Source organism: Nicotiana tabacum, chromosome 21, assembly GCF_000715075.1.
Source record: "Nicotiana tabacum cultivar K326 chromosome 21, ASM71507v2, whole genome shotgun sequence".
NCBI lineage: Eukaryota > Viridiplantae > Streptophyta > Magnoliopsida > Solanales > Solanaceae > Nicotiana > Nicotiana tabacum.
Window position 1 is genome coordinate 7921305 of NC_134100.1, and position 69949 is coordinate 7991253.

The following is a 69949-nucleotide window of genomic DNA, read 5'->3' on the forward strand; positions in this document are numbered from 1 at the left end:
CAGTGCATATTTCAATAGTGTTGATGTCAAACACTGAATTTCAACAGAATATTTTTCGAACTCAAATCAGTTGTTATGGTTCAAACCTCCATATCTCAAGATCTCCAAACTTATAACATAATTTTCAGTTAAAAATTTATAAGTTTGAGCGCTAAACTTCTGTAATCTGCAAAATCAAAATCGGAACAATATGATGTGAATTTGAGCATTAAAAGTTTCAGCATCTTCGAAAGTCAAATCAACTGCTATGATTCAAACGTATTGATACTTCTACAAAATTTAAAGAGAAAAAGTCAATTTTTAAAGAGAAATCAGCATCTTCGCTCTATTTTTTCAGGCTTGCAATCTTCAAATTATCAACAACGATTCTGTGATGCTGATGAAAATCTCAAATTTTGTGCGCTAATTTTTGTGAAATTCTGCCAAATTTGAGTAGCTTTTCCATTTTTATAGCTAGGGCATTAGCGTGGGTAATTATTTTGAGATACTCTGTTTGTTTATAGCTCAATAATGTAGTAACTCAAATAAAGTTCAAATCAATACTAATGCTAATAAAATAAATTCAATTAAACACTAGAAATGACACTAGTGTTGGATATCTATTTTTAGTTTTTCATTGGTTTATAATGAAAATGCATAACCTATTTTATCTTTTTCATTAGTGTTTAGTCATGTAATTAATTGTACTTATTTTAATATGATTTATATAGTACTTTAGATTTTGTTCATTTTATTATGGCTTATTAATTAGTAATATTTATTTTATGCGTTTTTATTATTTTTGTTATTGAATATTTTAGTACAATGCTATGATTCATCTCATATTATTTTATTATTTTCTTAAAAAATATATTATATAGTTGTATCCTACTAGGACTAAAGAAATAATTGTAGTACAAGTTATATATTTTGTGCTATGAAGAAATTACAAAAAAATATTGAAAAATAAAAACGAAAAAATTCGTAAAAATCGAGATTGAAAAACCCGACTTTATTGGTTTGATTTGGTTTATGGATTTAAAAACACGATACCATTGATTTGGTTTGGTAAATAAAAATTCGAACCAACACGACCTACGCACACCCCTGTCACTACCCGAAATTCCCACCCACGGGACCGTGATGGCGCCTAACATTTCACTTGCTAGGCAAGCCAACGTCAGAGATTCATTAAGACAATTCTTATACATTTCAATAATTAACAACAAATAAGCTATAACGAGTTAAAATGAAAGCGAAAATTCATAACAGCCTCAATATATATATTCTACTACCCGGATCTAGAGTCACAATTCACGAACTTCTAAGATTTCGCTACAAGTAATTGTCTGAAAGAAATATAACTGTTTTCGAAATGAAAAAAAATAGTAAAAGGAAATGTCTAGAAGGGGACTCCAGGGTCTGCGGACACTTGCAGATCTACCTTGAGTCTCCTGTAGGATGAATCCAGCAGCTAACCTCACAATCAGCTCGGGCTAGTACCAAAATCTGCACAGAAGTGCAGTGTAGTATCAGTACAACCGACCCTATATACTTGTAAGTGCTGAGCCTAACCTCAGCGAAGTAGTGACGAGGCTAAGACATGATACCCACAAATAAAACTTGTGCAATTTAACAGTATATATACTACTAACAGCAATGAAAGAACGAGACAAGGAATATCAGGGAGGGGACATGCTGAGGGGATCACAAGATAAAGAATCACAACAGTAATAAGAGCTAGTTCAACCGATATACCTTGAACAGATGGGAACAAGTAAACACAGTAAAGGAAAATGCATGGCATCACCATTTGTGCTTTTACTCTCAACCACACCATATGAATCAATAGAAACGGTACGACATCACCCTTCGTGCATTAACACTCATAACATGGTATGGTATCGGCCTTCGCTCATTAACACTCACAAATCATGGCACGACATCACCCTTCACGCATTAACACTCACAAAGCATGGCACAACATCATCCTTCGTGCATTAACACTCTCTCTCACCAAAACAATGTGCAATAACAACAGGGAGATTGAAATAACAAGAACAAGTCTTACTTCAACATTCGGTTCCACAATACCAACCGCAAATTTGAGTCAATACTCAATCAATACCAAAACTCGTAAACATGATAAGAATGATCAACATAATAATTCACTAGTCTAAGCATGGATAATATGATCACGGAAGGCAAGAAATACAAGAATAAGACCCACTCGCATGCTATGACCCAACAATAATGCATAGGTACTCGTCACCTCACCTATACATCGTACCCAACACTCAAAAACGTAGCAAATAGGCAAATAAGACCTAATCCCTCAAGCCAAGTGTGACGACCCATCCAGTCGTCTTAAGAATTTATACTCCGATTCCCTATTAACTACTCTTCTCGTATTTATTTTTACTATTTTGATTTGCCGGGATGTTCGGTTTTGAGTTTCGGAAAGTTTTGGGACACTTAGTCTCTAAATGAGAGCTTAAGTGTTGGAAAGTTGATCATAGTTAGAAAAGTGTGAAGACGGCCTCAGAATGGAATTCTAATGGTTCAGTTAGCTCCGTTGGGTGATTTCGGGCTTAAGGACATGTTCGGATTGTGTTTTAGAGGTCCGTAGCTAATTTAGGCTTGAAATGCCGAAAGGTCAAATTTTGAAGTTTCCGGTTCAATAGTGAGATTTTGATCCGAAAGGTCAGAATGGAATTTTGGAAGTTGTAGTAGCTCCGTAGTGTTAAATGTGACATGTGTGCAAAATTTCAGGTCATTTGGACGAGGTTTAATAGACCTTTTGATCGAAAGCATATCTTTAGAGTTTTGGAATTGTTAAGCTTGAATCCATGGTTGATTCATCATTTCGATGTTGTTTTAGGTGTTTTAAGGATTGGTATAAGTTTGGACAGTGGTATTAGACTTGTTGATGCCTTTGGTTGAGGTCCCGGGGGCCTCGGGATGATTTCAGATGGTTGACGGAAGGATTTTGGAGTTTGGAGTTGCAGCTTCAGCTGTTGGTTTTCTGTCATAACCGTACCCGTCGGAATGGAATTTTGGAAGTTGTAGTAGCTTCGTAGTGTTGAATGTGACGTGTATGCAAATTTTCAGGTCATTCGGACGAGTTTTGATAGACCTTTTGATCGAAAGCGTATTTTTAGAGTTTTGGAATTGTTAAGCTTGAATCCGTTGTTGATTCGTCATTTCGATGTAGTTTTAGGTGTTTTAAGGATTAGTATAAGTTTGGACAGTGGTATTAGACATGTTGGTGCCTTTGGTTGAGGTCCCGGGGGCCTCGGGATGATTTCGGATGGTTGACGGAAGGATTTTGGAGTTTGGAGTTGCAGCTTCAGCTGCTGGTTTTCTGTCATAATCGTACCTGCGAGTGTGGGACCGCAAGTGCGACGCTTCAAAAGCGGCTATGTGGCCGAAGAAGCAATATTGGCCCAGAGCTCTAGGATCCGCAGGTGAGGCTGGGTTTTCACAGATGCACTGCCATAGATGCGGACCCAGCCCGTTAAGTGATTTTTCGCACCTACGATGCATTTTCTGTAGGTGCGCTCCCTTGACCGCAGATGCGGTAATCGCTGGGCAGAAACATATAAATACTTGCCTTCGCGAAATTTAGCTATTTTTCACCTCTTTTCAAATGGGAAGAAGCTTGGGGAGCACTTTTCAAGAGGGATTTTCAGAGGAGTTCATTGGGGTAAGGTCTTTGGTCCCTAAACTCATTATTGGAATGATTTTTATCAATTTAAGCATGAAATATTTAAGGAAAATCAGTGGTAAATTGGGGGTTAGGGCTTGACTAATTAGAGACCTTTGAGTGATGATTTGAGGGACCTTTTGAGGTCCGATTTTGGTACTTTTGGTATGAATGAACTCGTGAGAGTGTGAGGATTCTGGAAATATAAATTTTACCCGATTCTGAGACGTGGGCTTGAGGGGCATTTTGGTCATTTTACCTAATTTCGCATATTAGCTTACAACTTAATTGTAGAATCAGTTACTTGAAGTGTTATTTATATTATGCAATTGAATTGAATAGATTTGGGCCATTTGGAGTCGAGTACTCGTGGCAAGGACGTGGTTTCGGGATGATTTTGAGCTGGTTCGACGTAAGTAGCTTATCTAACCTTGTGGGGGGAACCTTCCCCTTAGGATTTGGTATATTTGATAATTGAAATGCCCTGTACGTGAGGTGATGAGTGCGTACTTGAGCTAATTGTTGAGAATCCGGTTTTCCTTAAGTAATTACAATTGTGTTCCTTTTTCCTGTTTCATTTTACTTGCAATGTAAACATGTTGTTCGCTTAGAAAAAGCATGTCTAATTGACTTAACTGTTTATTTGCTTAAACTGCCTTAATTGAATTATGTGAAGCATGTTAAATAAGAATTATTTGTTTTACTTGGTACGAAGTTGAGCTTAATTGAGTATTCTTGTGTTGATGTTGTGTGTTTTACTTTGGGACTACGGGACGGCATCCCGGGAGATCCCTTGTACATATTTATGATTTGACTTGAGGTGCGGGATACCAAGAGATCCCTGGCACGTATATTGAGGATACCAAGAGATCCTCTGGATACCAAGAGATCCCTAGCATATATTGAGGATACCAAGAGATCCCTAGCATATATTGAGGATACCAAGAGATCCCTAGCATATATTGAGGATACCAAGAGATCTCTAGCACATATATTGCAACTACGGGACGGCATCCCAGGAGATCTCCTGTACGTATTTATGATTTGAACTGAGGTGCGGGATACCAAGAGATCTCTGGCACGTATATTGAGGATGCCAAGAGATCCTCGGGATACCAAGAAATCCCTAGCATATATTGAGGATACCAAGAGATCCTCGGGATACCAAGAGATCCCCGGCATATATATTGAGGATACTGAGAGATCCCCGGTTATCATCCTTGTTATGAATGGTATTTCCTTATGATTTTCTTTATCTATGTTTCAGTTATTGTATTCCTTATTATCCTGTATTAAATTCTTACGGTAGATTCTCAATTGTACTACTTATCTTATTCTGTCATCTCTATATTTATTTAATCTCAGTAGGGCCCTGACCTTCCTCGTCATTACCCGACCGAGGTTAGGCTTGGCACTTGCTGAGTACCGTTGTAGTGTACTAATGCCCTTTCTATGCATGTTTTTCATGTGCAGATCCAGGTACTTCAACTCAGACTTACCATTCTTGAGGTGAGACGACCCTTCGGAGACTTCGATGTATATCTACTGCGTCCGCAAATCGAGGAATCTCTCTCCATTCTATATTGTAGTTACAGCCCTTCTGTATTTACTTTGTTTTAGACTATTCAGGAGTTAGAGCATTATGTAGTATCCTTAGCTTATTATTCATGGGTTTCCGGGTTTTGGGAATATGTATTAGTTTTTGAGAGTTAATGTTGTGTATGTCGAGCGGCACTTTTAAACGTTGTTTTATTACTCTATTTCTGTTTAAAATTGTTTCCTTCCGCAAATTGGTTTGTTCTTCCGCATTATTAGGCTTACCTAGTTGTAGGGACTAGGTGTTGTCATGATGGTTCACGGAGGGCGAACCGGGGTCGTGACACCAAGGTTAACCATGACACTTACCTCACTCCAACGGCCAAACTCAAAGCTCAACCACGACTTTTCCTCTCAAACAAGCCTCCGAACCAGTAGAATCTAGCAAATTACCAACCAAACGATTCAATTAAAGCCTTAGGAACTACCCATGATTGCAAAGAAATCAATTTAGACCATTTTTGAAAAAGTCAACACCGGGGCCCGCTTGGTCCGAACCCAAAATTCGGACCAAAACCTGATTACCCATTCACCCACGAGCCCAGATATATAATTGGTTTTGGAATCCGACCTCAATTTGAGGTCTAAATCCCCAATTTTCCAATTCCTTAGTTTCTACAAAAATCCCCAATTCAACCATGAAAACCTTAGATTTTAAGTTGAAATCTTGTAAAATGAAGTGAAAGATTGAAAGAAACTAGCTTAGAATCACTTACCAATGTTTGCGGGAAGAAATGGTCTTTGGAAGATCACCTAGAGCGTTTCTTGTTTTGAAAGTTTTTAAAAATGAGCAAAAATCCCGTCTAAGTCAAGTTTTACCAGCTACAGATGTCGCAAATGCAATCTGGGCTTCGCAAATGCGAAGCCCGCAAATGCGAGGAAATCATCGCAAATGCGAACCTCTCATATTTCTACTTCCTTCGCAAATGCAAAGAAATATTCGCAAATGTGAACTGGGCTGACCGCAAATGCGATCCAGTGATCAAAATTGCGAAGAGTGCCTCCCCCCAGTCCCTATCGCAAATGTGGAGAAACATTCGCAAATGCGGATCTAAGGTGGCCCAGCTTCTCCTTGCATTTGCGATGAGAAGCTCGCAAATGCGAACCTCTCAAAGGTTGCAAATGCGATGCCTGATCTCGCAAATGCGTGATCAGAGGCCTTCAACAAAATCTGATACACCAGCAACTTTTCCAAGTCTAATTTCACTCTGTAGCCTATCCGAAACTCACCGGAGCCCTCGGGGCTCTAAACCAAAAGTGCTCACAAGTCTAAAAATATCATACGAATTTGCTCATGTGATCAAATCGCCAAAAAAACACCTAGAACTACGAATTTAGCACCAAACCAAATGAAATTTTCGAGAAAACTTTGAAACTTCTATTTTCTCAACCGGACGTCCGAATCACGTCAAACCAACTTCATTTCTCACCAAGGTTCAGAGACAAGTCATAAATATGGTATTGGACCTATACCGGGTTCTGGAACCAAAATACGGACCTGATATCAAAAAAGTCAAACATTGGTAAAACATTTTCATTTCATTAGGCCTTTAACTTTTAAATTTTGACAAAGTCCGATATCTCGGGCTAGGGACTTCCGATTTCGATTCTGAGCATATGCCACCTCCTGAATCACGATATGGACCCACCAGGACCGTCAAAATATGAATCCGGGCCCGTTTACCAAAAGTGTTGACCGAAGTCAACTCAAATGAAGTTTTTAGGCAAAATTTCTTGTTTTTATCAACTTTTAACATAAAAGCTTTCCGGAAACACGCCCGGAATATGCACGCAAATCGAGGAGCGTAAAATGCAATTTTTAAGGTTTAAAAGTGCAGAATTGAGTTCTAAAACATAAGATTACCTTTCGGGTCATCACATTCTCCATTTCTAAAACAATCGTCCGTCCTCGAATAGACATAAAAAAGTACCTGGGCTGATGAAAAGGTTGGGATATCTACTCCGCATGTCTGACTCGGACTCCCCAATAGCTGTCTCGATGGGCTGACCCCTCCACTGAACTCGAACGGAAGGATAACTCTTCGATCTCAACTGACGAACCTGCCGGGCTAGAATAGCCACTGGCTCCTCCTCATAGGTCAAATCCTTGTCCAACTAGACAGAGCTGAAATCTAACACGCGGAACGGATCGTCGTAATATTTATGAAGCATGGACATATGGAACACTGGATGGACCGCTTATAAACCAGGTGGCAAAGCAAGTTTGTAAGCCACCTCTCCCACTCGCTCGAGAATCTCAAAAGGTTCGATGTATCTAGGGCTCAACTTTCCCTTTTTTCTAAACCTCATTACACCCTTCATGGGTAACATACGGAGCAACACTCTTTCTCCGACCATGAATGCAAAATCATGGACCTTATGGTCAGTATAACTTTTCTGCCTGGACTGAGTTGTGCGACGTCTATCCTGAATGATCTTAACCTTATCCAAGGCATCTTGTACCAAATCGGTACCCAATAACCGAACCTCCCCTGGTTCAAACCATCCAACCGGCGATCGACACCGTCTACCATATAATGCCTCATAGGGAGCCATCTAGATGCTCGACTGATAGTTGTTGTTGTAGGCAAACTCCGCTAGCGGCAAGAACTGATCCCACAAACCTCCGAAGTCTATAACACAAGCGCGAAGCATATCCTCCAATATCTGAATAGTGCGCTCGGACTATCCGTCCGTCTGAGGATGAAATGTTGTGCTCAATTCAACCCGCGTGCCCAACTCACATTGTACTGCCCTCCAGAAATGCAAGGTAAATTGCGTACCTCAATCAGAAATGATAGACACGGGCACACCATGAAGACGAACGATCTCGCGCATATAAATCTCTGCCAACCGCTCTAAAGAATAGGTAACTGCCACAGGAATGAAATGCGCTGACTTGGTCAGTCTATCCACAATGACCTAAACTGCATCAGACTTCCTCTGAGTCCGTGGGAGTCCAACAACAAAATCCATAGTGATACGCTCCCACTTCCACTCAGGAATCTCTATCTTCTAGAGCAAACCACCAGGTCTCTGATGCTCGTACTTTACTTGCTAACATTTTAAACATCGAGACACATATTCCACTATATTTTTCTTCATTCTCCTCCATCAATAATGATGCCTCAAGTCTTAATACATCTTGGCGGTGCACAAATATATAGAATACCGGAAACTGTGGGTCTCCTCTAGAATCAACTCATGAAGTACATCCATATTAGGCACACAAACACAACCCTATATCCTTAAAACTCCATCATCTCCAACCGTAACCTGCTTGGCATCACCATGCCGCGCTGTGTCCCTAAGGACAAGCAAATGAGGTTCATCATACTACCGCTCCCTGATGCGCTCAAACAATGAAGATTGAGCGAACGTATAAGCTACAACATGATTGGGATCAGAAATATCCAACCTCACGAACTGATTGGCCAAGTCTTGAACATCTAATGCAAGTGGTCTCTCATCGACTAGAATGTACGCAACGCTGCCCATACCCAATGACTTTCTACTCAAACTATTGGCCACCACGTTGGCTTTCCCGAGATAATACAAGATGGTGAAATCATAGTCTTTCAATAGCTCCAACCTCCTCCTATGCCTCAAATTGAGCTCCTTTTGCTTGAATAAATACTACATACTCCGATGATCCGTGAATACCTCACATGACACGCCATAAAGATAGTGCCTCCAAATCTTCAGCGCATGAACAATGGCTTCCAGCTCTAAGTCATGAACATGGTAATTCTTCTCGTGAACCTTCATCTACCGTGAAGCATATACAATTACCATGCCACCCTGTATCAATACTATACCAAGTCCAATACAAGATGCGTCACAATATACTGTATAAGGCCCTGAACCTATGGGCAACACCAACACCGGCGTCGTAGTCAAAGTAGTCTTGAGCTTTTGAAAGCTCACCTCACACTCATCTGACTACCTGAATGGGGCACCCTTCTAGGTCAACCTGGTCAACAGGGCTGCTATAAATGAGAACCCTTATACAAACCGACGGTAATAACCCGTCAATCCCAAGAAACTCTGGATCTCTATAGCTGAAGTGGTTCTAGGCCAGTTTTTTATTGCCTTAATCTTCTTAGGATCCACCTGAATAACCTTTACCGACACAATATACCCCAAGAAAGCGACTGAGCTCAACCAAAACTCGCATTTCAAAAACTTAGCATATAACTGGTGGTCTTTCAGAGTCTGAAGAATGATCCAAATGTGTTGCTAATGCTCTTCCCCACTATAGGATTAGGTCTAGATATCATCAATAAACAAAATCACAAAGGAATCCAAATAGGGCTTGAACACCCAGTTCATCAAATCCATAAATACTGTTGGGGCATGTGATGACCTTTTGTCATCACTTGTGTTACAAGTAAATTCAGTGTTCTAAGGCCTAAAAACCTCCTTTTTACCTCACCTTAATTTACGTGCGTGGTCCAAACCTATATCTGGAAAGCCTTCTATGCAAAAATATGAGAAATAGAAATTTCTAGAGTTAGAATTGACTTTGGTCAATATTTTGAACAAACGGACCTGGATCCATGTTCCAACGATCCCGGGAGGTCCGCAGTAAAATATGGGACTTGGGTGTATGCCCGAAAATGAATTCTGAGGTCCCAAGCCTTAGAAATCAATTTTTGAAAGAATACATTTTACTGAATTATCTAAGAAATGAAGAAAAGAATTAATGTTTGAAAATATAGTTATCGGGACCGTATTTTCGTTCCGGAGCCCGGAACAAACTTGTTATAGCATTTGAAAGATAACTATGAAATTTTATGAAAAACGGTTTTTATTTGACGGGAGTTGGACTTTCGGTTGAAGAGTTATGAACTTTGAAAGTTCTTGATGAAAATGTTGAGTTTTGAGGTTTAATTCATGATTTTACATGTTATTTTGATGATGTGATCACACGAGTAGGTCCATATGATGTCTTTGAGTTAGTATGCACATTTGGTTTGGAGTTCCGAGGGCTCGGGTGAGTTTCGGGTAGGTTCCGAGATGTCTTAAGCTTAAAACATGGATGTTGCAGGTTCAGAGAAGTGCAAATCTCGGAACCTGCCAGTGCTGACCGCATTGATTTTGGTGTTGTCCATGGTGGGGGATGCGCGGCCGCACTCGATTTTGTGCGGTCCGCACAGGTTCACTAGTCCGACTTCGGAAGTCTATATCTTTTGCTCTACAAGGAATGTTAAGATGATTCAAAAACAAAAGTTGTAGCCCTTCGTGTCTAATTTCCAGATAGGTAAAGAAATCACGATTTGAACATTTGTAAAGAAAGTTATGGCCAAAATACTAAAGCATGTCACTGCAGTCCACATGGAGAGTTGTGCGGCCGCACTCGATTTTGTGTGGTTCGCACAGGGGGTCTGAGAGGGGTATATTAAAATGGGATTTTCAGTTATTTTTCAATTTTCAAAATGCCAAAAACATAAGAGGCAATTTTTCAAACAACCTTTATTCTCTAAAATATTGGTAAGTGATTTCTAACTCATTTTCTTTACTTCTTAACTTCTTTTTACAAGATTTTATCCTAGAATCTAGGGTTTTCAAGGTGGAATTGGGAACTTTGGGAAAAACCTAAGAATATTGAAATTTGGGGAGTTAGACCTCAAATTGAGGTCGAATTCCAAAACAAATTTTATATTTAGGTTTGTGGGGGAATGGGTAATCGGGTTTTGGTTCGAACCTCAGGTTTTGACCATGTGGGCCCAGGGGCAATTTTTGAATTTTTGGACAAAACTTTGCAAAACTCATTTTCATGCATTGCGGTTGATTCATTTAGCGTTTATTGATGTAATTAAGTAACTTGTGAGTAGATACGAGCGAATTGGTGGTGGAATCAAGGGGTAAAGCTATAATTGAAATGTGAATTGTGTTCGTGGCATCGAGGTAAGTATTTGGTCTAACATTAGCTTGAGGGATTAGGAGTTTTTTCTTATTTGCTACGTGTTAATTGTTGAGTACGATGTATAGGCATGGTGACACCAGTTCTGGGTGATTAAGGTTTAAGCTGTTGTAATAGACACGTGTTCAGATATTTTATTGCTTCCTTCCGCTTATTCTAAATTTCCGTGGTTTACACGTTATTGTTTTATATAATGTTAAAGAGAATAAAAATTAATAAAGGGATAATTTGTCTAATAATTGGCTTGCCTAGCTCACATTAGTAGGCGTCATTACGACTCCCGAGGGTGGGAAATCCGGGTCGTGACAAGTTGGTATCAGAGCTCTAGGTTACATGGGTCTCACAGTTCACATACAAGCTTAGTAGAGTCTGAGGGATCGGTACGGAGACATCTGTATTTATCTCCCAGAGGCTACAGAGTTAGGAAAACTTCACCTTCATTCTTTCCTATCGTGCGGTTTGGTTTCTCAATGGTAATTGAATTTCTACTCTGTACTTTCGCAAGCGGCGAGAACACGCACTTCCTCATCCACTAACCAGCATCCTGAGCCCCCAGCAGCAGCTCCCACGAGGGGTAGAGGGCGAGGCTGAGGTCGTGCTAGAGGCTGAGGTAGGGGCAAAGCTCAGCCTAGAGCAGCAGCACCAGCAGTGGAGCCTCAGGTTGATTTTGATGATGAGGTTCCGGCCCCAGCAGTTCTGGTTGGCTCAGCTCAGGTCCCGGAGGGGTTTATTGCCACCCCAGTACTCCAGGATGCTCTAGTCCGTCTAGTGGGACTTATGGAGAGTGTCACCCGGGCAGGTTTACTTCCTGTAGCACCAGCCGTCTCTCAGGTTGGAGGAGGAGCCCAGACTTCTGCTACTCGCACTCCGGAGCAGGTAGCTCCCCAGTTCCAGACTCCAATAGTTCAGCCAGTTGGAGCAGTTTAGCTGGGTGTGGTAGCTCAGACCGGTGATGGAACAGTTATATGTGTCGATGCCCTGTGGAGGTTGGATAGGTTCACCAAGCTCTTCACTAATACTTTCAGCAATGCATCTTCTGAGGATCCCTAGGATTATCTAGACAACTGTCATGAGGTCCTCAGGAACATGGGGATAGTTGAGACCAATAGGGTCAATTTTGCTACTTTTCGCTTGTCTGGATCCGCCAAGACTTGGTGGAGAGATTACTGTTTGACTAAACCAGTCGGATCGCCAACTTTGACTTGGGATCAGTTTACTCAGCTATTTCTGGAGAAGTTGCTCCCCATCACTCAGAGAGAGGCCTATCGGAGGGAGTTTGAGCGTCTCCAGCAGGGTTCTATGACTGTTACCCAGTATGAAACCAGATTCATCAACTTGGCTCGTCATGCTCTTATCATACTTCCCACCGAGAGAGAGAGGGTGAGGAGGTTCATTGATGGACTTATTCAGCTGATTCGTCTTCAGATGGCTAGGGAGACTGGGAGCGAGATATATTTCTAGGAGGTGGCCAATGTGGCCTGGAAAGTTGAGATGGTTCTATCGCAGGGAGGTGTCCAGGGGTCTGATAAGAGGCCTCGTCATTCAGGCCGATTCACTAGTACCTCGTCTGGAGGTAGGGATTCATATGGTAGAGGCCATCCTCCTAGGACTTTTCAATCAGCACTTCAGTTTTCTCATGGTGCTTCAGGTGGCCGTGGTTCTCAGATGCAGTATTCTGATCAGCAGTCCTATAGTGCACCATCAGCTCCTATCAGTGCACCACCGCTTCAGAGTTTCCCGGGTGGTCAGCCCCAGCAGCCGAGGGCTTGTTTTACTTGTGGTGACACGAGGTACATTGCTAGGTATTGCCCTCGAGCATCGAGCAACTCTCAGCATCAGGGTTCCCGTGCTAGGGTTCAGGCACTGAGTGTTCCACAGCCCGCCCAGCCAGCTAGAGGTAGGGGTAGAGGTGCTAGAGGTGGAGGTAGAGGTATTAGAGGTGGAGCTCAGTCCGCTAGAGGTGGAGGCCAGCCAGCAGCAGGCCATCCCAAAGATGTAGTTCAGGGTGGTGGGGCCCAGCTCCGATGTTATGCTCTTCCAGCTAGGTCCGAGGCTAAGGCTTCCGATGCAGTTATCACAGGTACGGTTTTGGTTTGTAGTAGGGATGCATCAGTGTTATTTGATCCAGGGTCTACATACTCCTATGTGTCATCTTATTTTGCACCGTATCAGGTCATGCCTAGTGATTCTTTGAGTGCTCCTGTTTATGTGTCTACACCGGTGGGTGATTCTATTATGGTAGATCGAGTCCATCGTTCATGTATAGTTGTGATTGGAGGTCTTGAGACTCATGTAGATTTGCTTTTTCTGGACATGGTCAATTTCGATATCATATTAGGGATGGACTAGTTATCACCTTACCACGCTATCTTGGACTGTCATGTCAAGACTGTGACCTTAGACTTGCGGGGTTTACCTCGTTTAGAGTAGGGAGGGACTCCTATTCATTCTACCTGCAGTGTTATCTCGTATATGATGGCTCGACTATGGTCGAGAAGGAGTGTTTGGCCTATTTGGCCTATATTTGTGATTCTAGTGCTGAGGTTCCTTCTATTGATTCTGCGCCAGTTGTTCGTGAGTTTCCTGAGTTATTCCTTTTAGACCTGTCGGGTATGCCATCCGACAATGATATTGACTTTTGCATTGATTTGGCTCTGGGCACTCAGCACATTTCTATCCTGCCGTATCGTATGGCCCCGCCTGAGTTGAAAGAGTTAAAGGAGCAATTGCAAGACTTGCTTGAGAAGGGTTTCATTAGACCCAGTGTTTCACCTTGGGGTGCGCCGATGTTATTTGTTAAGAAGAAGGATGGATCAATGAGAATGTGTATTGATTATCGGCAGTTGAACAAGGTTACAATCAAGAATATGTATCCATTGCCGAGGATTGATGATTTGTTTAATCAGCTTCAGGGTGCCAAGGTATTTTCGAAAATTGACTTGAGATCTGGCCACCATTAGTTAAGGATTAGGGCATCTAATGTCCCTAAGTCCGCACTCGGTACGGGCATTATGAGTTCTTGGTGATGTCATTCGGGTTGACGAATGCACCAGCAACTTTTATGGATTTGATGAACCGAGTGTTCAGGCCTTATTTGGATTCGTTCATGATAGTCTTCATTGATGATATTTTGATATATTCCCATAGCCGGGAGAAGCACGAGCAACATCTTAGAGTGGTTCTTCAGACCTTGAGGGATAGTCAGTTATATGCTAAGTTCTCGAAGTGTGAGTTCTGGTTAAGTTCAGTTGCATTCCTGGGCCATGTTGTATCAGAAGAGGGTATTTAGGTTGATCCTAAGAAGATTGAGGTAGTCAAGAACTGGCCTAGACCAGCATCAGCTACAGAGATTCGGAGTTTCATAGGGTTGGCAGGATACTATCGTCGGTTCGTGGAGGGGTTTTCATTTATCGCAGTCCCGATGACTAGGTTGACCCAGAAGGGTGCCTAGTTCAGATGGTTGGACAAATGTGACGTGAGCTTTAAGAAGCTCAAGACAACGCTGACTACGGCACCGGTGTTGGTTTTGCCCACAGGTTCAGGGCCATATACAGTTTACTATGATGCATCTCGTATTGGGCTTGGTGCGGTGTTGATGTAGGATGGCAAGGTCATTGTTTATGCTTCGCGGCAGTTGAAGATTCATGAGAAGAATTATTCGATTCATGATTTGTAGTTGGCAGCCATTGTTCACGCGTTGAAAATTTGGAGGCATTATCTGTATGGCATGGCATGTGAGGTGTTCACGGATCACAAGAGTCTGCAGTACTTATTCAAGTAGAAGGAGTTGAATTTGAGGCAGAGAAGGTGGTTGGAGCAGTTAAAGGACTATGATATCTCCATCTTATATCATCCGGGAAAGGCCAATGTGGTGGCCAATGCTTTGAGTAGGAAGTCTGCCAGTATGGGCAGTCTTGCTTATATTCCGGTTGGTAAAACACTGCTTATTTTGGATGTTCAGGCTTTGGCCAATCAGTTTGTGAGGTTGGATGTTTCTGAGCCTAGCCGTGTGTTAGCTTGTACAGTCGCTCATTCTTCATTATTGGAGCGTATCCGTGATCGGCAGTATGATGATCCCCATTTGTCTGTCCTTAGAGACACGGTGCAGCACGGAGGTGCCAAGCAAGATACCCTAGGGGATGATGGAGTTTTGAGGTTGCAGGGTCGAGTTTGTGTGCCTAATGTGGATGAGCTCTGAGAGTTGATTTTAGAGAAGGCCCATAGCTCCCGGTACTCTATTCATTCGGGCGCCGCAAAGATGTATCAGGATTTGCGGTAGCATTATTGGTGGCGAAAAATGAAGAATGATATCGTAAAATTTGTGGCTCGGTGTTTGAATTGTGGTTAAGTATGAGCATCAGAGGCCTGGTAGTTTGTTCTAGAAGATTGAGATTCCTGAGTGGAAGTGGGAGCGGATCACTATGGACTTCATTATTGGACTCCCACGGACTCAGAGGAAGTTCGATGCAGTGTGGGTTATTGTGGATAGGCTGACCAAGTCATCGCATTTCATTCCTGTAGCAGTCTTATATTCTTCCAAGAGGTCAGCTGATATCTATATCCGGGAGATTGTTCATCTTCATGGTGTGCCCGAGTCTATCATTTCAAACTGAGGTACGCAGTTTACCTCATATTTCTAGAGAGCATTTCAGCGAGAGTTGGGCACACGGGTTGAGTTGAGCACAGCATTTTATCCTCAGACAGACGGGCAGTCCGAGCAGACCATTCAGATTTTGGAGGATATGCTCCGAGCTTATGTCATTGACTTTGGAGGCTTGTGGGATCAGTTTTTGCCTTTAGCAGAGTTTACCTACAACAACAGCTACCAGTCGAGTATTCAGATGGCTCCTTATGAGGCTTTATATGGTAGGCGGTGTCGGTCTCCGATTGGATGGTTTGAGCCAGGAGAGGCTCGGTTGTTGGGTATGGATCTAGTGTAGGATGCCTTGGACAAGGTTAGGATCATTCAAGATAGGCTTCGTACAGCTCAGTCCAGGCAAAAAGTTGTGCCGACCGCAAGGTTCGTGATTTGGCATTCATGGTCGGTGAGCGGGTATTGCTTCGAGTGTCACCTATGAAGGGCGTGATGAGATTTGGGAAGAAGGGCAAGCTTAGCCCTAGGTTCATTGGCCCGTTTGAGATTCTTGATCGAGTTGGAGAGGTGGCTTACAGACTTGCGTTTCCGCCGAGCTTATCAGTCGTGCATCCAATATTCCATGTGTCCATGCTTCGGAAGTATCACGGTGATCCATCCCACGTGTTAGATTTCAGCACTGTCCAGTTGGACAAGGACTTGTCCTATGAGGAGGAGTCGGTAGTTATTCTAGATCGGCAAGTTCGTCAGTTGAGGTCGAAGAATTTCCTTTCGGTTCGTGTTTAGTGGAGAGGTCAGCCTACTGAGGCATCGACCTGGGAGTCCGAGTCCGATATGGGGAGCCGTTATCCCCATCTTTTTCCTGACTCAGTTACTTCCTTCTTATGTCCGTTCGAGGACGTACGGTTGTTTTAGAGGTGGAGAATGTGACGACCCAAAAGGTCATCACTTGTGTTGCAAGTGAATTCAGATTTTCGAGGCCTAAAAACCTCCTTTTTACCTCACCTTGATTTACGTACGTGGTCCGGACCTATATTCGAAAAGCCTTCTATGCAAAAATATTAGAAATAGAAATTTCTAGAGTTAAAATTTGATTATGGTTGACTTTGGTCAACATTTTGAGCAAACAGACCCGGATCCGTGTTCCGACGATCCCGGGAGGTCCGTAATAAAATATGGGACTTGGGCGTATGCCCGAAAATGAATTCCGAGGTCCCAAGCCTTAGAAATCAATTTTGAAAGAAATTATTTTACTGAATTATCTAAGAAATGAAGAAGATAATTAATGTTTGAAATCATTGTTATCGGGATCGTATTTTGGTTCCGGAGCCCGGTACAAACTTGTTATAGTATTTGAAAGATAACTGTGAAATTTGGTGAAAATGAAGTTTATTTGACGGGAGTTGGACTTCTGGTTGAAGAGTTATGAACTTTGAGAGTTCTTGATGAAAGTGTTGAGTTTTGAGGTTTAATTCATGATTTTACATGTTATTTTGATGATGTGATCGCACGAGTAGGTCCATATGATGTCTTTGAGTTAGTATGCACACTTGGTTTGGAGTTCCGAGGGCTCGGGTGAGTTTCGGGTAGGTTCCGGGATGTCTTAGGCTTAAAACATGGATGTTGTAGGTTTAGAGAAGTGCAAATCTCTGAACCCGCCAGTGTCGACCGCATTGGTTTTGGTGCTGTCCGTGGTGGGGGCTGTGCGGCCGCACTCAATTTTGTGCGGTCCGCACAAGTTCACTAGTCCGACTTCGGAAGCTTATATCTTTTGATCTACAAGGAACTTTGAGATGATTCAAAAACGAAAGTTGTAACCCTTCGTGTCTAGTTTCCAGAAAGGTAAAGAAATCCAATTTGGACATCTGTAGAGAAAGTTATGGCCAAAATGCTAAAGCATATCACTGCAGTCCACATGGAGAGCTGTGCGGTCGCACTCAATTTTGTGCGGTCCGCACAGGGGGTCTAAGAGGGGTATATTAAAACAGGATTTTCAGTTATTTTTCATTTTTCAAAACCCCAAAAATATAAGAGGCGATTTTTAAACAATATTTCTTCTCCAAAACATTGGTAAGTGATTTCTAACTCATTTTCTTTACTTCTTAACTTCTTTTTACAAGATTTCATCCTAGAATCTAGGGTTTTCATGGTGGAATTGGGAACTTTTGAAAAAACCTAAAAATATTGAAATTTGGGGAGTTAGACCTCAAATTGAGGTCGGATTCTTAAACAAATTATATATTTGGGTTTGTGGGGGAATGGGTAATCGAGTTTTGGTTCGAACCTCGAGTTTTGACCATGTGGGCCTGGGGCAATTTTTGACGTTTTGGGTAAAACTTTGGAAAACTCATTTTCATGCATTGGGGTTGATTAATTTAGCATTTATTGGTGTAATTAAGTAACTTGTGACGAGATACGAGCGAATTGGTGGTGGAATCAAGGGGTAAAGCTATAATTGAAACGTGAATTGTGTTTGTGGCATCGAGGTAAGTGTTTGGTCTAACCTTAGCTTGAGGGATTAGGAGTTGTGTCTTATTTGCTACGTGTTAATTGTGGAGTACGACGTATAGGCATGGTGACACCAATTCTGGGTGATTAAGGTTTAAGCTGTTATAATAGACACATGTTCAGATATTTTATTGCTTTCTTCCGCTTATTCTAAATTTCCGCTGTTTACACATTATTGTTTTATATAATGTTAAAGAGAATAAAAATTGGTAAAGGGGTAATTTGACTAATAGTTGGCTTGCCTAGCTCACATTAGTAGGCGCCATCATGACTCCCGAGGGTGGAAAATCCAGGTCGTGACAGGGCATTTGTCAACTCAAATGGCATCGCTAGAAACACATATTGCCCATACCGAGTCCGAAAAATTGTTTTAGGTTTATCGGATGCCCTAATCCTCAACTGATGGTAGCCAGACCTCAAATCGATCTTTGAAAACACCTTGGCACCCTAAAGATGATCAAATAAGTCATCAATCCTTGGCAATGGATACTTGTTTTTGATGGTGACTTTGTTCAACTGCCGATAATCTATGCACATCCTCATTGATCCATCATTCTTCTTCACAAACAATATGGGCGCACCCCAGGGCGAGACACTAGGTCTAATAAAGCCCTTATCAAGAAAGTCTTGCAACTGCTCCTTCAATTCTTTCAACTCTGGCGGGGCCATACGGTATGGCAGAATGGAAATGGGCTAAGTGTCCGGAGCCGAATGGATATAGAAGTCGATATCTCTATCGGTTGGCATCGCCGGCAGGTCTGCAGGAAACACCTTTGGAAACTCACGAACAACCGGTACTTAATCCATGGAAGGAACCTCCACACTAGAATCGCTGACATAAGGCAAATAAGCCAAACACCCCTTCACGACCATATGCTAAGCCTTCACATACGAGATAACCCTGCTGGTAGAATGGCCTGAAGTCCCTTTCCACTCCAATCGAGGAAACCCCGGCAACGCTAACGTCAGCGTCTTGGCATAACAATCCAATATAGAATGATAAGGTAACAGCCAAGCCATTCCCAAAATGACATCAAAATCGACCATATCGAGAAGTAGGAGATCTACACGAGTCTCAAGACTCCCAATGGTAACCACACACGAATGATAAACGTGATCTATAACAATAGCATCTCCCATAGGGGTGGACACATACACAGGGGCACTCAAAGAATTACGGGGCACAACCAAATATGAAGCAAAATAGGAGGACACGTAGGAATAAGTAGAACCCGGATCAAATAGTACTAAGGCATCTCTACTGCAAACTGAAACCATACTTGTGATAACTGCGTCCGATGACTCAGCCTCAGGCCTAGCTAAAAAGGCATAGCATCGGGTCAGGGCCCCACCACTCTGAACTACATCTCGAGGGCGTGCACTGTCTAGTTGGCCTCTATATCTAGCGTCCTGACCTCCACCTCTAATGCCCTGACCTCCACCTATAATTGTCTGGCCCCTACCTCTAGCTGGCTTAGCGGGCGGTGAAGCACATGGTGCCGGAACTATGGCACGAGAACCCTGATGCTAAGAACTACTTGATATTTTTGGGCAAAACCTAGAAATGTGCCTCAGATCACCACAAGTATAACAAGACCTCGGCTCTTGTGACTGCTGACCCTAAAACTGACCTTGTCGCCCTGGGTAACCACCTTGGAAACTTTGGATCGGAGGTGCAATAATATGAGCTAGTGGTGCACTGTAGGCTAGCTAATCGGAATAATGCTTATGAGGGCCACGGCCACCTGAAGCACCGTGAGAAGCCTGGAGTGCTGAATGAAACGGCCTGGAAGGATGGACTCTACCAAAAGTACCCCTGCCTCCAGACGAGGAACTACTGAATCCAGCGGAATGACAAGGTCTCTTGTCAGATCCCTGAACACTCCCCTGAGCTAGTACCATCTCGCCTCGCAACATTGGCAGTCGTCTGAAAAGAAATCTCACCCCCAGTCTTCTTAGCCATCTGCAATTTGATAGGCTGAGCAAGTCCCTCAATAAACCTCCTCACCCCCTCTCTCTCTCTCTCTCAGTAGGAAGCAGAAGAATAGCATGACGGGCTAAATCCACAAATCTCGTCTTGTACTGAGTGACAGACATAGAGGCCTGCTGAAGATGCTCGAACTACCTCCGATAGTCTTTTCTCAATATGATAGGAATAAACTTCTCAAGAAATAGCTAAGAGAACTGGTCCCAAGTGAGAGCAGGCGACCCAGCTAATATAGTCAATATATAATCCCTCCACCATTTCTTAGCGGAACCCGACAATTGAAATGTAGCAAAATCAACCACATGGCTCTCTACTATGCCCATGTTCCGTAACACCTCATGACAACTGTCCAGATAGTCCTGGGGGTCCTCTGTAGATGCACCGCTGAAGTAAACTGGGAAAAGCTTGGTAAATCTATCTAATCTCCATAAAGCCTTGGAAGACATAGCTGATCCATCACCGGCATGTGCCGCAAAACCTAGCTAAACTACCCCAACTAGCTGGGCTGCTGGAGTCTGAAATTGGGGAGCTATCTGCTCCAGAGTGTGAGTAGCGGGAGTTTTTGCTCTTCCCCCAGCCTGAGAGATGGCTGGTCCTACAGGAAATGTGTCGACCTGTGCCACACTCTCCATGAGGCCCATTAAATGGACCAAAGCATCATGAAGTATCGGGGTGGCGATGAACCCTGGGACCTAAGCTGGTCCTGCTGGAACGATCTGGGCTGGAGCCTCTTCATCAAACTCTACTTGAGGCTCCGCCGCTGGTGCTGCTGCTCGAGCTCTGGACTGGGTCATATCCCTGCCTCGGCCTCTGCCCCTCGTAGGAGCTTCTACTAGGGCTCTGGCTGCTGCTCAATTGAGGATGCAGTCCGTGTTCTCGTCATCTGCGAGAGAACAAGAGTAGGAGAGTTTGATTAGTAATGAGAGAACAAAATCGCACGACAGAGAAGAATAGAAGCGATATTTGTTCGTAAACTTCATAACCTCTGGAAGATAAGTACAGACATCTCTGTACCGATCCTCTAAGCTCTACTAAGCTTGCTCGTGAATTGTAAGACCTAGGCAACCTAGTGCTATGATACCAACTTGTCACGATCTGGAATTCCCACCCTCGGAACCGTGATGGCGCCGAACATTTCACTTGTTAGGCAAGCCAACGTTAGAGATTCATTTAGCCAATTTTTATACATTTCAATAATTAATAGCAAATAAGCTATAACGAGTTAAAATGAAAGCGAAAATTCATAACAGCCTCAATATATATATATATATATTCTACTACCCGGATCTGGAGTCACAATTCATGAACTTCTAAGATTTCACTACAAGTAATTGTCTGAAAGAAATACAACTATTTTCGAAATGAAAGAAACATTAAAAGGAAATGTCTAGAAGGGGACTTCAGGGTTTGCGGACACCGGCAGATCTACCTTGGGTCTCCTATAGGACGAATCCAACAGCTAACCTCACAATCAGCTCGGGCCAGTACCAAAATTTGCACAGAAGTGCAGTGTAGTATCACTATAACCGACCCCATGTATTGGTAAGTGTCGAGCCTAACCTCGACGAAGTAGTGACGAGGCTAAGACAAGACACCCATAAATAAAACCTGTGAAATGTAACAGTATATATACTACTAACAGCAATGAAAGAATGAGACAAGTAATACCAGAGAGGGAACATGCTGAGGGGATCACAAGATAAAGAATCACAACAGTAATAAGAAATAGATCAAATGATATACCTTGAACAGATAGGAACAAGTAAACACAGTAAAGGAAATGCACGACATTACCCTTCGTGCTTTTACTCTCAACCTCATCATATGAATTAATAAAAACGGCACGGTATCATCCTTCGTGCATTAACACTCACAACATGACACGGCATCACCCTTTGCGCATTAACACTCACAGATCATAGGACGACACTACCCTTCGTGCATTAACACTCACAAAGCATGGCACGGCATCACCCTTCGGGCATTAACACTCTCCCTCACCAAAATAATGAGCAATAACAACAAGGAGGTGGAAATAACAAGAACAAGTCTTACTTCAATATTCGGTTCCACAATACCAACCACAACTTTGAGTTAATACTCAATCAATACCAAAACCCGTAAACATGGTAAGAATGATCAACATAATGATTCACTAGTCTAAGCATGGATAATATGATCACGGAAGGAAACAAATACAAGAATAAGACCCACTCGCATGCTATGACCTAACAACAATGCATAGGTACTCGTCACCTCACCTATACGTCATAACCAACATTCAAACACGTAGCAAATAGGCAAATAATGTGAGCACGTGATTTTTGCCCTATGAGAACTACTCCCAAAAATTCAAATAAAATGGTTTTGTGTTGTTTGTGATTCATTGGTATTTTTTATCTGTGCATGCTTTAAGAAAAATACAAAAATATGTGTTGCATGTGCATTTAGGATTTAATTTTACAATTTAGAAATTAATTAAACAATCAAGTTTGTTTTACAAAATGGAAAAATCAAAAAAAAAAATATGTAGTTTGCATTTTTTGGCGTTTAATGTCAAATTGTGTGGTTTTATTTTAATTGGTATTTTTAATTTGGTTTGTAATTTAAATTAGGATTTTAGTTTTGAAAAAGAAAAGAGGGAAATAAAAGAAAGAGGAAAAATGAAAAAAAGGAAAAGAAATCGGGCCAAACCCCATACCAAAAACGGCCCAATACCCGCCCCAATCCAGTCCGTTTCGGAGACAAACCAAATGACGTCGTTTAGTAACGCTCAATATGGGCCGTTGATCTCAGATGATCAACGGTCCAGATCAAATCCTCCAATACCCGACCCATTCCCATCCAAGACCGATCCGGTCTCAAGGGTAAACGAAGTGACGTTGTTTCCATTTATGAATGGATCCAAGCCATTTAATCAACGGGGTTTTAATATATCAAAACACCCAAACCCCTCTCACACGCCTCATTTTCACCCCTTCGTCTCCAAGAACCAGAGACCAAACGACCCTCCACCAAACCCTAGCCGCCCTCGTACCCCTTCGCTTGAAAGACGGCGGCAACGATGCCGATGACCACGAAACTCACACCCCTGAACCTTCTAGCCACCCTCTCCACGAATCCATGTGCCGTTTACTTCGAATCTCAACGAAACTCTTCGAATCTTCAATCGAAGATCGTCCCAAAAACCTCACCTTCTCCGATTAACCCCAAAATCACACCCCACAACCACCTTGACCTCCTCATACACCATCCATTATTGTTTTCCCTCGAATATTACTATGTTCTTTCGAATCTCAAATCTGAGTCTGAGCCTTAAAGTTTCAAAATCGGTTCTCGATGAGTTGTTGGCATACGTCAACTCAGGGTTGTGTTCCCGTAACAAGAAGATTCGACTCGCTGCAGAAACTGATACTGGTCATTTGTTCTTAACAAGAACAAATGATTAGCCTCAATTCCCTGCGAGTCAAGATGCCAAGTGAGTTCAAAGTTGAATCGGTGAGACCCTGTGGCACTTTCTTCCTGTTTTACTCGATTCACCTCTGCTTCTCCCTCTTTTCTTCTGCATGTATTTGATTGGTTCATTTTTCTGGTTAAAATTGCAATTTACTTCGAACCACATTTCTTTGTTTTAGATTAGCTTAGCCGTTCATATTTTTGTTAATTTTAGTTTTCTTGTTCAATTTAGTTGTTTCTGTTAGTTCTTATTTTTTTATTTTGGACATGTTAATCAACCCCTGTATTTAATTACTGATGTTTGCACCTGCCATATGAATCATTAGATTTCTAGTTTTTCATTTTCATGGTTTGTACAAATTAGTTAACTTGTGTTTTAATCAGCATGTTCGTGTCTCGTGGTGTTATGATTCCTCGTTTGAAATAATTATATTAATTGTTTCGGAAGTCGAATATAAAATAGGTTTGTTTATTGAATGTTTCTTGCTAATGTCATGACAAGTATGTTTTAAAGAATCGTTTGTCCTGGTTATAATAATTCAAAGCTTTATGGGGATTTAGAGGTTTTTAATTAAGAATTGAAAAGGCAGTAGAGCTGACACCCTGTCTAGCACCTTTAGAGAGTGGAAATCAGAGAATAACATGAGATTTTGATTAAAAAACTGAAAAGGAAATACGATTGAACCATGCCTAGTGCCTTTAAGGGTGGAAAATCAGAATAGCATGAGGATAATGATAAAAATTGAGGGATACATGTGCAAGAGGAGGTACAACTTGGAAAGGTGAAGGATAGATTTAAAAGGGATTAAAATATACTTCAAAAGAGGATCCGCAACAGGATAAATAGGACATTAAAGAAAGCAATTAGGGAGGAGAACAACATTTGGGAGCTTTGAAAGTGATTAGTTTCTTTTAAAGAGTGCTGGAGAGTTTAAGAACAGAAATCAAAAAGAAAGATATTGTTTCGTTGCATCCGTAGATGTAATTCGAATTCTGGACAGTGATTCACATTCCTTTTTGATTGCTTAAGTGGTTCAGTGGTTTACTTGTTCAGTTTTGGGTATAATACAAGCTTGGTTGAGTCTGTTTGTCTTGGTATTTGCTGTTGCTGTCAGTTTACAACCTTTCTGGGTTTTTTGGAGTATTGATTGAGTTGCTGCTGCTGGTGTATTGCTATTGTATTGACTGCTGCTAGCCTGCTGCTGACTATTCTTTCTCCTCTTCCTGTGTTGCATTTCTCCAGGTACACATTTGAACCTGTTTTGATGTAGTTTCTTCAGTGGAATGGAAAGGCAATTGCTGTTTGACATCCATTAAAACTTTACTGTTTTTTTTAGTTTATTATGATACAGTCAGCTTTAAGATTTGTATGATAAATTTGTGCATTAATGCGCCTGTAAGGGACTAGCTGGATTATTAACATGCTATGTACTGTTTTATAACTTGTGGACAATAGGCACCTGTATAATTAAGATTGTTGTTTAACCGATTTGAGTTGTTTTGATTTGTGATGGACTGTTAACTCTAATACGTAGCTCATTTTTGTTGAAATTAAGTCCATAGTATCAAATAGTTTCATTGTTCGGGTTAACTGCTCGCCACACTAAAAATCAAAGGCAGATCACAGCAAATAGGTGCATATTCACGTTAGTCCAGGTCACGTATGTTTAGTTTCGAATTTGAATGACTCCATGTGTGGTTTAAATCATTATTGGGTAAGTGATGCGTTAGAGTAAGTTATAGGTAACACCATTTCTACTCTAATAGGGATGAGCAAACAATTGTGAGTTATGGGCTAAACAGAAATGAGAATTGAGCTGTGTGTTAAAATCAGTGCTACAATAGCTTAAAAATGATGTCAAGCTCGAGTGCAAAAATTAGAAATTATGAGTTTGATGCAAGTATGATTAATTCTGCAAATTAGCTCCCCCTACAACCATTGATCAAGTTGGATTGTCATGATCCCTGAGGCCTAAATAATTCCTGCCCTGGCTATGGAAGTTCCATTAATAGGATACTAGGTGCATGAGCCGTTGTGGGCTCAGGTGGCCCATTTTCTGTGAAATGAAGCTTTAGTCGTGTACTGGAAATGTCCCGCTCTCTTCGTTCAACGCTGGGGCTTAACTGTTTGAAATCGAGTTATGTAATTTCGGATCTTTCAGGCACATTAATTAACTAGGACTGCTTTCATTTTAGAGACGAATTAAATAGAAAATTATAGATTGTTTTAGGATGGACCCTTAAAATAATAAAATAAGGCGAGCCTCGCCTAAATGCATAAATTGCGGGGCCCTCGATAGATGTATATATTTAAATCCTTAGATTTCAGGAACGGGCCGCTTAGTGAATATCATGGCCCTCCCCAAAGATAATAACGCGCTAGTCACTTTAGGCGCGCTTTTAATAAATTACTTTCTTAAACTCGGGTGCACATTTATGTGACCCAAATACAAATCTCAACGGAGTCAAAATGTGCCACTAACCATGGGTGCATTTATGTGACGTGGTTCGAGACGTGTTTTCACAACGTTGTAATTCTCATTAAAAATAATAATAATAAAAGCGGTAAAAAGTTAAAATTTGCACATAAGGTTCAACATGTATTAAAATCAGATAAATAAGCCGAACATAACAGTTGAGCGACCGTGCTAGAACCACGGAACTCGGGAATGCCTAACACATTCTCCCGGGTTAACAGAATTCTTTACTAGGATTTCTGGTTCGCGGACTTTAATACAGAGTCAATCTTTTCCTAGACTCGGGATTCAACCGGTGACTTGGGACACCATAAATCTCCCAAGTGACGACTCTGAATCATTAAATAAAATCCCATTTTGATTGTCCTTTATTTGGAAAAACTCCTTCTGTGCCCCTGCGGGCACGGTGAAAAAAGAGGTGTGACAGCTCTGGCAACTCTGTTGGGGACCTCTCCTTGACCCAGAATCTCTGGTTCAGGGTTCAGAATTCGAGCTTTAAATAAATGTTATAATTGGCTTGTTTTATCTGATTTTTTACATGTTTGGGCCTAATGTGCTAAATGCTGCTTTTACCGCTTTGATATTATCTGAACTGTATATAAACTACTACGAAACTCTTCTCTTCTCACCTTTGGGGATGTGCTCGTTGGTCGAGACTCCCTATTATGTTAGTGTCATACCTTGAAATAAGAAAGAGGTCGGACAAGTTACTAATCCGGATGGCCTTTTGGTTCCCAGTACGTAGCCCCCTCCTTGACTCGAGTTGTCCACTCGGGTACACAGTCTAGAACAAATACCCAGGTTATGAACCTAGAATAACTCAGCTTCATGCCGGATCCCTAGTAGGAACGTTTGTTTGCATCAAGTGCATTTAACTTTGGAGGCTCAACACAGGGGTTGGGTCTGTCTAGGACAGGTGTATCAAAAATGAAACAGACCATCCTGATGCATCTTACTTGCTACTTGTGCATTTATTTGCTTCGGACTTGCATGCTGACCGACTTTTGAATATTTTGAGAAAAGAGAAATAGCAGTATGAGGGTTAAAGAGAGTTAATCGCCTGTTCTGAAAAAAACCAATGTCCAAATAGTGTCGAAACTCTGCCGAGTTTTTGAGAAAATGAAAAAAAAACACAAAAAAGGAAAAAAAAACAAAAAACAAAAAAAAATAAAAATATAGTTTTATTTGCCAATGAAAAGAGTCTGGTTTTCAAAAGAAGTTTGTTTTATCGGCCCGAACTACGCCACTTTGATTCTCACAGGGTGTGAGATACGTAGGCAACCCCCATCGGGTCTAACTTCACTTTTTGTGAAGTTAGCCAGAAGAACAAAAAAATTTATTTGAAAATAATTAGGGTGATGCCATTCTTGCTAGAAATAGCCGAATGTCCCTGAAAGGGCGTCGGAAGGCTATTTTTGCAAAAAAACAGCCACCTGTGGTCATTTTTTAGGCTTTCACCGATTAGCCGACACAGCCTTAAAATCTTCGACCCCGAGGTGCTGAAAGACCGTATTGGCAAAACCGGGTTTTATATTAAATGAAAAAAAAAGAAAAGAGAAAAGTGTTCATGTTATCTTTGAGTCAATTGGATCGTGATTTTTGCTTAACCACCCTAATAAATGTGCAGAATGAGCACAAGTCAGAATTTACACGTAACAATTGTGAACAAGATCCCTTTGGAGTTGCACATGTGGTGGGATGACTTGGGCGAATCAGGGCGCGACACAGTCAATCTATACCTGGGAGGCCTCACTGGGTTGCTGAAGATTAATCTTAGGGGGGATATCATAAAGGCCTTAGTCGCATTCTGGGACCCGGCTCACAACGTATTTCACTTCTCGGATTTTGAACTTACCCCAACATTGGAAGAAATAGTCAGATACATCGGGAGTCCCAAAGTTCCTCTGAGACACCAGTACCTGATTGCTCTAAGGGCCGTAGTCGTACACAGGTTCCTAGACTCTTTGAAAATAAGCTGGGGGTTCCACAATCCAGACTTGGCAGCTGGTTTTTGTACTTTGCGGTTTATATACAATAGATATGGCCACATAGAGCGGTTCAACAAGCCGGAAAACAAAATCTGTAGCAAAGGAAACCGCCTTAAGTGGGAAGAACATAGGTGTTTTGCATTCATGGTAGCCTTTTTGGGACTCCTGGTGTTTCCTAGAAAAGACGGGAACATTGACATACGAGTATCTGAGGTTGTCAGCACTTTACTTACTCAGGCCAACAGCACCCTCGCACCCATGATAGTAGCTGAAATCTTCCGCGCTCTCACAGCCTGCAAAGCCGGGGAAAGCATTTTTGAGGGGTGCAACGTGTTGCTGCAGATGTGGATGATCGAACACCTATGTCGTCATCCTCAATTCATGAGTTATGGGTCGAGGGAGAAAACGTGCATAGAGGAATTTCCTACAAGGGTTGATGGAATCAGCTTACCAGAAGGGGTCACAGAGTGGACAGCGTGCCTCCGTTCTGTCATTGCGAGCCAAATAGAGTGGACATTTGGATGGCTACCTGTGGATGAAATCGTATATATGCCAGCCACTGGACCCCATTTCCTTTTGATGAGGCTCAGGAGTATCCAGACCTATGCCCCATATCGAGTTTTGAGGCAGTTAGGGAGATGCCAGATAGTTCGAAAAGATGAGGATCTTAGCGGCCAAGTAGTTGAGATTAGGCCCCACGGACAATTTCATGAAGCAGCAGTCCGGCAAATCTAGAGCGAATGTCAATACTTAACAACCAATACATGTGTACGTGATCGGTCCAAGGGTGAAGTTTCGCCGCGATACCTTGCATGGTTTAGGAAAGAAATCGAGTTTGGGAGACCAGCCAAAAGGCCCCATCTCCAGGAGTTCGTCCAGGCATCGCAAGAATAGTGGGATTGGTTGGATAAAGAAGAGAGTTACATGGCAGAAATAGGCAAGCTGAGGCAACAGATTAGAGACCTGGAATTTGAAAATAGTCTGCAAGTTGATGCCGATCGCGGAGAAATGAGCAAATTGGCCCAAGAAAATGAGGCGCTGAAGCCCAAATCAGACAAATGAGAAGAGATGCTGACAAACAACAAAGGAGTCGGTCGGATGAGCGGTTAATAAAAGGGTTGAAAAAGGAAATCGGTGAGTGCCGGGATGATTTGAAGAAATCTGAGGATACCATAGCACAACTTCGGGCACAATGGGAAAAGAGAACGAAAGAGCACACACAGTACTTACAGCAGGCGAGGAAAGATTATGAAAAGATCATTGTCAGTCTAAAAAGGAAGATGACCACCCTAGAGAGCAAGGCGGCTAAACAAGCCAAGTCTTTTGAAACCGAAAATAAACACTGCTATAATCTAATGGCCTCGATGGAAGATGAAATACAGCAGTTACAGAAACATCATCTGCATGATTCTCGGGTTGTGAATGCTAGAGGGGATCAGATAGAACGCCTACTCCTAGAGAAAGACCGAACAAGGGACAAGATTCTGACTACTGCTCATGCTATTACCAGGAAATGTCGGGTGTGTGAAAGCATGACCCGCACTACTTTCTTCTCGGCGGTGATGATATTTGTGAAGCAAATCATGTATAAATTGGAACAGCTGGAAAAGGACCTTACACCTAAACCTTCGGCAAGGCCGAATGACGCCTCGCGGGCACCCAAATTTAAAACTTTAATGTGTTCATAGTTCGAATCTGCATTTTCTTGTTCCTTAGAGTCTGTTGTCTGTTAAAGTTTGTTTTTTCTTTCGCATCAGAGTTTGTCAGAAGTTATTGAGTTCGTACTTGGTTTGGTTTCGAGTCTGTTATTTTCCTTTCCAAAAGCGTCTGGTTGGTAATAGAATGTTTATTAATGAAAAATCAAAAATTTCCAAAAATTGTCTCTTTGCTTTTCGCACTTATAGGCCAAAACTACGCACGGTCTGATTCATGCGGGGACATGATATGTAGGCAATCTCTATAGGATTCGACCACCACTAAAAAAGAAAAAAAGAGGGGAAAATGAAAAATAAATAAAGAATGATAGAATAAAGGAAGCTTAAAAAAGGGGCACAATTATGAGAGGCCGGAATGACGCACGCAACCAAAGCAAATGCATGATAGAAAATGGTTAATTTCCTAGGTGCATTGCATCCCAATGTGTAATTGCATATGTGTTAAACTCTAAAAACTAAAAAGTTTGTCAACTTCCAGAGAATTCAAGCAGTTAGTTTGTTTAGAGGATATTGGCACATTATCATTACCAAACCATATCAAAGGGACCAATACCGGAAATCATGTCTATCCCAGATGTCGACACTAGTGTTGAGGTAGAGGAGGTGGACGTTTATAAAATGAAAGATGAGATGCTCAAGCTTAAGCAACAGATGGCCGAAATGTTCCAGGCCTGGTCCAAAGGGCAATCACCGCCAGCTTACCCTGCTAACCCTACTTTTACCCAACCATTAGCTCAGTCTCAGTATCATCCCACCACCGATCCAGGTTTTTCCATTTATCAACACTACCGTGGCACTACTTCTCATACGCCACAAGCTCCACCACCAAAATTAATTCCATACCCTCCTCCGCCAATCACCCCTGTCTTTGTGGCATCTCCACCAGCTGCACTCCATAAATCCCCGAGCGAACCTGTGTGCCAAGCTCAGGATAACCAGTATTACGGAGCTCACCTTCAAAGCGCCTGGAGCCTATCCATATGATCCACATTATGACCTACCGGAGAAAGCAGAGAAACCGTCCAGAAATCCTGAACAGGAAGAGATGTTCAGAAAAATGAAAAGCATATAGCAATCCTTCAGGGATATGAGAGGGCTAGGAGGTCAGGTAAGCGTGGCTTACAAAGATCTGTGTTTATTCTCGAATGTACAACTACCGGCAGGGTTCAAAATGCCCAAGTTCGACTTGTACAACGGACACGGTGATCCGGTGGCTCATCTGAGAGGTTTTTGTAGCAAGATGAGGGGAGCGGGCGGAAGAGATGAATTACTGATGGCGTATTTTAGCCAAAGTTTAAGTGGATCGGCGTTAGAATGGTACACCAATCAAGATCATAACAGGTGGTACACCTGGGACGATTTGGCCCAAGCATTCGCTTGTCACTTTCAATATAATCTTGAGATCATTCCAGACCGACTGTCCCTGACCAAACTAGAAAAGAAGCACAGTGAAAGTTATAGAGAGTATGGGTTCTGGTGGAGCGAGCAAGCAGCAAGGGTAGATCCCCCAATGAAAGAGAGCGAGATGGTTGATTACTTTTTGCAGGCTCTGGAGCCAACTTACTTTGGTCATTTGGTATTCGCAATTGGCAAGTCTTTTAACGAGGTTGTAAAAATGGGAGGCATGGTCGAGGAGGGACTTAAGTCCAACAAAATTATGAGTTATTCAGCGATCAAGGCGACCACTCAGGCCATCCAAATCAGCACTGGGTGTATACTTGGGAAGAAGAAGAAAGAAGATGTCACGACTGTTGAATCCGGAGCCTGGTTCGGATCTAGAGGCCCGTCACCTACTATAGCTAACCACAACTCTACCCCCAAAATTACCCCCAACACTCCATATAGCCCTCCACAACATTACTACCCACCGCCAGATCCCCATTTTTTCGTCCATCATGCACAAACCTATACCCAAACTCCAGCACAAGCACAATGGCGTGCGCCGGCTCCACCAAATCCATACCCAGCTCCACAAAACACATATCCACCCCCAAGGGCCCCCCAAGGGCCTACAGAAACCCCCCCGGGATAGGTTTCCGACCAAACCCAGCCCTCAAGAATGAGAGGTCACAGAAGCAAAAGACTTTCACTCCACTGGGGGAATCATATACCAGTCTTTTCCACAGATTGAGGCAGTTGGTCATGTTGAATCCAATTGAGCCTAAAATGCCAAATCCTCCCCCTAGAAATCTTGACCATTTAGTGAGTTGTGAGTACTATTCAGGGGCCCCAGGGCACGATACAGAGAAATGTTGGAAGCTGAAAACAGCTGTGCAAGAGCTTATCGATACTCATCGGATCAAGGTTCAAGCACCAGAAGTACCAAATATTAATCAGACTCCACTGCCAGCTCACCATGAGACACACATGATTGAGTTGATACACAAAGAGGGGGAGCCCATGAAGCTCTCACAGACGGTAATGATGATCCTTTCCAGCGAAACCAACTCAAAGGAAAAAGTAACCAGTGGGAAATCAGTGGTCCAGTTGAGAGGGGTAGATGATAAGCCAGTTGTGGTAGCCGAGAGAGGGTCGTCGAGCCTTGTTGTAGTGAAACCCGAGAGAGCTAAAGTGGTAGTGCCAGGGGTTGCAAGTAAACCTGTTGTGGTCATGAAGGGTGCTCGCACAGGGCCTATTATTATAAAATCGGTAACTCAACTTCCAGTGATCAACAGCAAGGCTGTCCCTTGGAATTATGAATGGGTGACGGTGATTTACAAAGGGAAAGAAGTCAAAGGAGATGTGTGTGAAGCCCAAGGTCTAACTCGTTCGTGAAGGTATTTTGCTCCCGCAGAGTTAAGAAGGGCCAATCTAGTAGCAATAAAGAATCTAGTTACCAAGGAAGAGGCGGAAGAATTGTTAAAGAAAATGAAGGTGCAAGATTACTCCATTGTGGAGAAGTTGAGGAAGACCCCGGCACAGATCTCATTGTTATCCTTGTTGATCCATTCAGATGAGCATCGCCAGGTATTGATGAAAATTCTGAACGAAGCTCATGTTCCGGATAAGATCTCTGTAAACCATCTGGAGAAAATAGCAAACAAGATTTTTGAGGTCAACAGGGTCACTTTTTCAGACAATGAGTTGCACATGGAGGGTACTGAACATAATAGGGCCCTCTATTTGACTGTGAAGTGTGAAGACTCGGTAGTCACTCAAGTACTGATTGATAATGGTTCCAGTGCCAATATATGTCCTTTGACCACCTTGAACAAACTGAAGGTTGATGGTGACAGAATTCACAAGAACAACATCTATGTTCGAGGATTTGATGGTGGTGGTACAGACACAGTGGGTGACATCATCTTGAATTAACAATTGGTCTAGTCGAGTTCACCATGGAGTTTCAAGTGTTAGACGTGGCAGTGTCATATAATCTTCTGTTGGGGCGGCCCTGGATCCACGCCGCCAAAGCAGTGCCTTCTACATTACATCAGATGGTCAAATTCGAGTGGGATAGGTAAGAGATTGTAGTACATGGGGAAGACAATACAAGCGCCGTAAGTGATGCCATCGTACCCTTCATAGAGACTGACGATGACAAGGGGCCGTGGTTTTACCAAGTTTTCGATACGGTTTTAGTGGACAAAGTTCCCGAGGGTGAAAGCATCATACTTCCCAAAATAGCAGCTGCAATTGTCATTAGCCTCGGAGATGTTGAAAAACGGGTTTGTGCCAGGCAAAGGTTTAGGGGCTGATCTTCAGGATATTGTTCAACCGGTTTCTTTGCCCAAAAATCTGGATACCTTTGGGTTGGGGTTCAAGCCTACAGTGGCGGATGTGAGACGGGCCCGCAAATTGAAGAAAAGAGTCTGGGTCCTTCCCAAGCCAATCCCGCGCCTGTCCAGATCTTTTGTCAGGCCGAGCATCAAAACGCAATTGCTATCCAAAGTTACAGGGCCTTGGATTGGTGCAGATGGAGACTTAAATGAAGTCTTTGAAAGATTATTCACCGAAATCAACATGGTAGAAGTTGGGGAGGGGTCCAGCAAGGCGGATGTGTAGTTTGTGGGGCCAAAGGCAAAAATCAACAATTGGATGGCTACTCCTTTTCCCATTCGGAGGGAGTCTTGGTAGTTAGCTCTGATTTTCCTTCCTGTTGTCTGGATTATTCCAGGGTTGTAGTCCATATTCCTTTTATTTTGTTTTGTTCATCAAAGTGTAAAACCTTGTTATCCTGTAATTCAATAAAATAAAAAGTTTCTTCTTCATTCCTTATTTAATTTTAATTTTGTTTCTTCTTTTATTTTTCTGTACAGTTCTCTTTATACTGGTCTTAATGACATGGCGTGCATAAGGATTTCTCAGCCCAGTCTTAAAAATCAATCTGATTCCGAAATGATAGTTCAAGAAGTAGATTGTGATTACGAATCAAAATATGATGATGAGGATGAAGCCTTCGAAGAAATTAGTAAGGAGTTAATTCACTTCGAAGAAAAACCCAAACCCAATTTGAATGACACGAAAGCCGTCAATTTAGGGGACACTGACAACATCCGAGAGACAAAAATAAGTGTCCACCTCGAGCCAAAAATCCGGGAGGAGTTAATCAAAGCACTCATCCAGTACAAAGATGTTTTTGCGTGGTCATATGACGACATGCCAGGTTTGAGCACTGATTTAGTGGTTCATAAATTGCCCACTGACCCAGCATTCTCCCCCGTCAAGCAAAAGTTGAGGAAGTTCAAGACTGGTATAAGTGTGAAGATTAAAGAAGAGGTTACCAAACAATTGGATGCAAAGGTTATCCGGGTCACCCGATATCCTGTCTGGTTGGCTAATGTCGTGCCTGTACCGAAGAAGGACGGCAAGATCAGAGTATGTGTCGATTACCGTAATCTCAACAAAGCAAGTCCAAAAGATAACTTCCCACTACCCAATATCCACATTTTGATCGATAATTGTGCCAAGCGTGAGATCGGATCTTTTGTGGATTTCTATGTCGGGTATCATCAGATTCTAATGGATGAAGAAGATGCAGAAAAGATGGCATTCATCACACCCTGGGGAACTTATTGCTACCGGGTAATGCCATTTGGTTTGAAGAATGCTAGGGCAACTTATATGAGGGCAATGACTACTGTGTTTCATGATATGATACACAAGGAGATTGAAGTATATGTAGATGATGTGATCATAAAATCAAAGCATCAGGCCGACCACGTCGAGGATTTGAGGAAATTCTTACAGAGGCTTCGCAGGTACAACCTCAAGCTTAACCCCGCCAAGTGTGCATTTGGTGTTCCATCCGGAAAGCTGTTAGGATTCATAGTCAGTCGGCGAGGCATCGAGTTGGACCCATCAAAGATCAAAGCCATACAAGATTTTCCCCCTCTGAGGAACAAGACTGAAGTGATGAGTCTGTTAGGAAGGCTAAACTACATCAGCAGGTTTATTGCTCAGCTCACGACAACTTGTGAGCCTATTTTCAAGTTGTTGAAGAAGGACGTTGCGATCAAGTGGACTGATGAGTGTCAAGAAGCGTTTGACAAGATAAAAGGTTACTTGACAAACCCACCTTTGATTCTTTACTTGACAGTCTTGGAAAATTCATTTGGATGTGTACTGGGGCAGCATGACGTCACCGGCAGGAAGGAGCAAGCCATCTATTATCTTAGCAAGAAGTTCACAGCTTATGAGGTTAAGTACACTCACTTGGAAAGGACATGTTGCGCCTTAACTTGGGTGGCACAGAAGTTGAAACATTATTTGTCATCCTACACTACTTAACTCATTTCACGCTTGGATCCATTGAAGTATATCTTTCAAAAGCCTATGCCGACATGAAGGCTTGCAAAATGGCAGATTTTGCTCACAGAATTTGACATAATCTATGTGACTCAGACTGCGATGAAAGCCCAAGCATTGGACAATCATTTGGCCGAGAACCCGGTCGATGAAGAGTATGAGCCACTGAGGACTTATTTTCCTAATGAAGAGGTGATGCATACTGATGAACTAGAACAGGCCGAAAAACCAAACTAGAAACTTTTCTTTGATGGGGCTGCTAACATGAAAGGAGTCGGAATAGGAGCTGTGCTTATTTCTGAAACAGGGCATCACTATCCTGTTATGGCTCAGCTTCGTTTTTATTGTACCAACAATATGGCTGAGTATGAAGCATGCATTTTGGGTTTAAGGTTAGCTGTGGACATGGATGTCCAGGAAGTCTTGGTCTTGGAAGACTCGGACCTTCTGGTACATCAAATTCAAGGAGAATGGGAAACGCGAGATCTGAAGCTCATACCATACCGACAATGCTTACATGATCTTTGCCAATAGTTTAGATCAGTGGAGTTCAGGCATATTCCAAGGGTCCATAATGAGGTCGCCGATGCTTTGGCTACCCTAGCATCAATGTTGCACCATCCAGACAAAGCTTATGCCGATCCTTTGCATATTCAAGTCCGAGATCAGCATGCTTATTGTAACATGATTGAAGAAGAACTGGATGGCGAACCATGGTTTCACGATATCAAGGAATACATCAGAATGGGGATATACCCAGTGCAAGCCACGGGGGATCAAAAGAGAACAGTTCGACGGTTGGCAAGTGGATTTTTCTTGAGTGGGGGAGTTCTGTATAAGAGAACACCAGACCTGGGATTGTTAAGATGTATAGATGCTAGACAGGCTATGGCTGTCATGTCCGAAGTACATTCAGGAGTCTGCGGACCACATATGAGCGGATATGTGCTGGCAAAGAAAATTCTCCGAGCAGGTTATTATTTGCTCACCATGGAGCGAGATTGTATTGGTTTTATGCGCAAATGTCATCAGTGCCAGATACACGGAGATTTGATTCATTCTCCACCATCGGAATTGCACACAATGTCAGCACCATGGCTCTTCGTCGCTTGGGGCATGGATATCATTGGACCAATTGAGCCAACGGCATCCAACGGGCATAGGTTCATTCTGGTAGCCATTGATTATTTCACCAAATGGGTTGAGGCCAAAACTTTCAAATCTGTGACCAAGAAAGCAGTGGTCGATTTTGTTCACTCACATATCATCTATCGATTTGGAATCCCAAAGGTGATCATCACAGATAACAGTGCTAATCTTAACAGCAATTTGATGAAAGAGGTATGTCAACAGTTTAAGATTACACACCGCAATTCCACCCCATATCGTCCCAAGGCGAATGAAGCAGTTGAGGCAACCAACAAAAACATAAAGAAGATACTTGGGAAGATGGTGGAAGGTTCGAGGCAATGGCATGAAAAATTACCATTTGCATTGTTGGGTTATCGCACTATTGTCCGTACTTCAGTAGGGGCAACTCCTTATTTGTTGGTATATGGAACTAAGCTGTAATACCTGCGGAAGTTGAAATCCCGTCCCTTCAGATTGTCACTGAAGCTGAGATTGATGATGATGAGTGGGTCAAAACCCGTCTGGAGCAGTTGAACTTGATTGACGAAAAAAGATTGGCAGATGTGTGTTATGGCCAGTTATATCAAAAGAGAATGGCAAGAGCATACAACAAAAAGGTACGTCCCCGGAAATTTGAAGTGGGTCAGCAAGTGCTGAAACGCATCCTTCCACATCAGGCTGAGGCAAAAGGCAAGTTCGCCCCGAATTGGCAAGGGCCATTCATTGTAACCAGAGTATTGTCCATTGGTGCTTTATGTTTAACAGATGTCAAAGGAAAATGCATCGACATGGCTATCAATTCTGACGCGGTTAAGAGATATTATGCATGATTTCTTTTAATTGTAATTGTTGTTTGTTTGTTTGGCATGGTATCGGAGAATGAAATGACGGAGGCAATTTGTTCTTCCATCCAAACACTTCAACCTTTTCTTCCCCTTTTGAGCCTTATTTATTCTTTCATACCCCTCTTTTGGAATCAGTAATGAAAATGGAAAAAGAAAAAAAATAATAATGATAATAAAGACAAAAGAAAAGTCACAAGAAAAACAAAGGAATTGGGAACTACGTTTGACCTGATTCCTCAAAAAGGATACGTAGGTGCCTCACGGCTCGGTCATAGTGTAATAAGAATCAAAAATCCCCAAGCAAGAAAAACTGGGGCAGAAATTGTGTTTATAATTTTGGGGAAAGAAAGTTGATTCCAAGAGTTGTAATGTTTTACCCATCGAAATTATTTTAAATTTTTTCTTTAGCCATACACCAGAAACCCATATTGATGTCCAAAAGACCTCCCGATCAGTATCCGAGAAGTGCCAAGTCGGGCAAATGGAAGTCTGGAGTAACATTCTGGTCCCCAGCAGAAAAGAAATGAAATAAGAGAATCCCCAGCAGAAAGGAAATGAAATGAGAGAATCTTATCAGTAACACCCCAATCCCCAGCTGAAAAGAAATAAAATGAGAGAGTCTTATCGGTGAAAACCTTCACAGGCACCATAAAGCGACGGAAGTTGAGAGAAATAAAATGAGAGAGTCCTATCGGTGAAAACCTTCACAGGCACCATAGGGCGACGAAAGTTGAGAGAAACGAGAGAGTCTTATTAGTGAAAACCCCTCGAAGGGCACTATAAGGCGACAAGGAATTGAAAGTGGGCAAACGAGGTAAGATTGACAGAAATGATCCGTCGAGGCATCAAGCAGAACAAAGATGTTGATTCGGCAAAAGAGTTCGGTGGCGGGACCTTTTGAAATGCAAAGTAAGGTCATCGAAAAGATTGAGTGATATAATAGACTGTGTTGATTAAACTGAAATGCACGACATGATCATTGAGAGCGGTTATACCATTCAGATAAGTCATTTTCCTTTTTTTTCGTCAAACAATTCTTTAGGAAGATTTTTCTTTTTATCTTTTGAAGTCACCATCTTTCATTTCTTTTGGTTAAAGATTTTTATAGTAGTTTGTTTTTAAGAAGGATTTTCAAGGCCAACTACCAGTCGCCAACATGGGACAAGGTAAATGGGGATAAGACAGACCGAAGATAATGTGACGAGACAAGAAAGACGTCATTATAAGACCAAATGATGGATTGCTCTAAGATGTCGTGGAAAATATGGAGTAAAAGTGGAAAACAATGGTCGAGAAGTTGGCAACTAATAGAAGCATCAAGAAGGTTGAAAGTTATCGGCCAAGCTTCAAGATGGTCGAACAACGCAGAGCATGGGAAAAAGAAAAGGGGAAAACCATCCCCAGCAGGAACGTCCCCCACATTTTAAACTAACAAATTTTATTTGATTTGAAGCAGGGACAGGAAATGTTATTGATAACGGGAAGACATGCCACAAGAAAGATTGTCAAACTGGGGCAGAAAATTTTCTCTCATTTCAAAAATTTTTTGGAAGTCTAAACACAAGTTTTGATGGAAGCGGTATCCCCTGCAGTTTTCGGGAGAAAGAAAAACAAGCTTAAAGAAAGCAATTTCAGGAGGAAGATAACACAAGTCGTAAGGGAAGTAGTTTCAGAGGAAGGAAAACACCAGCTTTAAGGGAAGTAATCTTTGAAGGAGGAGAATAACATATTCTTGAAACACAATGTGATATCCCCAGCAGTTTTCAGAGTAATGAAACACCAGTTTTGAGGGAAGTAGTTCTGAAAGAAGATGATTCAAGTTAGAAGGAAAATGGTTCAAGAGGCAGGAAGGAACCACGGCAATAGAACGCATTTAAAGAAGTTGTTGAAATCAGGAGCCTGCCTGGAGAATGGAGGTATTATATTTTCAAGTTGTAGTTGAAGTCAGGAGCCCGCCTGGAGAATGGAGGTGTTATATTTTTAAGAAATCGTTGAAGTCAAGAGCCCACCTAGAGAATGGAGGTGTTATATTTTCAAGTTGTAGTTGAAGTCAGGAGCCCGCCTGAAGAATGGAGGTGTTATAATTTTAAGAAGTTGTTGAAGTCAGGAGCCCGCCTGGAGAATGAAGGTGTTATATTTTCAAGTCGTAGTTGAAGTTAGGAGCCCTCCTGGAGAATGGAGGTGTTATAATTTTAAGAAGTTGTTGAAGTCAGGAGCCCGTCTGGAGAATGGAGGTGTTATATTTTGAGGTTTATTAAAGTCAGGAGCCCGCCTGGAGAATGGAGGTATTATCTTGTTAAGTCATAGCAGAAGTCAGGAGCCCGCCCGGAGAGCGTAAGGTTGCAACAAAGATCCCCATCATAGATTAAAGTTCAGAAGTCGGAAGGAAGGCAACACTAGTCAGAAGAAGGCAGTTCAAGCTTCGAAGAAAAAAATAATTTGAAGCTCACAAGAAGGAAATAAGCAGTTCAAATTCGGCAATCAAGAGAGAATACGAGTCAAGTCAGAAGCAAAGAAACATCAGAGGAAACACAAGACAGCAAGACAGCAAGGCAACAAGGCAACAACAGTCACATGACCAAGTTTGAGAATAAATCTTTGTAATTCATAAACCATAGCTTAGTATAACTTCTTTATTTTTATCAAGGTGTAACAAGGAGGTCAGTAAGTAGTGGCAGCAGTAGCAACAGCAGTAACAGTAAATCCACAGCTCCAGGGTAGTCCCAGCTGCCAAAACTTCCCGAACTACTTTGACCTGATTCCCTTTTAGCCAGGGATATGTAGGAAACCTTTGAAACAGAGGTTCGGTCAAATATTTCAAAAATGCTTCACACGGAGTAGCCGAACGGGCAAAAATCGCTCGTATCCACTCACTTTATCTTTGCACGAAAACTCTTCGTTTGTCCGGACAAAGAGGGGCAGCTGTGAGCACGTGATTTTTGCCCTATGAAAATTAATCCAAAAAATTCAAATAAAATGGTTTTGTGTTGTTTGTGATTCATTGGTATTTTTTGTCTGTGCATGTTTTAAGAAAAATACAAAAATATGTGTTGCATGTGCATTGAGGATTTAATTTTACAATTTAGAAATTAATTAAACAATCAAGTTTGTTTTACAAAATGGAAAAATCAAAAAAAAATATGTACTTTGCATTTTTTGGCGTTTAATGTCAAATTGTGTGGTTTTATTTTAATTGGTATTTTTAATTTGGTTTATAATTTAAGTTAGGATTTTAGTTTTGAAAAAAAAATTAAAAAAGAGGGAAATAAAAGAAAGAGGAAAAATGAAAAAAAAACGAAAAGAAATCGGACCAGGCCCCATACCAGAAACGGCCCAATACCCGCCCCAAGCCAGTCCGTTTCAAAGACAAACCAAACGACGTCGTTTAGTAACGCTCAATATAGGTCATTGATCTCAGATGATCAACGGTCCAGATCAAATCCTCCAATACCCGACCCATTCCCATCCAAGACCGATCCGGTCTCAAGGGTAAACGAAGCGACGTCGTTTCCATTTATGAATGGATCCAAGCCATTGATCTCATCAGATCGAACGGCCTGGATTCATCCCACCCTTTCATATATATACTTCAAACCATACCCCACCTCCCCCCAAGCCAAACCCCTCCCCTTCGTCTCCAAGAACCAGAGACCAAACGACCCTCCACCAAACCCTAGCCGCCCTCATACCCCTTCACCAGAAAGTCGGTGGCAACGATGCCGATGACCACGAAACTCACACCCCTGAACCTTCTAGCCACCCTCTCCACGAATCCATGTTTCGTTTACTTCGAATCTCAACGGAACTCTTCGAATCTTCAATCGAAGATCGTCCCAAAAACCTCACCTTCTCCGATTAACCCCAAAATCACACCCCACAACCACCTTGACCTCCTCATACACCATCCATCATTGTTTTCCCTCGAATATTACTATGTTCTTTCGAATCTCAAATCTGAGTCTGAGCCTTAAAGTTTCAAAATCGGTTCTCGATGAGTTGTTGGCATACGTCGACTCAGGGTTGTGTTCCCGTAACAAGAAGATTCGACTCGCTGCAGGAACTGATACTGGTCATTTGTTCTTAACAAGAACAAATGATTAGCCTCAGTTCCCTGCGAGTCAAGATGCCAAGTGAGTTCAAAGTTAAATCGGTGAGCCCCTGTGGCACTTTCTTCCTATTTTACTCGATTCACCTCTGCTTCTCCCTCTTTTCTTCTGCATGTATTTGATTGGTTCATTTTTCTGGTTAAAATTGCAATTTACTTCGAACCATATTTCTTTGCTTTAGATTAGTTTAGCTGTTCGTATTTTTGTTAATTTTAGTTTTCTTGTCCAATTTAGTTGTTTCTGTTAGTTCTTATTTTTTGATTTTGGACATGTTAATCAACCCCTGTATTTAATTGTTGATGTTTGCACCTACCATATGAATCATTAGATTTCTAATTTTTCATTTTCACAGTTTATACAAATCAGTTAACTTGTGTTTTAATCAGCATGTTCGTGTCTCGTGGTGTTCTGATTCCTCGTTTGAAATAATTATATTAATTGTTTCGGAAGTCGAATATCAAATAGGTTTGTTTATTGAATGTTTCTTGTTAATGTCATGACAAGTATGTTTTAAAGAATCGTTTGTCCTGGTTATAACAATTTAAAGCTTTATGGGGCTTTAGGAATTTTTAATTAAGAATTGAAAAGGCAGTAGAGCTGACACCCTGTCTAGCACCTTTAGAGAGTAGAAATCAGAGAATAACATGGGATTTTGATTAAAAAATTGAAAAGGAAATACGACTGAACCATGCCTAGTGCCTTTAAGGGTGGAAAATCAGAATAGCATGAGGATAATGATAAAAATTGAGGGATACATGTGCAAGAGGAGGTACAACTTGGAAAGGTTAAGGATAGATTTAAAAGGGATTAAAATATACTTCAAAAGAGGATCCGCAACAGGATAAATAGGACCTTAAAGAAAGCAATTAGGGAGGAGAACAACATTTGGGAGCTTTGAAAGTGATCAGTTTCTTTTAAAGAGTGCTGGAGAGTTTAAGAATAGAAATAAAAAAGAAAGATATTGTTTCATTGCATCCGTAGATGTAATTCAAATTCTGGACAGTGATTTACATTCCTTTTCGATTGCTTAAGTGGTTCAGTGGTCTACTGGTTCAGTTTTGGGTTTAATATAGGCTTGGTTGAGTCTGTTTGTCTTGGTATTTGCTGTTGCTGTTAGTTTACAACCTTTCTGGTTTTTTTGGAGTATTGATTGAGTTGCTGCTGCTGGTGTATTGCTGTTGTATTGACTGTTGCTAGCCTGTTGCTGACTATTCTTTCTCCTCTTCCTGTGTTGCATTTCTCCAGGTACACATTTGAACATGTTTTGATGTAGTTTCTTCAATGGAATGGAAAGGCAATTGCTGTTTAACATCCATTAAAGCTTTACTGTTTTTTTTAGTTTATTATGATACAGTTAGCTTTAAGATTTGTATGATAAATTTGTGCATTAATGCGCCTGTAAGGGACTAGCTGGATTATTAACATGCTATGTATTGTTTTATAACTTGTGGGCAACAGGCACCTGTATAATTAAGATTGTTGTTTAACCGATTTGAGTTGTTTTGAATTGTGATGGACTGTTAACTCTAATATGTAGCTCATTTCTGTTGAAATCAAGTCCATAGTGTCAAATAGTTTCATTGTTCGGGTTAATTGCTTGCCACACTAAAAATCAAAGGCAAATCACAGCAAATAGGTGCATATTCACGTTAGTCCAGGTCACGTATGTTTAGTTTCGAATTTCAATGACTCCATGTGTGGTTTAAATCATTATTGGGTAAGTGATGAGTTAGAGTAAGTTATAGGTAACACCATTTCTACTCTAATAGGGATGAGCAAACAATTGTGAGTTATGGGCTAAACAGAAATGAGAATTGAGCTGTGTGTTAAAATCAGTGCTACAATAGCTTAAAAATGATGTCAAGCTCGAGTGCAAAAATTAGAAATTATGAGTTTGATGCAAGTATGATTAATTCTGCAAATTAGCTCCCCCCTACAACCATTGATCAAGTTGGATTGTCATGATCCCTGAGGCCTAAATAATTCCTGCCCTGGCTATGGAAGTTCCATTGATAGGATACTAGGTGCATGAGCCGTTGTGGGCTCAGGTGGCCCATTTTCTGTGAAATGAAGCTTTAGTCGTGTACTGGAGATGTCCCGCTCTCTTCGTTCAACGCTGGGGCTTAACTGTTTGAAATCGAGTTATGTAATTTCGAATCTTTCATGCACATTAATTAACTAGGACTGCTTTCATTTTAGAGACGAATTAAATAGAAAATTATAGATTGTTTTAGGATGGACCTTTAAAATAATAAAATAAGGCGAGCCTCGCCTAAATGCATAAATTGTGGGGCCCTCGATAGATGTATATATTTAAATCCTTAGATTTCAGGAACGGGCCGCTTAGTGAATTTCACGGTCCTCCCCAAAGATAATAACGCGCTAGTCACTTTAGGCGCGCTTTTAATAAATTACTTTCTTAAACTCGGGTGTACATTTATGTGACCCAAATCCAAATCTCAACGGAGTCAAAATGTGCCACTAACCATGGGTGCATTTATGTGACGTGGTTCGAGACGTGTTTTCACGACGTTGTAATTCTCATTAAAAATAATAATAATAATAAAAGCGGTAAAAAGTTAAAATTTGCACATAAGGTTCAACATGTATTAAAATCAGATAAATAAGCCGAACATGACAATTGAGTAACCGTGCTAGAACCACGGAACTCGGGAATGCCTAACACCTTCTCCCGGGTTAACAGAATTTCTTACTCGGATTTCTGGTTCGCGGACTGTAATACAGAGTCAATCTTTTCCTCGACTCGGGATTCAACCGGTGACTTGGGACACCATAAATCTCCCAAGTGGCGACTCTGAATCTTTAAATAAAATCCCATTTTGATTGTCCTTTATTTGGAAAAACTCCCTCTGCGCCCCTGCGGGTGCGGTGAAAAAGGAGGTGTGACAAATAAGACCTAATCCCTCAAGCCAAGGTTAACCACGGCATTTACCTCGCTCCAACGGCCAAACTCAAAGCTCAACCATGGCTTTTTCTCTCAAACGAGCCTCTGAACCAGTAAAATCTAGCAAATTACCAACCAAACGATTCAATTAAAGCCTTAGGAACTACCCATGATTGCAAAGAAATCAATTTAGACCATTTTTGAAAAAGTCAACACCTGGGCTCGCTTGGTCCAAACCCGAAATTTGGACAAAAACTTGATTACCCATTCACCCCCGAGCTCGAATATATAATTAGTTTTGGAATTCGACCTTAATTTGAGGTCTAAATCCCCAATTTTCCAATTTCCTAGTTTCTACCCAAAAATCCCCAATTCCACCATGAAAACCTTAGATTTTAAGTTGAAATCTTGTAAAATAAAGTTAAAGATTGAAAGAAACTAGCTTAGAATCACTTACCAATATTTTGGGGAAGAAATGGTCTTTGAAAAATCGCCTAGAGAGTTTCTTGTTTTGAAAGTTTTGAAAAATGAGAAAAAATCCCGTCTAAGTCAAGTTTTACCAGCTGCAGATGTCACAAATGCGGCCTGGGCTTTGCAAATGCGAAGCCCCAAATACGAGGAACGCATCGCAAATGCGAACCTTTCACATTTCTGCCTCCTTCGCAAAAACGAAGAAATATTTGCAAATGCGATCCAGTGATCAAATTTGCGAAGAGTGCCTCCCACCCAGTCCCCATCGCAAATGCGGAGAAACGTTCGCAAATGCGAACCTAAGGTGGCCCAGCTTCTCTTCGCATTTGCGATGAGAAGCTCGCAAATGCGAACCCCTCAAAGGTCGCAAATGTGATGCCTGATCTCGTAAATGCGAGATCAGAGGCCTGCAACAAAATTTGATACACCAGCAACTTCTCCAAGTCTAATTTCATTCTGAAACTGACTCGATCCCTCGGTGCTCTAAAACAAAAGTGCTTACAAGTCTAAAAATATCATACGAACTTGCTCGCGCGATCAAATCGCCAAAATAACACCTAGACGAATTTAGTACCAAATCAAATAACATTTTTCAAGAAAACTTTAAAACTTCTATTTTCTCAATCGGACGTCCGAATCACGTCAAAATAACTCTGTTTCTCACCACATTTCATAAATAAGTCATAAATATGGTATTGGGCCTATATCGGGTTCCGAAACTAAAATACGGACCCGATATCTAAAATGTCAAACCTTGGTCAAACATTTCCATTTTATTAAGCCTTTAACTTTCAAATTTCAACAAAGTCCGATATCTCAGGCTAGGGACTTTCGATTTCGATTCCAGGCATACGCCCAAGTCTCAAATCACGATACAGACCCATAGGGACCGTCAAAATACGAATCCGAGTCCGTTTACCAAAAATACTGACCGAAGTCAACTCAAATAAAGTTTTTAAGCAAAATTTCTTATTTTATCAACTTTTAACATAAAAGCTTTCTGGAAACACGTCTGGACTGCGCATGCAAATCGAGGAGGGTAAAAATGAGATTTTTAAGGCTTAAAATCGCAGAATTGAGTTCTAAAACATAAGATGACCTTTCGGATCATCACAACCCCAGGCAGAAAATCAATTTAAGGCTACTTTTATAATAGGATGGAAAGCTTTATAATTTGGTTTATTTAATTTGTTTAAAACTAGCTTAGGAGTATTTGGGTCATTATTAACCCAAATATCAACCATAGTATAAATGTAGTATCTTATTTCCAATTTTTGGAGTCTGGAAGATGCTAGGGTGCATTTAGAATTTTAGATGGATGAATAAGCCAATTGAATCCTTATTTTGTGAACTATCAAGGTAAAAACATAAATAGGCAATATTTAAGATTTTTTTTGAAAAACCTGGCAGCAATAGTTTTTTACTTGACATGGCAGCTAAATAATTACGTTCTTTAATACGTACAATAAATAATGCTCTCCTTATGTGCAGTAAAAGAGGAATAAAATTTACTACTCCCTAAAAATAAGCAAATTAAACGGTAACCTCCCTAAAATAAGTGCCTGCGATATTTACTCTCTCACCAAAATCATGGTAGTATCTTATTGGTATAATAGGGTATACTGATATTTTCAGAATATATTATAGTTGTACAAATTATTTGAATAATATACTACTTGTATACTATTTATACAGCATATATAAATGGTATATACATATGATATAATTATCTAATTAAGTATAACATGAAAAATCTATTATTGGTATATAATATTATATTATTTGGATATGCATAATACATAGTCTTTAACCATATATTCGCTGAATACATGAGGAATATATACGTGATATATTCGGAATGTGTGAAATTAAATAATCTAATTTGATGTACTTTTGTTGCATAAATATAACTATGCAAATACCATATATATTATTAAATACACACATCATATATAAATAGTATATTTTATATATAGGAAATATATGTGATATAACCTGTCTATATATGTATACGTAATACGCATCACATACATCTCATATATTAATAATTTCAGTCTTTGCTTTCTCCGCTGAATCCCTACTTCACCATGTCTCCTGCATCCAATTCCATGGCCACCAAAGAACAAAGAAACCCCCAAACCCGCTGTACACCACCACCAATCTTCATCTCAATCCCACTTTTCAGTCACTTCTTTCTCAAAAATTTCTTACTTGCTGCTCTTAAAAATAATGGATTTCATTATAGAAGACAGAGAATTAATTTTCTGACATGTTCGGTTTGAGATATTTGAAACATCGAAAGAGCCGGTTGAATTTGGAGATTTAGAATATAAACTTCGGAGAGAGAAAGAATATCTATTCCATGATTTGTGATACTGTTAAATCATTAATTGTAAGGCACAACGTTTACAACATGCTAAGATTGTAAAAAAAATTCCTATTAATGGAATAATCAAAAAGTAGTATCATTTTCTTAAATACTAACTTAAAAATGATCAAACGTGTATTTTTCCCATAAAATGTCCTAGCCGCAAAATGCGTGTTTTATAACCTTTTCTTTTTGATTTATCGAAAGAAAATATTTTAATACTTATAGTTTTAAATATGTCATGATATTCACATGGTTATAAAAATATTTTATTAAGAGTAAAAAAAATTAATTATTTTCAATCACTGATTTAATGATATACTTTGCCATGATAAATAACGTAAGAGTGCACGGCCAAGATTAATAGATGACCCTATATATGGGGGCAGAGCCAGTAAAAACTATAATGTTGTGGTAAAAAGAGTTTAAAACTCATTTAATTCATAAGTTTCAATCTCAACTATACCATTGTAATATTTCTTGAATACCTATTTATAAATTCCTATCTCCCCCTGCCTATATGACTACTATCTTATAAGGAACTTGAATTATTGTAATAACTAAGATATTAAAATTATGTTTACTGCTAGAGCAGCAAAGTGGCTGTAGTTTAGTGGTGAGAATTCCACGTTGTGGCCGTGGAGACCTGGGCTCGAATCCCAGCAGCCACATTATATTTCTAACTCCTTACCTTTTGTAACTGCGAGCTTACGGATTAGTCATTATGGTGTTTTCGCAATAATCAGATTATTACTTAAAACACTAATTATGAACTGATATTTGGAAGCGAGTCCTAGGTTAGGTTGCACTAAAATGGTAGAAATTTTAGACGAGACTCGTCAAACTTTGTTAGAGCCAGTGGCGCACTATTCGAAACTCGTAGGATAATGGGCGCTCCCCTCTACACTTCTTACTTAAATATCGGGTTTTCATGTTCTAAACCTTGTACTAATAAGAACTATAAGAAAACTAGTAATGAGAATTCTAGAAATTAATGTATAACTTAACCGTGTATTTCTATGGTCATTTCAACAGATAATGTCATATAGATAGTGCTTTCTGCTGAATGAAATACTTAGTAAATAAAAATAGCATATCATGAAAAATGCCTTATAGCAATATAATTTACCCTCTTAGTCTCACACAATCACCTTATTCATTCCTATTAGATATAGATTTAACACAATATATAAACTTCTTACACCATCAGGTTAAGTTGACCTGTAACAGATTGTAAGTGTTTCACAATAGATGGCATACTTAAGCTCCATCATCGTACGCGTCTATCTTGGATGCAGTTCTGTAATGGATACTTCATTCTCAGACAATAATGGTATCGAGTTGCTTGTAGAATATTGATCTGATTCTAGCCCTTTTGGTAGCATCTCTGTTCGACTACGAAAAAAGAATGCAGGTTGCTGAGGCGCCGGCTTGGTAACAGAGTAACTATTAAGCATGAGCACCACAGATTCCATTGTAGGTCTTTGATTAACATCATCTTGAACACATAGCAATCCAATATGTATACATTGTATCACTTCATTTCTTGAGTATGACTCTCCAAATGTTGGATCCATTATATTCAATGGTGTGCCGTCCCTCCAATTCTTCCAAACCTATAAGATTTATCGATCAAATGATTCAAAATTAGCATCAGCAAGCAACTTATCTAGCAGAAGCTGCATTTATAACTTTAACCAAGTATCGCAGAAAGTCATAAACTATCTTTTTGTAACCAAGAAATCACTCAATTTTGCGATTATTGAAAGTCACTAGTGGCGGCCAGGGGGATTTAGGGGGGGGGGGTGGAAGGGGTTCCGCCAGAAAATAAACGAAATCCGCCTCTATATATTACATTTTGAATCCTCTATCCAAAAGAATAGCTCCGTGGTAAGGGGGTTCAGAACCTTTGTAAGGTTGCTGGTTCAATTTCCACTGACCATAGTCGCTTTTAATTTTTTAACTTTTTCTTTTTTGTATCCCCTAAGCGAAAATCATGCCCCTGCCACTGATCGCAGCAACATCTTCTTGTGCATGATTATAATTGGTGACTTAATATGATACTTAGACAAAGTTGAGCATTTCTTGTATGTAAAACAGTTTAGTGACATCAGGTGATACTTGCACAAAGTTGAATTATTCTATAGTTAATTTAGTGCTTTTCAATAAAATGAACGTTCACTGATCATCCATGAAATTTATCCTGAATGTGAACTTACATAGCTAAGAAGATCTTCAGCTCCATCTGATTGGTAAAATGAGCTATTCTTCTTTCCACTTATGATCTCCAAAAGTAGAACACCAAAGCTGAAAACATCAGATTTAACAGAGTATTGTCCATGCATAGCATACTCCGGCGACATGTAACCGCTATAGTACAACAATCAAGAAGAAATGTTAAGCTAGAAAAAGGATATTTTTTAAAGGAAAACAGACCTTTAACAACTTTCAGATTCTTAGTAGAAGTTGCAAATGTGCCTATATGCAATGATTCAATGAGCAATGTGAAAAGAGAAACAATAGAATCTAACTAGACAGGAAAGAGGATATATTCAATAGCTAATTCAAAACTTACTATGTCCCAACAATCCTGTTTGTTATTTCTTCACTTTGATCAATTTCAAATATTCTCGCCATTCCAAAATCTGATATTTTGGGATTCATATCGGCGTCTAACAGTATATTGCTTGCTTTGAGATCACGGTGTATAACTCTTAGACGCGAATCCTCATGAAGGTAAAGTAGTCCACGTGCAATCCCTCCTATAATCTTGTAACGTCGAGACCAATTCAGTAGCTGCTGCTTTTCAGGATCTAAACATTTATCAGAAACAAAGTTACGTTTAGGCAAAAAGGTGTAAATCTTGGAATCAAGAAAACTAGCAATGACTACTTGAACTACCTCTTAAAGATCTTAAGAAATCACTCTATGTAGAATCTTGCATGTAAGTTGCATAAGCTAGATTTTAACTAAATGCATCTTTGTGATACATAGGCCAAAAAAGAAAAAGAAAAATAGTTCGGCGTACTAAGCGCCGGCTATATGTGCGATCCAAGGAAGGATCGGATCACATTGGATCTATGCACACAGTCTTACCTTGTCTTTTTGCAATAGGCTATTTCTTTCCATTATAAGAAACTTTAGCAACAAACCTAGTGCAATCCCACAAGTGGCGTCTGGGAGGGTAGTGCGTACCCAGACCTTGCCTCTACCTTGTGAAGGTAGAAAGGTTATTTCCGGCAAACCCTCAGCTCAAGGAAATCATAGCAGCAGCATTGTTGAAAAACAATACGGTAGCGTAGAAGCCATGGAAAAAGAGGCAGCAAGATAAAATAAGAAAATAAGATAGCCGAAGCAAAAGAAACAATTAGTAGTAACAAAAATCTAAGAATATGAAAGTACGAGAATACTATTCATACTACTGCCATGGAAGATTTTAGCAACAAGAAGAATAAAATGAATATTAGCAGATTGAAAGTTGAAACCAACCAAATAAGAAATAGTCAAGGCTTTTGTTGGGGACAAATTCATAGACAAGTAGCTTTTCCTCTCCTTCAAAGCAATATCCCAATAGTCTCACTAAATTTCTATGTTGAAGCTTCGCGATCAATACGATCTCATTCTTAAATTCTTGTGCACCTTGCCCTGAATTTCTCGATAGCCTCTTCACAGCTATCTCTTGTCCATTAGGAAGTATACCCTGAGTGTGTAATAAGATATCGAATTATCAATACAAGTTAAGAATATAATGGAAGATGGACTGAATTGACAATATTTGGATGTGTTTGAGACGACTGAAGTCATTTTCGATAAAAAATAAGTGAGGGAATTCACAACGGAAAATGACTCTCATGGAAAACATTGTTATGGAAAAATAATTTTCGTCGTAGCAAATACACCCCTTATGTTCTAAAACTGAATTCACCTTGTAGACAACACCAAATCCACCTTCACCAATTTCGTTGTCAGCTGAGAAGTTAGTCGTCGCAACTTGAATAGAGGTCAACTGATATTGCAGTGATTCAGCAGTTGAAATTTCATTTCCATCTACACAAACAAATAAATTCTCCGAGTTTCAGCAGCTGCTACTTTGATTACTTTTAGTAACAGTACTACTAAAAAACTGGAATAAGCTACGAATTTCATCTCTAATTTTGTAGGACGAAAATTGTTCTAGTTATGCCAATTTACCTGTCATATCTTGTGCAACATTGAATTTTTGCGAAGCTCTTCTTCTTAGCCAACAGAAACAAAAAATAAACAGTAGAACTGAAACAGCAATAGGAACAACTATGGCAACTATTACTCCAGATGCAATTCCCCCTTTTCCTGCATCAGTTAAAAATTGTTTTATTCAAACATTAAACCTACAACAACAACATAGGCCAAACATTAAACTTAGATTAGGAAAAAAAATATAAGGTCCCAAAGAGAAAAGCGAAACAATAAATAAGTCACTAGAATTCATTGTGGTTGTCATTATCATCGTAGTTCTTTTTAAACTGTTGTGATTATGCTCAGAGGTGGAGCCAAGATTTAAAGTTACTGGGTTCGTAATTCTAGTATTTTTATGGTACTGGGTTCTAAAGTAAAAATTTGTATCTATTTTGATTTTTTAAGACAAATACACTGTTTGCACTAAAGCTACTGGGTTCGGCCGAACCCATAATCGAAGCTGGGGCCCCGCCCCTGATTATGCTATCCCTGAGCTAAGGATCTATTGGAACAATCTCTACCTTTATAAGGTAAGGAGTAAGGTCTGTAAATATTGTATACATCACCCTTCCTAGATTCCAATTGTGGGACTACACTGAGTATATATTATTATTGTTTTTGTCACAACAACAACAACAAATCCAGTGAAATCCCACAAGTATGATTTGGGGAGGGTAAAGTGACCATCGACTCAAGAAAAGTGAAAATGAAGTAATAAACAGAGATATAAGAGTACGACACTATAAGAATAGAGTCATTCTTACTGGAAATAATGACACTGTGTAATAGCAAGAGGTTAGTGTTGAAGTTTGGCAAAATGCCAAAGTCCCACATTGGTTGGGAGTTAAGTTTGGGGGGGATTTTTTCCCTATAAAAGAAGGCATAATGTTTAGGATTGAAACACACCTCTCATTTGCCTTCTCATTTGTTTAAGGCATTTGTATCTTTTCTCTTTAGTATTATTTCACTTGTATTTTGGAGTGGAATAAAATATTGGTTGTGTCCGAGGAGTAGGCAAAATTAGCCGAACCTCGTAAATTCTGGTGTTTCCTTTATTGTTGCTTTATTGTCTTATTTATTATTTGGTGGCTGTCATAATTTTTGGTATAGTAGTTGTGACTTATTCACACTATATACATTTGGCTTCCGCAACAATTGGTATCAGAGCCAAGGTACTGTCTAAGTATGCTCTGTGGTTGCAGCATAGTCTGATCTTCCACATCAGAAAAGATTTATCTTGGTAACTGAGTCAAGGTTCTGTCTGAGTATGCTCTGTGGTTGCAGCTTAGTCTGATCTTCTACATCAGAAAGGAAATAATCTTGATTTGTGTCGTCAGCTATTAAATAATATTTGTGTCAAATATGAGAGACAATAAACAAGAAGAATCTACATCAAGTGTCAACAATACGTCATCATTGGCATCTTTGCTTATGACAAGAATTGTGTCAAATGCGAAATTTATGGTAGAAATTTTTTACGGCCCGGGCATTTTGGGATGTGGCAAGGCGAGGTTCTAGATGTCCTTTTTCAACAAGGGCTAGATCTGGCCATTGAAGAAAAGAAACCAGATGTTATTGGAGAAGAAGATTGGAAGATTCTCAACCGTGTTGCTTGCGGTACCATTCGATCCTTCCTTGCTAGAGAGCAGAAATATCCATACACAAAGGAAACTTCTGCAAGTAAATTATGGAAAGCACTGGAGGATAAATTTTTGAAGAAAAATAGTCAAAATAAATTGTACATGAAGAAGAGACTGTTTCACTTCACCTATGTTCCTGGTACCACGATGAATGAACATATCACCAGTTTCAATAAGTTGGTCACAGATTTGCAAAATATGGATACAACTTATGATGATGGTGACTTGGCCTTGATGTTGTTGGCGTCACTTCCTGATGAGTACGAGCACCTTGAAACTACTCTACTCCATGGAAATGACGAAGTTTCTCTTAGAGAAGTTTGTTCGGCTTTGTACAGCTATGAACAAAGAAAGCGAGAAAAACAGAAGGGCGGAGAAGGAGAAGCACTATTTGTGAGGGGTCGTCCTCAAAGTCAAACGAGGACAAAGAAGGGAAGATCCAATTCAAGATCCAGACCAAGCAAAGATGAATGTGCCTTTTGTCGAGAAAAAGGGCACTGGAAGAAAGACTGTCCGAAGTTGAAGAATAAGGCCAAACATAACAATGGAAAGACCATTATGGATTCAAATGTAGCTGATTGTGATGATTCAGATTTCTCATTAGTTACAACAGAGTCATCAACATCATCAGACATATGGTTGATGGACTCGGCTTGTAGCTATCATATGTGTCCCAACAGGGACTGGTTCGTGGAATTTCAAGAAGGAGAATATGGAGTCGTCCACACAGCGGATAACAACCCTCTTACCTCATATGGCATTGGTTCAATACGATTAAGGAACCATGATGGAATGATCAGAACATTAACAGATGTTCGATATGTACCGAATTTGAAGAAGAATCTCATCTCTGTGGGAGCCCTGGAATCAAAAGGGTTTAAAATCATTGCAGAAAATGGAGTGATGAGAGTATGTTCCGGTGCACTAGTGGTAATGAAGGCTAATCGGAAGAATAATAATATGTACCGCTATTGTGGCAGTACAGTTATTGGGACAGCGACAGTGACATCCAATGACGACAAAGAGGCAGAAGCAACCAAGCTATGGCACATGCGCTTGGGACATGCTGGAGGAAAATCCTTGAAAACTCTATCAGATCAAGGATTGTTAAAAGGAGTCAAGGCTTGCAACTTGGAGTTTTGTGAGCATTGTGTTAAAGGGGAAACAGACAAGGGTTAAATTTGGTACAGCGATCCATAATACTAAAGGCATTTTGGATTATGTACACTCTGATGTTTGGGGTCCTTCCAAAACACCTTCATTGGGTGGGAAGCACTATTTTGTAACCTTTGTTGATGATTTTTCCCGAAGAGTATGGGTGTATACAATGAAGAGCAAAGATGAAGTGTTGGGAATTTTTCTCAAATGGAAGACGATGGTGGAGAATCAGACAGGCAGGAGGATCAAGTGTATTCGCACAGACAATGGAGGTGAATACAAAAATGATCATTTCAATAAGGTCTGTGAAAATGATGGCATCGTCCGACACTTCACTGTTAGACATACACCACAACAGAATGGAGTGGCAGAACGTATGAACCGGACCTTGCTGGAGAAGGTACGGTGTATGTTGTCCAATGCTGGCTTGGGCAAAGAATTTTGGGCTGAGGCAATTACATATGCATGCCACCTCATTAATCGTCTACCATCTGTTGCTATTGATGGCAAGACACCATTTGAAAAATGGTACGGAAAACCTGTTGTAGATTATAACTCTTTGCACGTGTTTGGCTCAACTGCATATTATCATGTGACGGAGTCAAAATTGGATCCAAGGGCAAAGAAGGCTATTTTTATGGGAATTACTTCTGGAGTCAAAGGATATCGCTTATGGTGTCCTATGACAAAGAAAGTAATATTCAGCAGAGATGTTACCTTTGATGAATCTGCTATGGTAAATAAGGTAACAGAAGATACCAAACAAAATAAAGGTGCTTATAAGTAGGTGGAGTTTGAGGGAATATTTATTTTTCCTACACAAGAAGCAGAGGAGGAAACAAATGAAGATTACCCTCTGGAAGGAGAGCCAGTAGAGGAAATTCCAACTCAGGAACAATAACAAAACTTGTTCGTCTCATAGAGACGGTTGCTTGTGCAACCTCAATTGTAGCTGATGATGTTCCTACTACTTATAAAGACGCTGTCCAAAGTTCAGAAGAAGATAAGTGGAGGATTGCCATGAATGATGAAATACAGTCCCTTCATCAGAATCATACATGGAGATTGGCCAATCTCCCGAAGGGAAAGAAAGCAATTGGGTGCAAATGGGTATTTGCAAAGAAGGAAGGATTTCCTAACCAAGTAGATGTTCGCTACAAAGCAAGATTGGTGGCTAAAGGATATGCTCAAAAGGAGGGAATTGATTACAATGAAGTGTTTTCTCCAGTTGTAAAGCATTCCTCCATTAGAATTATATTGGCTTTGGTAGCACAATTGGATTTGGAACTAGTTCAGATGGATGTAAAAACTGCATTTTTACATGGAAACTTGGAGGAGGAAATCTACATGACTCAGCCACAAGGATTCAAAGTTGCTGGAAAAGAAAATATGGTGTGCAAACTTGAAAAATCATTGTACAGATTGAAACAATCTTCTAGACAATGGTACAAGCGATTTGACGAGTTTATGTTGCGGCAAGGGTACAAGAGAAGCAAATACGATCATTGTGTGTATTTGCACAAGCTTAAAGATGGTTCCTTTGTATATCTTCTCCTATATGTTGATGATATGTTGATAGCTTCCAAGAATTCAGAAGAAATTGATAAGTTGAAGATTCAACTGAAGAAGGAGTTCGAGATGAAGGATTTGGGTGAGGCAAAGAAAATTCTTGGCATGGAGATAATTAGAGATAGACGTTCAAAGAAACTCTGTTTATCTCAAAAGGAATATTTAAAGAGAGTACTTCAACGTTTTGGCATAGATGACAAGACTAAGCCAGTTAGTACTCCACTTGCTTCCCATTTTAAGCTAAGTACTATTATGTCGCCAATGGATGAAGCTGAACGAGAGTATATGTCAAAGGTACCATACGCAAATGTTGTTGGTAGCTTGATGTATGCAATGGTTTGCACAAGGCCTGACATTTCACAAGCTGTTAGAGTTATTAGCAGATATATGCACAATCCAGGGAAGGAGCATTGGCAAGCTGTGAAGTGGATTCTACGGTATATTCATAATACTGTAGATATCAGGTTAGTTTTTGAGCAGGAATACAATCAGTCTGTAGTTGGATATTGTGACTCAGATTTTGCGGGTGATCTGGACAAACGAAGATCAACTACTGGTTATGTGTTTACTTTTGCAAAAGCACCAGTTAGTTGGAAGTCCACTTTGCAGTCAACAGTTGCTTTGTCTACAACAGAGGCAGAGTACATGGCTATTACAGAGGTTGTGAAGGAGGCAATTTGGCTTCAAGGATTGCTAAAGGAGCTTGGTGTTGAACAAAAAGGTATCACAATTTTTTGTGATATTCAAAGTGTTATTCAATTAGCGAAGAACCAAGTTTATCATGCAAGGACGAAGCATATTGATGTTCAGTATCATTTCGTACGAGAAATCATAGAAGAAGGAGGAGTCACAGTGAAGAAAATTCATACTACGGAGAATCCTGCTGATATGCTAACTAAGGTGGTGACTGCGATCAAGTTTCAACATTGTTTGGATTTGATCAACATTGTTGAACACTGAAGATTGAAGATGAAGACACAACCAAAATTTGTTATTGAGAGAGAATTGAAAATGTGGAATTTTACCAAGGTGGAGATTTGTTGAAGTTTGGCAAAATGCCAAAGTCCCACATTGGTTGGGAGTTAAGTTTGGGGGGATTTTTCCCCTATAAAAGAAGGCCTAATGTTTAGGATTGAAACACACCTCTCATTTGCCTTCTCATCTGTTTAAGGCATTTGTATCTTCTCTCTTTAGTATTATTTCACTTGTATTTTGGAGTGGAATAAAATATTGGTTGTGTCCGAGGAGTAGGCAAAATTAGCCGAACCTCGTAAATTCTGGTGTTCCCTTTATTGTTGCTTTATTGTCTTATTTATTATTTGGTGGCTGTCATAATTTTTGGTATAGTAGTTGTGACTTATTCACACTATATACATTTGGCTTCCGCAACAATTCTAAACTATAGGAAAAAACCCTTTGGGACTAATCTTGGCTCCCACAATATAACTTATGGATGAAGAATTTTACCAGTTTATATATATGTATTTATTTTCCATTTGAAAATATTGGGTTCAGATGAAGAAATTACCTCGATCGCTGGTCGTAGGATCAGGCTGTGAAGAAGGTGGAGGAGAAAGGCGAACTGGCGGCGGAGGTGGTGGCGCGACAGCCGTAACGTTGTAAAAAGGATACAATTCATACCTAACATTACAGCTAGGAAGAAGAACTCTGCGACCTCTACTGCCAACACCAAGTAAATTTCCAATAGCAGCTCTCAAGCAACGGTAACAAGAAGAATCAGAGAGATCAGGAGTGCACTGTGCAAGTGTATAAAGTTTCTCGGGTGATGAAAAATTGGCTTCTTTAGTAGCAAACTTTTTCCCATCATTTTCCTTTGCTGCCAAATTTGCTATTTCATCCATCATATTTCCAAGTTGTGACAATAACTTTCCTGGTTCATTAACATTTTGTGTATTATACAAAATGAGTGCACCTGATTCACCACAGTAGCAAAAATAGTTCGACTTGAGTGAAGTAACAAGCTTTCATCATATACCATATAACAGCTAGTTTCCCCTTTGGACTACATTTTTCTATGATTTCTTTACTAACAGTGACAAACATAACGTGAAGATTAACCTAAATAGTCACCCACTAATCGCTTAAATTGAGAACAGCCAACGAATGTTTACGCATGGTTCGAGAAAGGACTATACACTAAGGGTATGATGTAGACAACCACAAAAGGCGGAGCCAATTTTTAAAACTTATAAGTTCAGTATTTTAATTCTTTTAAGTTATTGGGCTCTAAATTAATAATTTGTGCATAATCCAGTAACTTTTAAAGACAAATACAGGGTTTAAACAAAAGTTAATGGGTTCAGCCGAACACATATCGGAAGGGCTAGCTCCGCCCCTGCAGTCAACCTTAATGCAACCTATAGGTCACACGGAGATAATTCTATTGTTGCTTCAATGTGTTAGGACCAAAAAATCAGGTGTCATGCGGAGCTAGTAAAGTAACACTTGAACGACGATAAATCAAATAACAAAAGAGAAATATACCAAAAGAGACACAAACATTTAACGTGGTTCGGTCAATTGACCTACATCCATGGCGGAGATGAACAATCAACTATATAAAAGATAATACAAAATATCGAGAGAACAACCTCACGAAGAGGCAAACACAAGTGACATACTAACACTTGTCCCATAAAGTTCTTCCCCTAAATACGACTCTCAAACCCCCCATATGACTACATTGTGGATGTTACTGAATGAGAAGAGAGGATCATCGAAGTCTAAACATTTTCCTACAAGAAAAAGGACTAGCCAAATGTGTGAGAATTATAATTTCCTTTCTACAAAAAAAGAAAACTCAATTATGGTAAATGTGTTGCCCTCTCCCACAAAAGAACCAAATATGGTAAGAAAATTAGGACAAACACCTAACACAAGACTTCCCTTCTAGTAGGCAAATGTGGAATTTATGTATAATATATGTATATTGGAAAAATAAACAGTGTATTCGACTGCATATTCTTGAAAAGATCTCATAAGAATATGGTAGCTTATGTTAGAGGTAGGTTTAAGCTAGTCCCTTGAAAAAAAATTAAACATTTTCGGTTCCTTAATTTTGTCAAAAACTCAAAATTGAGTACTTTCGGCTTACTGGCAAATTTTAGCAGAATTGTGTGTTAAAAAAAAAAAGACACACTAGCAAAGTCCCGTCAAATCCCATAAATTACAATTACAAAACTGCACAAGACACCAAAAATAGACAAAAATTAATAGTGAACACCTTAAAAAATTAACAAATAATAGTAGAAACTTCAAAAATCGAACAAGATAGATAATATGTATATAATTTATGTATACCTGCTAGAAAAAGTAAACAATAAATTCAGTCGACTATCCATATTATTAAGATCCCATAAGAATATGATAGCTTCTTTTCGACGTAGGTTTAAGCCAGTCTCTCGAGTTCTTTATAAAAAAAATAACTTTTGTTCTTTAATTTTTATTAATGAGTACTTTTTGGCTTATTGGCAAATTTGACCAGAATTGTGAAAAACAGTTTTAAGTTTAACCAAACACTAGGAAAGTCCCGTCAAATTCCAGAAAATTGCAACAGTGAAAAGTACACAAGACACCAAGAATAGAAAAAAAAAATAACAACAACAACTCAGTAAAAGCTCTAGTGGGGTTTGGGGAGGGTAGTGCGTACGCAGACCTTATTCCTACCCGAAGGAGTAGAGAAGTTGTTTCCGAAAGATCATCGGAGATAAAAAAAAAACACCTTAAAAGAATTAACAAATAGTAATAGCAGAAACTGCAAATACTGTACCACAATGGATTCACCTGATTCCTCCAATCTACCAAAGATAGGTAAATTCGAGTAACGTAACAAGCAATCATCGTACCAAATTACAGCAATTTTTCCCATTGGACAATAATTTTCTAAGATATCTTTACTAGCTGCTGTAACACAGTCTTGACAATCAAGTGGCGCAACATCTCCTCTACATAAAAACAAGCCATAAACTATCTCTGACTCCGTACGACCAACTGTAGAGTTGTAAAATCCATTAGGTCGAGAAGCATTAGATGCTAAAGATGATAATAGAACATTGAGATTAGATCTGTAAGTGCTGTTGGGACTATAAGTAGTTGTATTTGGACAGACAGATGCAAGAGCAGAAGAGCTAACTTGGCTATTTTTTAGGCAGAAAATCAAGAAGATGTTGCTACATAGCAGAAGATATCCGGGAATATTGAAATTCATCACCATGATATTTTAGAATATCTGGGGCTCGAGGGATATCCTGGGATTATATTTTTTTTCTATTTAACATAGTTATGTGAAGATATAGAGAAGTTTATTTTAGGTTTTCCTGTCAGGTACAAGTTGGGCCTGACAAAATTCGAATTTGCCCCGGAAAGTCTAGTACAAGAGGTAATGTGGTTTCTAGCAAAGGCGATTCTATATTTAAGGTTTGAACCGGAGATTCCCGATTAAAGATAAAGGAGTGATGTAAACAACTTATCCTAATACAAATATTAATGATAGCTTTTACGATTCGAATCTATGACTCACTTGTAGATCATACCGAAATAACTTTATCCTTGGTCCAATTCACTTATTGGTGTAAGAAAGACCAATAAGACTTGGTTGTAAGAAGACTTGGTTTTTACAAGTCAAAAAATAGGCTTTATTAGGCAGCTGTTGTTTTTGTTGTGTATTAATGAGCTAATGGTTAATTGATGATGACTGAAGTTGAGATGGTGACTGTAACTTGGAATTTAATTTCCCTCGTACTTTTCTCCACCTCGTCAATATTTCACCATGAAAATTTTCCTACGTCTATGGCCCACCTTATCGCAATTTTCCTACGCCTATGGCCAACTTTTATCATACAAAAGAAGGGCCGCCTGCACCTAATGGCGTGAGTGTGGCCTAGTGGTCAATGAAATGAGTGAGAATCACGAGGTCTTATGTTCAAATTCAAACGGAGGTAAAAAGCATTAGGTGAATTTTCTCATCTATTCAAATCTTGGTTTTTATTCTGTGGAATTAGTTGAGGTGCGCACAAGTTGGTTCAGACACCACGGTTATTAAAAAAAGGGTTATCCTATTGTACAAAGCATTTGGCATTCACGTAGGTTCCAGGGAAGGGTTACATCCCAAGGAGTATAATATAGACAGCCTACCCTAATGCAAAAATTAGTGACTACTTCCACGGCTCGAATCTGTGACCTATAGGTCAAACGAAATTAATTTTACCGTTGCGCCAAAATTCCTCCCATTAGGATTTTACCCTGAATTTTTAATCTATTAGCACTCTCTTTCTTGGAGGAATGAAAAAGACTCATAAAATGAATAAATCTCTTTCATATGTCTTATTCTTTTCTTGGAGGAGAAGTTTTGTATTTCTATAAATTGAAGCTTTCACAACAATAACTATAACAACCTCCATAATGTAGTCTTCTACAGAATTTTGTTTAGGGGAGACTATTCTTTCAAAATTTATTCTCTTTTTATTTTAGTGAGAATTATATGTAGGTCAATTGACCAAATCATAATAAATTATTATGCCTAATTTAGTATATTTTCTTTGTTGCCTGATTTATCATCATTAAAGTTGTCTTTATTGGCTTCCGCATGCATCATGTTATTTCGATCCCAACACTCTCTGCTATACAAAAGATGAATGAAAGAAAATAAAAAGGAAGTTTTCGCTTAATTACGACGCCGCTGAAGTAAACTAATTAGAGTTTAATTTCTTGCAATGGCTGGGTAAAAATGTTTACATCCTCATTTCAATTATAGAGTTAAATAATTGGGGTATTATTATTTTTAGGCCGCATCACAAACTATTTATATTTGGTAGCCGAAAAAGTATATAAAATTTGTATAATTTTTGTATATAACATACAGAATGTATATATATACAAAATAAAATACAAATTTTATACATTTTTTTACTATTATTTTTATAGTAATTATATAGTGTCATTTTTCCTAAATAATTTGTACATTAAAAGTGCTCAAAGAACTTTTTCCTTGAACTCTCTAAAACGTTGTCTTTTAGATAAGTTGAAGCATTTCCAAATTCCAAATCAGTAATCAAATTAGCCCACTAGGTTGCCAAGTTAAAGACATTAAACTTGTTGTTTGACGCCCAATCAAGCAAGAAAAGTAGTTTCCACAACGCGTATTTCCTCTTTGATCAAAATATTACCTTTCTTTTTCCTTTCCAAAGGAAACATAGAGTTTGTTCCAAACTTTCAATTCAAGGTCCAGAGAAATTTTCATAAAACATTATCTTTTAGTAGTAATTAGTTATCTATAGATACCATTTGCTATATTACAGATTGTAGATACATTTTCTGTTGTTACAAGATGTATTAAATATATTTAAGCTACTGTATTCATGAATACAGTAGCAAAAATAGGCGTGAATCAGGAAGTCTAGCTAATCAGTTGTTGTATTCGAGTGTATTCGACTGTATTCATGGCGTGAAACATGGGATTATAGCTGGACAGATTATTGTATTCGACTGTATTCACTGCGTGAAACAGGAGATTACATTGTTTTTAAACGGAACGTGAATCAATTAACATAATAGACTCCTAATATAACTCAACAAACTCAATTATAACACACAATTTTTGTATTTTCAGTTATAAAAAAGATTCTCAACCGAAAAATACCCCAAAAACATAGCAATCTTCAGAAAAAATTATATAATACATCTGAATACATAAATTATATTAATTAAAAAAACATATGAATACATTCATGGCATATAGAGAGACAGTGAATACAATGAGATACATAGAATACATCGGGATACATTGAAAAAAAGATAGTGAATACAATGAAATACATGGAATACAATGAGATATATTGAATTACAATGAAAAAAAAAAGACAATGAATCCAATAAACTACATGAAAATATAGCGTGATACGTTGAAAAATACATTGAAATATATTAAGAGAAAATCAAGTTGCTCAGCCCCAAACTCCGTCGTCTTTGTTCAAGAACAAACCCTAATTTCCGGCGAATCCGCCGTCAAGCAAAAACCCTCAACTCTTTCAAGTTGCTCAGCCCCAAACTTCGTCGTCTTTGTTCAAGAACAACCCTAATGTCGTCTCGTCAAGAGGGCCGCGATTCTGACTCGAAACTCTCAAAATTTGGAGCACACTTGGTCTTGAAGATCTTTGCCCCTGCTGCTTCGTTCCCCAGTGGTGCCTCTGCGAAAGATGCCATTTTTTGAATTTGGGGCTTTTTCTGATTTTCTAAAAGTAGAAAGCAAGAAGAAGGAGAAAGCTTATAGGTTTTTGGTGCCGTACAAGGAAATAACAAGGAAGAAAAATAGGAGAAGAAAGCGGCAAAAATCTGAAAGAATAAGAGAGAAAAATAATACAAATAGTATTTTATGACTTAAGGGTAGGAGGTAACCATAAATAGATATTTGGCTATAAAAATTAAAAAGTAGCTATAGAATATAATTTTTTAAAATGGTATTTATTTAAAATAAATAAAGTATCAACCTTTGCTATAGGAGGTAAAAATTCCTTATAATTTTGTCAGAGTGAAGACCCACTTGGTCCACAATCACAATAGCTTTAATTCATATCATGTATTGGTCATAAAAATATATTTAAATATATATTAATTATTAATTTAGAATACAATAATTTAATATAACTAGAATTCAGAACTTGTAAATTTTAAATAATGGCTCTGCTTAGGTCAAAGATGAATTCATGCAGCTAGGGTTAAACCTAAACTTGAGAATAAGTAGTAAATTTGGTTATTTGGTGATGGGCAGGGGTGTTCATCGTTCAGTTTGGATCGATTTTTTTTTCGTAAAAAGAAATCAAAACAAGTAAGTCGGTTTTTCAAATATTAGAATTAAACCAAACCAATTAAGTCATTTTTTTATCGATTCGATTTATGTCGTTTTTCGATTGTTTTCCAATTATTTATTGATTTTTTTAAAAATATGGGACATACACTACAAAATACATATTCCGGCGATTACATTTTTAATGTAACACTATCAAACCAATTGCTCTATGATAAATCAATCATACCAAGATATATTGATAATAATTGAATTAAATTGTGATGAATACTTTAAGGACTCAATTAAAAATAGATTATTTTTAAGATAAAATAGATTCTTGTACTTAGCAAAAGAAAACTACCAATCAAACTAGAATATAAATGCAAATAACTAGATTATTATAATAGCAAAGAACTAGAATAAAAATGCAAACAATTAACATGTACCATAAAAATTTAGAAATTTTGTATAAAAATATACATATGTATAGGTGTAACAATAAATTTTAAATAACTACTTCTAATATACATATGTGTAGGTGTAATAATAAATATTAAATAACTACTTCTATAGTCGTTTTAGTTCAGGTTTTTTCAATTATTTTTTGATTAAAATCAAAATCAAAACCAAACCAAATTTGATCGATTTTTAAAATTCAAAACCAAAACCATACCAAAAAAGTATCGATTTTTTGGTTGGTTTGGTTTGGTTTTGTTTTCAATTTGAACTGGTTTTCGGATTTTTATGAACACCTCTAAAGTATTCTTGTTATGTGACGACTACTCTAGTTAATTGTTCAAAATACATTAAGATTACCCGGAAAAAAAAAAGAAAAAAAATAGAGCGGATATTATGGAATTTCCATGATGCAAGGGTATGAAAAAATCCTTGATAGACAGCGCTTCCCCTCGAATGGGGCCCTACGCGGTGCAAATCCGGATATAATTGTGATTTAATGCGGGTACCGAACACCGAATGAGAAACCAAAAAAAATTGTTTGGAAAAAGTCTTTCATGAAATAAGTTCTACCAAGTCACAATCTTGAAGTCAAATATTATGGTTGAACTTTGGACTAGTCTTACAAAGACTTGTCATATGTGCCTCAAGCCATAATTTCAAATATTACATGAACCTCCTTTGATAAAAAGATAACTATCTGTTTCTCTTTAAGCAAAGTTTGTTTATTTTAATTTAGAATCTTTATTAGTGTTATGTGTATTTTTTATTTATACTTTTGAAAGAAAAGTCTATCTGGAAAAAAATTATGGAATTAACATCTACTTCTCTCTGGCCCAACTTATATGATTAAATTTTCTTTTTACTTTGTTTCAAAAAGAATTATTGTATACGATCGAAGTCGAGCTCGACTACAACTTGGTAGATTTGTCTTAGAACGTGGCGACCACGGACTGGAGATTGACCTCGAGTCTCACCGAGCTACAACCTGGGATCAGAAGATCTGCCTTCGAGGAACGTTGAGTCCGGTATCGACCTTAGCCTCGAGCGAGCTCAGAAATAACAAACGAAAGACCGAAATATCCGCGACCTAGTAGATAATACGGCAGGAATCTCGACGCATATCGACAAGGAACCGGCAATTAGCAAATCAAGAGATTTTTACCTTTTATAGAAAAGTATCTCTAGTAGGACTCCTCTACTATATAAATGAGGGTCTGATAATTCATTGGACACATTGTAACATGAATCCCAAAGCAATATACGGTTATTACTAATTCTTATTATCTCATCATTTTGTTCCGATATCAATTAAGACATTTTTGAAATTTCAATATTAATCTAATTTCTCAATCTCTATCAAGATAGATCACGTATCCTTAAAATTGCATATAAATTCAATTATTCCGATTTTGAGAGTAAACAATTATATCTTTGAAATAACTTAATTTTAAATTTTGTATTTAACTTAATGAGATGATTTACAGCTACAACTTATTTACTTCACATGTTTCACAATTCTTTTCTTCTTTTATTAACTTCGTGCTTAGGGAACACAAGAATTTGTTAAGCACGAAGTTACCGAGATGGAGAGATTGAGGGTGTAATACACAAACTTTATGGGGTCGTTTAGTTACCGAGAATAAGATACTAATTTTGATAAAAAATTTGACATTATATTTGTCCAATATTTGGTTATTGTGTTAGTACGTGAAAATAGCAAGGGTTAGCCAGTTTTCGGACTGACAATAAAAAAATAGCCAGTATTTGTAAAGTCATTAAAAATAGCCACTGTTTTGTTGAAACACAGAAAGTTCTAGCATAATATGCAGAATTATGGAGCTCTTACGTTGAAACTTCCAGCATATTATGTTGGAATTCCAGCACTCAAAAAGTTCGAGCATAATATGAAGATTATGGAACTCCTGCATATAAACTTCCCGCTACTTTGGAACTCCAGCATATTATAAAATTCAAGCACATTATGTCGGAAGCTCATATGTAGAAAAATTCGAACTTCAGTATATTATGCTGGAATATTTTCGGATTTTTAAAGGTGTTTTTGTTTAGATTTTATATTTACATGAAAAAGTGATTAAATTTTAATTACTTTTGAAATTGTGAATATTTTTCAATTACCACTTGTAAATGTGAATATTTTTTATTTTTTTCCTCTTGGAATAGCTAAAACCGATATAAATTTGTAGCAAAATCTTGATATAAATCTCGATCACATGTTGGATAGTGGGTTAAAATTCTAGGATTATTAATCTCGAAATTATAATTTCAAAATAACCTTGTTCGGAACATATAGTTGCCGAGACGCCTATAAGCAAGTGTTATGGCAAATTTGTGACTGCTTTGACTATTACAAACTTTGTTTTGCCGTTGGATCTAGTAATCAGCTACTTCACATAATGGCGTCTTGCCTTAAAAGATTAGCTTCCATTCGTACCCTTTCCTCTATAACTGGACTGGTTCGTAGCAAATCTCACACAAGGTTGGTTGAAAATTTGTTAGCCCCAAGACTTGCATCAGCAACTACTTCTTCTGATTGTTTCTCTGTAGGCCAAAGAGCTTCAAAGCATTACTCTACTGATCCGGGTAAGTTTGCCGGGTATCATTTTCTGCATGTCATTTTACTTTAACATTTAAGTAGCTCACGTGTTTGTGAAAATGCCACTTAGACTGCGTTACTTGTTTTTACAGTGGAGTCTATTCTTTTTCACGAGTTTGGGCAAGAAATAAATTAAGAATTAAGTTTGATAAATATTTAAGCTCTTATGCATACTCTATCCCTTCTATTTTGTGTGGCATATTTTGATTGGATTTTTTAAAAAAGACAGACTTTTGATACTTATAAGCTAAGCAAACCATATAAATTATTTCTAAATAATGGAAAGTGTTATTTCTTTGGGACAAACTAAAAGATAAAATATGGCATATAAACTGGGAAAGATGGCAGATAAATAGATTTTTTAAAATAAAACATTCCATATCAAGGACACCTTTAGTGTTGGTTGTGGAAAATTTAGATTATAAATCAGATGTTGACACTGCTTTTTGTTCTGTTTCTTTTGCAGCGTGAAAGATACGTTGTGTTCTGTGTTTGCTTTGGTGGTTTATCACTTAAGGTTATTTTGCTTTCAAGATGACTATTTCTAGGTTCCATCAGGTACCACAGTGCACCCCGAATGTGCTTTGAATTCAAGACTTCAGAATGATGGTGAGGTTGATCATCAAGATTACCTCAGATGGGGCAATGGTGGTGGGACTTTTCACAAGACGGCTAGCATTGATCCCTCGGCCTTTGTGGAAATTGGTGCTGTAGTACATTCAGAATGTGCCGTGGGTGCAGAGTGTCGCATTGGCTGCGGAGCAATCATTGGACCTACAGTCACTATAGGCCAATCAACGAAAATAGGGTAAACATCTTGTCTATGTTGAAGACAATTCTTTGGCCAGAGTAGTCAAAAACGAAAAGCGCTAAAAAGCTCTAAATTCTATTGGAGCTTTAAGTACAAATAAACGTGTATTTCAGTGAAGAAAAGCGCCAATGAAGAAAAAATAAGAAAAATAATTACAGTGCAAGAAGATATAAGTATAACCACAACGATAGTATTTGGACAAAAGAATGGAAAAACTATAATTAAGCTATATATATGTTGTAGTGCCCTTAAAGACAAAATCCATGGGTGAAGGTGTTAGGAAAATATTAGATATGCCCTAGATCCAATCTCATGATTGATGATTTGAACATATTTTTGTGAACGCTATTTGATATAAAAATATATAGCATCTGATATTCTTTTATCATAGTTATTATTAATTGTTTGATTAACTTGATAAGGTCCCTGATTAAATTTGGAGACTTGACATTATGATGGAGATCATGATAATGAGAGTGAAGTTTCTTATAATTTAATCTAAAATTATTAATCTAGACATTAGTAATCTGGTTAGATCAATATTTATGTGATCGTCTTTATGGGATAAAGATTAGTTGATTTCATTAACTAAATTACAGAGATAGATGATGCATATAGAGATATGATCATTGTCCGGACTCATTGGATAATTCCTAATGGTTAGAATTACTATAAACTGCAATAGGATATCCTCTTGAAGAATATGAAGTAAGAGTTTCCTTTGACCTGAGATCGTCATAGTAATTGACAAGTTATTTATTGTGCTCTGATACCACTATTAGATTGCGTATAGGTGTTCATAACACGCAGCGGAAGACAATAACAATCCTAGGCAGATCTTTTTGTGTTTAAAAGTTATTTACATGTCAAATTCAAAGATCGGATCTAAGACGTACCTGGTGAAGAGAGTCTCGTTTCAAAATTCTTCGATAGTTCGAAGGCTCTATGCGTATCCACACTGAGACCGATTTTTGCTATCAACTCTTTGATCAACGAAACCCGCAAATAAATTGAATAAAATTGATGCTGAATTTTTTTTTAAAACCTTTCATCGTAGCAGTAAATTGACAAGAAAAATAATTTTTCTTGTGAAGAATGTCTCTCTCAGCTTTGGCCTTTTTCCGGAAAACTATTTTTCACTGCTTCTATTTGGATGATATGGAAGATATATATATTATCAACCATAGACTGCTTTCCTTTTAGGTTAAGGAAAAACCAATGGTGGTAGCTTCACGTGGCTAAGTCCAAAGTTTTCAAAACTTGGACTTTGCACAATTTTCTATTGAAAATTCGAATCCCATTCCTAATGGGAATTAGATTGCCGACAAGTCCCTACGACTTTACACGTGAAAATAATTGCAAGCAAAATTTTTCCTATTGTGGAAAATGAATCTCATTCTAAATGGGATTATGGTGGTTGCGTCCTTTATGGACTTTCCAATCCAATTCCAATTGGATTTCACGTTATTATGGAATTTCATGTTACTAATCCAATTCAAAACTGGATTTCATTAACAAGTCTTCTGTTTATATTAAGGACAAAACTCACCAACCGTGAAGACCAATTCTATAATTGGATTTTTCCATAATATTCTAATGGAAAAATACAATTCCATTCCATATTGGTGGCTGCGTCCTTTATGGACTTTGACGTGAATCCAATTTCAAATTGGATTTCACCAATTAGTCTCATTAAAAAAGCGTGTAACCCATTCCTTATAGGATTACTAGTGCCATAGGTAGTTATTTGTGGACTTTGAGTTAATCTCCTTATTAATATTTAATATATAAATAAATATTAATTATAAGTACCAATTCAAAGTTTCTTTAACTACTACTGATGCTTCATTGTGGGTATAAGATATTGGCAGTGGTTATACCATCTGCAATATGTTGCAGGGGTTCCAAATAAGTAGAAGGTTGAAGAAAGGAGAAATTAATCTACAAGTTGGAAATGGTGCAAAAGTTGCGGTCGTAACTGTAGGATCAATTTCTTTGATAATGCCTACGGGCAAAGTACTTATGTTGGGTGTTTGTTATTACGTTCCTAAATTTGTTTCGAATATAATTTCAGCTTCTATGTTAGACAAATGTGGTTTTCGCATTATTATAAGCAATGGTATTTGCTCTATTTATTATGGCGATAATTTATATGTGAATGGTTATCTCCAAC

The 69949-nt window shown here is 39.2% G+C and overlaps 2 protein-coding genes and 1 non-coding gene across 7 annotated transcripts in view; 2 read left to right on the forward strand and 1 right to left on the reverse strand.

Moving 5' to 3' along the window:
• The first annotated feature begins 48105 nt into the window (after positions 1-48105).
• TRNAH-GUG (transfer RNA histidin (anticodon GUG)) lies at positions 48106-48177 on the forward strand. Its single transcript has one exon. It is a non-coding gene; the product is annotated as a tRNA-His (tRNA).
• A 401-nt stretch (positions 48178-48578) lies between these two features.
• Positions 48579-60420, reverse strand: LOC107826438 (cysteine-rich receptor-like protein kinase 10). Of its 5 annotated transcripts, none has more exons than XM_075241593.1 (8): positions 59893-60420; positions 57617-57979; positions 51698-51835; positions 51432-51553; positions 50996-51206; positions 50082-50319; positions 49726-49876; positions 48579-49122 (listed from the first exon to the last, which is right to left on the reverse strand). In XM_075241593.1, the coding sequence occupies exons 1-8, from the start codon at positions 60320-60322 to the stop codon at positions 48790-48792; spliced, it is 1986 nt and encodes a 661-aa protein (XP_075097694.1). In that variant the 5' UTR covers positions 60323-60420; the 3' UTR covers positions 48579-48789. The 5 variants fall into 5 exon arrangements, with proteins under 5 accessions (XP_075097694.1, XP_075097693.1, XP_075097697.1 ...); XM_075241592.1 differs by having other exon boundaries at positions 57617-58021; positions 59893-60418; XM_075241596.1 differs by lacking the exon at positions 59893-60420 and adding an exon at positions 59410-59883.
• Positions 60421-66553: 6133 nt separating this feature from the next.
• Positions 66554-69949, forward strand: part of LOC107775484 (putative UDP-3-O-acylglucosamine N-acyltransferase 2, mitochondrial) — a 10120-nt gene continuing 6724 nt past the window's right edge. The window contains exons 1-2 of the mRNA XM_016595219.2: positions 66554-66952; positions 67524-67773. Coding sequence (XP_016450705.1) covers positions 66766-66952; positions 67524-67773 — 437 coding nt within the window. The 5' untranslated portion in view covers positions 66554-66765. The remainder of the gene's footprint in view (positions 66953-67523; positions 67774-69949) is intronic.

Excerpts from the sequence above, each read along its gene's own strand:
- LOC107826438 (XM_075241592.1), bottom strand. The coding sequence starts at position 60,322 with ATGGTGATGAATTTCAATATTCCCGGATATCTTCTGCTATGTAGCAAC. Across the intron at positions 50,320-50,995 it reads CCTTGACTATTTCTTATTTG|ATCCTGAAAAGCAGCAGCTA; the intron begins GTTGGTTTCAAC and ends ATAAATGTTTAG. Across the intron at positions 49,877-50,081 it reads AACAGGATTGTTGGGACATA|CGGTTACATGTCGCCGGAGT; the intron begins GTAAGTTTTGAA and ends GTTGTACTATAG.